Consider the following 70,906-nt stretch of genomic DNA (forward strand, 5'->3'; position numbering starts at 1 on the left):
ACTTTTCCATTTGTCAGGTAATCATGAAACTCTAACTATTCTGCTCACCTACACTCTCCATTTCTCTTCATGCAAACGATCAATGCAACACATGCACACTCATGAGCACAGACACGCACACACCACCACCACCAGAGGTTTTACATGCTCTGACCTAAGACCTTGGAAAGGTTTACCTCAAATTCCACACCTGAGCCAGGCTCTCTCCAGTGGTGAGGCCATGGTCATCTCTCTTGGCCTCTCAGTCCCTCCTTTAGAGAACTATCTTAATGACATGGGTGTGTTCTGCTCATTCCCCACTCCCCACACCACAAGCCTCCATGAGCCTGGGGCTTAATTAAACCTGCGTGCAAGCTTCCAGGTGAGAGGAAGAGACTGGCGACCCCACACTTTCTCTACATAGGCTTCTCATCTCTAAAGTTTATCTATTTATTGTCTATTAATTGCGTTGGAAGGAAGGTAATTTGCTCCGCAGGCAGGTAGAAACTATGGTTTCTTTCTGCTCGTGAAGAAAGGAGCCTAGGATGTGAGGTGGGTGGCTTTCTTGGAATGCTGAGTGTTTGGTCACAAACTAGACAACAGGGGGAGGCATTTTTCCTCTGCAGACAATACCAGCCAGGCCTCCACCTCAGAGTATCAAATCTGCTTCACGATGCCCTGCCCTGGGGGATTGCGAAGTCCCAAAGCATTTCTTAGAATGCAGGGGCTTCAGAGTCCTTAGGCAGTATCTTCTCTCTCTGTTGAGTTGAAGGTGGGGCGACCACAGGCCACTGTGGGATTTCAATGTAACTTCCCAGGCACATGGAGACATTGGGTGTCATTTGCTGGCTAATGCCTAAGAACTGTAATTACCCATATCGCATCGATTATTGGTGGGGAGAAGGCATGTTATAATTTTTAAAAATTACGTAAATTATCTTCTAGACTTAAATTAAAAAAAAACTTTCTATGACTATATCTGCCTTTGTTTCTGCTTGTATAGAAATTAAAATTTTTGCCTTTTCCTGCAAAATTATCTTTTATAGCCGACAGGAGCATGATAATAATACTTTGTACTTTTGCAGGGCCTTTTATCCGGGATTCTCAAAGCGCTTCATAAACTTTAATTAATTCTTGCAACAAGCCCCGTGAGGTAGGTAAGTATTATTATCCCCATTTCCCAGATAAGGGGAGCTAGGCACGGAGAGGTTAAGTAATTTGCCGAAGGCCCCAAAGCAGTTAGAAGCTAAGTCTGAACAAGAGCACAAAGTACCCAGCCCAGGCCTGGGTTGGCCCACTGGGGCTGCCCTGCTGGTCTCCCCCAGTCCCGGGGCCATGACTGATGGGGAGCCCTGGATCAATTGCAGTACCTGTGTTAAATACATGTTATATTTAGCTTCCCGGCGTTATGAAGAATTATTTAGGCTGACTCACAGGCTTCAGCCCTGGGTATCGGGCTATCTTCAACAGAGCCGAGCAGAGTCTGAAAACCTCTTCCCAGGTCTGATTGCTCCCGCTGCATAGCTGTCTCCCCAAGGCAAACTCCCCTTCCCTCGTACGTGAATTTGATCAGCTCGCCGTGCGGTTTAGACACTGAGTGTGGCTTTTGGGTTTGTAACTTGTCTTCTACACACTTTTAAAGGTAAAATACAGGGTCACATGTAGCCAGGCTGGCCTTGAACTCAATATATAGCCAAGGGAGATGGATCTTGAGCTCCCGTCTTCCTGCATTCACCTGCCAAATGCTAGGATTACAGGTGTGTGAATGCTAGGCAGACACGCTAACAACTGAGCTACACTCCCAGGCCCTCAAAATAAATCCATTCTCATTCTCTCCTTACCCCATCTCCCTCTCTCTCCCCCTCTCCGTCCCCCCATCTTTGTGTGTGTGTGTGTGTGTGTGTGTGTGTGTGTGTGTGTGTGTGTCTGTGTCTGTGGTCTGTGTCTGTGTCTGTGTACACATGGATGTGAAAGTCAACCTCAGGTGTCATTCTTCAGGACTTTCTACCTTGATCTTTAATACCAGGTCTCTCAGTGGGATATTATAAATTACATGAGACTAGACTGACTGACTAGTGAGCCCCAGCGATATTCATCCACTTCTCTGCTTCTCGGCCTTGGAATTAAGAGAGCATATTAGCACACCCAGTGGCTTTTTTAAAAAAAGATTTATTTACTTTAGGTATGTGAGTATAACGTTGCTGTCTTCAGACACACCAGAAGAGGGTATCCGATCCCATTACAGATGGTTGCTGGGAATTGAACTCAAGACCTCTGGAAGAGCAGTCAGTGCTCTTAACCGCTGAGCCATCTCTAGCCCCCCAGTGGCTTTTTATCTGGGTGCTAGAGATGAACCCTAGCCTCACATTTGTCTAACTTACCAGCTGAGCCATTTTCCCCAAGCCCTCAACATACATTCTAATGCCAAGTCTCTGACTGACTAGCATCTCCACTCCACAGATTAGGGAAACAGAAACTCTGAAAGTGAAGCCCATGTCACACAGCAAATCCCAGATCCCGACAAGGCTGCTGAGGCTCAAAGGTGACCCCACCAATCCTCAGGCCCTTTGAGCTGTCACACAGGATCAGGAGCAGCTCTTGGCTTGAAATTGTGTTACACGAAGGGGTGTGGATCCTGCAGTGACATTTTTCAAGGACAAGAGAGCTTTGTCATTGCTGTGAACTGGGCGGAGCTGGACATGTCTGCTGCTGGTGCCAAATTCCAAGTACCCTTTTCTGGCAAGTCTGGTGGCAGATTAAGTGCTCAGTTTCAGCTGTGCAGTGGGGCAAGGTAGAAGCAGGCAGATCTCTGAGTTTGAGGCCAGCCTGGACTACAGAATGAGTTCTAGGACAGCCATGGCTACACAGAAAAACCCTGTCCTGGGGGATTAGAGGGGGGAGATGTTCGGTTTCAGAAAAGAGCAAGCCTCTTACCGGGTGCCCAAGGAAGGGCTTTTCTTGTATGCTGCTTGCCCTTTGTGGCCCCTCACAGGTGCAGCATAATTCTTGAGGGTGTAAGGGGTGGAGACACTGACCTGTCTCGGGCTACTTCATTTGCTTTTCTCCAGCATCACTGTTTGAGTCCAACAAGTCTGGATTTGAATTCGGGCTCTGTACTCACATGTGGTTAATCCTAGGCAAGTCTTGACCTCTCCCTGCCTCAGTTTCTTAGGTAGGATGAGATGGGTTTGTATGCACAGATACCCAGAGCCCAGCCTGGTCTACAGACCAAGCTCTGTGGTCAGTGTCTGCTGCCCCCTCTTCCTCATGCAGCTGCCCACATTCTAATCTAACAGAAGGGACCCACTCATGCCCTCAAGATCAGTTCTTTATAGTTGTCTTAACCATGGCCCAGACTCCACACCCCCTTCCAGGTCATCTTACCTCAAAAGCTGCCAGTGGCTACTGCTCCTGCTTCCCAGGGGACAGCTCCCAGGTGAGAGCTCCCAGGGCTAAAGTGGTGTTAGTGTTGTCAGAATCAGGGCCTGGGCCTCTGCAGCAGGAAGAAGTTAGGCTCAGCACCTGCCCTAAGTGGGTCAGTGGGTCAGTTAATGAAACAAAAAATAGTGGGGAACAGGCAAAAGAGATACATTGTCAGCATGACCATGTTGGGGGAAGGAAGAAACAAAGAGGTCCTGGGATTCCCATTTCACTTTAGGGTCCTGATCTGAAATTTAGGCTTAAATAAAGGCAGGGTGTGTGTGTGTGTGTGTGTGTGTGTGTGTGTGTGTGTGTGTGTGTGTGTGTGAGAGAGAGAGAGAGAGAGAGAGAGAGAGAGAGAGAGAGAGAGAGAGAGAGATTGAGCTGTCCAATCAAGGTTCAATCTATTGACTCGTTGCCTCCACTGTAGTCTCTCCTGAAAGAAGTCATCTGATAGTCGTCAGGGCTGTATGAAACCTATTTCTTCAAGACACAGACCTCTTCTGAGATACTGGGCTTTAACCTTCTCTTCCCAGCATAAAACTCCTTTGCAGTGTTTCAGTGGTTCGATAGCCAGGGGAGGAGCTTGAGAGTCTGCAATATCTTCATCCTGGCAGCTTGAGGACAAGAGGGTGGGAGTGACTGACATGTTAGTCGCTTTTAGATCCTGTGACAGGTCCCTGCTCTCTATGAACTAAGACAAAGTGGGGTCCCGTGTGCTCCAGGTCTCCAGACCTGCAAGCCGGGGGTTCCCAGAAGTTCAGATTCTGCCTGACTGGCAGTGCTGGAACTGTCCCCCTGGCAGGCACATTGAGCCCAGTGAATCTGGAGGGCGCCAATGGACTTTTCTGTTAAGTTCTCTCAGCACACACACATACATGCCAACCCCCAAATAGAAAATGAATTTTTAAAAATTGTTTAACAAGAGAAAATGAGAGGGGCTGAGGTCTAGCTCAGCTGGTAGAGTGCTTGCCTAGCACACACAAGGCCCTGGGTTCAATCCCCAGAATTGAATAAACCAGATTTGGTCTCAGAAAAACTTGTGTTATACGAACACACCCTTAGCTGGTCTATATACAAAGTCTAGTCAGCCAAAGCTACATAGTAAGACCCTTTAAAAAAAAAAAAAAGAAAGAAAAAGAGAAAAGAAATAATTTGTTTAAACCCAGCATGGAGCTTTCTGACAAGGTCTGTAGTCCAGCTCCTGATGAACAGGCTCACCTTTATGCCTCTGCCCTGCCCTGCCCACCTCTTTTGAACAAGTCTGGGTTGCTCTAAGTCTGGGTCACTGGTGTCCAGACACATCTCGACCTCCTGCAAAACCTGCATGCTCCCATTGCCTGTGGTCAGGCAGTTATCTGCAGCCTGGTGGGGAGGAAGGGCTTCTGAGCCCCCCACTACCCCCTCAATAACTTCTTAACCTCAGCAGGTCGTTGGCCTAAGATAGTCACTCTGAGTTCAGCCCCCCACACCACATATAAGTAAGCGGTGGTGTTACACACCTGAAATCCCAGCCCTCAGAAGGTAGGGGCAGGAGGATCAACTATTGTATCTGGACCTAGTCAAAGAGAACGCCACCCAAGCCTGGCCTCATGGTCCATCTTCCCTCCTCTTTCCCAGGAATTCCCACCTTCTAGGCATGCCTTGCCTACATAAAATAGATTACATACTCTGTTGCCTAGACAACCTAGGGACTGCCACTGTCAGGGCAGGAAATGCTGTCACTGGAGGAAATTAGACCTTTTCACTACCTATGGGTCTTTCTAGAAACTTCGGGACTCTCTCTCTCTCTCTCTCTCTCTCTCTCTCTCACTGTGTGTGTGTGTGTGTGTATGTGTGTGTGTGTGTGCGCTCGCGTGCCTGCGTATGTGAGTGTGCAGCCTGTGGGCTCACTATGAAGCATTGCACAGTCCCACAGTGCTCAGCCCTAGGATGCTCTCACCTCCCAGTGAGTGCAGGGCCAGCCTGAAACCTCTCTGGAACTCACACTTACTACTTGTGATCAGAACAGTTAAAACTGTTCTGCGGGTCTAGAGCCGCACTCAGTAGGTGGAGTCCTTGCCTGAGTTCAGTCCCTGACCTCCTATAAACCAGGCACGGGAGCACACATCTGTAATCCCAGTGTCCCAGTTGAAGGATAAAATGTTCAAGGTTACCCATGTCTGGTCAGGAAGTATTCTCCGGGGATCTTAAGAGATTTCAGCTTGTGAAGGTCCTGTATCTTAGTTACACTCCGCTGTTGGCTTTTTGGGGGAAAGTCATGAAAAATAGAAGACTGTATCCTCTGAAAAGCTGGCCCTAGGCTGCCACCCTCCCAGAAGCCTCTTCGGGATTTCTTGGCTCTATTGGGTAGGCTAGGCTCTGAGGTAAGAGTCAGAGACAACGCTACACTGCTGCCTGCAGCGGTCTGGAGATTCTCTTTGGAGCCTTCTACATAAGTCAGATTCTTGGCTTCACTAACAGAAAGAACTTCAGGGTGTTCAGGTCATCTCCAGCCACAGAGTTTAAGATCAGTCTAGGATCTGTGAGTAGGGTCAAGCCTGTAGGTTAGTAGAGAGGTGCTAGGGGAAGGGTTAGACACACCCAGGTGTGGGTGTGGGTATTTCAAGGGAGTCCTCTTAATTGTATTTGCCATAGCAAAATGCACAATTTTGATGGCTTCTGACATTTCCTCCTCAAACGGTTGCTAAGGAGTTTAAATGAGATCCTAGGGTGGTTCCTTAGGTGTGGGGGGGATGGGATTATAGCTGATAATTCAAAAACACTTTTGCAGGAAAAGTTAAGATTTTCTTAAGAGGAAGAAGTCTCAAAGAAGTTTATAATTTGGTTTGTGATTTTTTTTTTCTGGAAATTTTTAGATTTCCAGAAAACCTAAATTGGGAACAGAATGAGGTTACCTATGATTGGACCTCAAATACAGCTCAGTGCTATCCAACATTCTTATTTGAAATATTTGTTTTTAAGAGAAATTATGCTGTCTCTATGCACAATCTTTACAGCAAGTTATGCTTGTTTTTGTTGTTGTTGTTTTATTTTTTTCTTTTCTTTTTTTTCTTCTTCTTTTTCTTTTTTCTTTTTTTCGGAGCTGGGGACCGAACCCAGGGCCTTGCGCTCAAGCGCTCTACCACTGAGCTAAATCCCCAACCCCGTTGTTTTATTTTTTTACTATCCCACTGAAAGGCTTCTCCAGATTACAAAGTGAGGGACCCTATTTCCTTTCCATGTGTTAATCTTGATAGTTACCAGAAAAAAAAGTTTTATTAAATATTAAATACTAACCAAGGGATGTACTTTGGTCAGGACCATTCTCTGGAATTTCTCAGCTAGGATGGCCTCCGGCCACATGTTGCAGGGGTTCGTAAGCTCTCAAACCACCCATTGCTGCAGGCTTTTCCTTGTCCAATGAGAACCTCCTGTCACATACTCTAGGAGGTCTGTGCCATGGGTTCCCACTTGGCAAGGCTTCCGTGCAGCTGAGACCTCCAGTAAGTTCAAGGACTCCAAGGAAGCCTCGTAGGTGTATGAGAACTCTCTCCTGGTAAACCAAACCTTCAGGCCTTTCAGCTGATTGGGCTACCTCTAACCTGGGCCTGGGAATTAGAAGGGAAAGGAGATGTCAATTTCACAGGAAAGTATAAGACCACTTCCACAATTTTTTAGTCAAATTTGAAGCAAGCTTTTGTTAAATACTGGCCAATCTGTACCTAGGATTCCCAGAGTATGGTGCTGAATTACATTAGTCAGGGGCTTATGAAGGCAAAACCTACCAGACTTCCCACCTTCATCCAATCAGGGGCAAGCAAAATCCTGACAGACTTTCTGCTTACTTACTTCCAGCCTACGTGTGATCAAGCAAACATCCTGTGCAGTTGGTGCAACCAGACTTGCTTACAGAAGTGAAAAACGCTCAACTTGTTGTCTTTCATGACCAATGCCCAAAATTTCGGGAAGGTAACTCTCCTTGGGCAAGTGGGGCTTACAGTTAGAGGCATTTTGTTTTCACAGATTTCTTAAGCACGGTAATTTAAACATAAAACAGTGTTAGCCATCACAGAGAGAAGGTGGAGCTAATGACAACCTCTTTTCAATTCTCTGCAGCAGACCAGCATAGATCTAAAAGCTGACTGACACACCTTGAAGGTCAGCCAGGCATCACTTCCCCTCAGTGCCTGCTCATTCCTGCTGATGTCACCAAAAGAATTTTCCTGACCCATAGGCGAACTCCTTTATTTTCACCTTGGCTGGCTCATTCAGTCTGTGGATAGTTATGGTCCACTGGTTAAGTGCCTGCTCTGTAAACTAGGGTCTTAAAGAACATACTTGCTCGCCATTGTCTAGCGTCAGAAGGGTTGAACTCACAGTTTGCAGAAGCACAAAACATCCAGAGCTTTTGTCTCCTTATCTTTGAACTAGTTCTTGCTTTGCTAGGTCACACCAAGAGGAGAGCTCACCATGAAAGTTTTTTCCCCCCTCCAACCCAGACAGTACTAGGTAATGCCAGACTGTATCCTCTGAAAAGCAGAAAGTGTGGCCAGGTTTTTCCAGGGTTTCCCCCACCCTGGGGTTTTATTGTTGTTTTCTCTATGGAAAAACTAATGTCAGTTTGTGCAACTGCTTAAACCCACAACCTTCACACTAGAGTACTCTGTCCCATCCAAGCAGAGTGGTGAGTTCAGCAGAAAGAACCAAATGATGTCAAAACTAGACAAGTCTGTTCTGTCTGAGGAGACTCTATCCTGCCCCTGGCTCAGTTCATGGCAGTGGCTCACAAAACTGATGTTCGCAAGGCACCCAAAGCACAGGCTGGGCCCCAGGTCTCAACTCCCAGCATGCTGTTCTGTAGCACCACCACCACCCACACACCCACATACCCACACACCCACACATATTCATCATGGCTCTGGCCAGATTATGGTCATGGTAATTCTCACTTTCTCAGACCAAGTGCATGTGTCGATGAGGTCTCAAGGCACCTCTGCTTGCAGGACAGTGGGCCACAGGCTGGTCTGTGTGTGGAGGCCTTGGCGATGTCACTGGGAGTTGACCACTGGTGACTTCACAGCGACTTAAGTGTCAATGCATCTCTCTCTCCTTTGCCTTTAGCTCTGAAGCTCAGCAACTTTCCAGGCCCTTTGCGCAGATCACCATGTGCTTTCAAAAAGCTAATGGCAGCCAAGAGTCAATGCAGTGTAATAAGGGGTTTGGTTTTATGAGAAGGAAGAATTACCTTTGTCCGTGAAAAGGTGGTTTTCAAGTTAAAATTATGTCATCGGTGGCTGACTAAGCAACCTCAGTCAGTCAACAGGTTCTCCAGGGCAGGATCGAGGATTAAAAAGAAAAAAAGACAACTAGACAACACTGCTGCATGACCCCAGCCAGTTCTGAGGCTGAGGTGGGTCTATTTTTGCCCAGTTTGCTTTAATACCATTTTAATTGCACGCAAGTATTAAGGTTAGTTCTGGGTTGAGGAATGAGCAAGGCAATACACAAAGTCCTGTGATCACTGTTTCTGGGGGCTTATGAGGATGACTGAGATATCTGAGCCTACTTCCCTGTCCTAGCCCAAAGTCATATTCTTGCCTGAAGCCAACTTCTTTGTCTTAGCCCAAAATCAAATTCCTGCCTGAACTTACTTCTGTACCCTTGTAAGGCTCAAAGTGAGTCTTAACTACCGGGAGACCCCCCAAGTGAGGCACAAGAATGGAGTTCGATGCAAATACAAGAGGTTTATTTTCCAGCGTGTCGGGGTCGACCTTCAATCAGCCTCTCATGTCGAGTGACTGGAAGGTGACCCGAATGGCTATAACAAACAGTTTTCATACTTTTAGAGGTACAGGTTATATCAGCAAGTTTACAGTTTAAACTTATATGACATGCCTTCGAGCTCTATCTAGGACAAGAGGGTCAGGCGACTATCAGTTAGTACATTCTGTGGATTTTTAAGACTGTCCCTGCTCTGCCCAAGAACTGTGGGTAGAGAATGGAACTTGGCCTAGCCTTGATCCAAGGCAGGAAGCTGGTACTTGACCTAATCTTAACCTGAGGTGGTGGGTGTAAAGCTGGTGAAAACCCTTAGGGTCCTCATAACCTACCTACTTTCTACCAGGCCAAGCCTCCTAATAACTCTTATGCTTCAGTAAGAACTAGGGTCCTTCACCCTGGCCCAATGCCAAATTCCTGCCAAGTTTCTAGAAGCAGCCCCAAAAGCTCTCCACAGGCTATAGGGCTAGTTTCCTCCCAAGGAGGCCAGAGAAAAGGTGCAGCACTGTGGCAGGGAACAGTTCCCACTGCTCCTGAAGTGCTGAGCCAACAGACTTCCTAAAGAATACCTAGCCCAGAGTCCTGCCCTGAGAAAACAGTTCTTGAAGGGTAGAATAGAAAGATCTCACACCCCTGATGAGCCTCTCTTGTACTAAAAATGCAAGTCTGGTTGGGTAGGTTGCTCAGTATGCGGCTGATGGCCACCGATGGCTGGGGCTTGTACTCTCCAACATAGCACTCACCAGCTGGGGATTGCCACAGACATACATCTTTTTATTTATAAATTATTTTCAAATGTCTTTACATTTATCTATTTCTTTTGTCAGGGAGGAAGGGCAAGTACATGCCATGGTATACCTGTGGAGGTCAGGGGACAAGTTGTAGAAGTCAGTTCTCACCTTTCACATGATGGTCAGGCTGACATGTCTGCCTATATGTACATACATGTGTGTGCAAGCATGTGTGCATACACACACAAACATACACACTAAAATGTAAACACACACACACACACACACACACACACACACACACACACACGTGTTTGTCTAACATCAATAAAGCTCTGGGTTTAATCCCCAGCCCCAAATAAAACTGGGCATGCCTATAACCCCAGCACTAGAGGAGATTTGTCAAGCCAGGAGAATTAAGATCATCCTCAGGAGGATGCTTGGAGGTTAGCCTGGGTTACACTAGACTTTACTTCAAAAAGCAAACTGGAAAAAAAAAAACCAAATCACAATGTACCCAAAATGGCCGTTACATTGTTTATGTTAAGCTCTAAAGACATTTACTAACAATGATGGCTGCTGCAGCCTACACAGCAATGAAAGGAACATTTTTTGTTTTTTTTTTCTTCAGAGAAGCAGAAAAGCAATTAAGTAACCACTGTAAATGTGTGCAAAGAGGCGCCAAAGATAGGAAGGAAGCATTCTCTCCATAAGTTTCATTGTAGCAATGAAGTATCAAAATTCACCCTGAGGTCTGAAGGAGGCCCTTCATTCAGTTACTTTGAAAACAAAATAAACATGGCCCCTCTCCCAGGGCAGATATTTAGTACCAGCACTCAGAAGACAGTAGAAGGTGAATATCTGTGAATTTGAGGCTAGCCTGGTCTGCATAAAGTTCTAGGCTATCCAGGGCTGCATAGTAAGACCTTGTTTTAAAAATAATAATAATAAATGTTAAAGACTAAACAAAGCAGGGCATGGAATTACATGAATTTGTAATTCCATAGAAGAGGCTAGAACAGATCTGCAAGCCAGATCACACAGTATGTGTAAGCCACACCCCATTTCTAACCCCCCTACACACACACACACACACACACACACACACACACACACACACACACACACACTCACACACGACGTCACCTCTGCCCCTGGCTATAGAATCATTTGCTCATGTCTTTCTTGTTGGTTATTTGAAGCATTCCTGATGTTTGATAAGTGGTATCTTCAAACAAACAATTTTGTGTATCAAATTTCATATATCTTTCAGGCCAGATATGGTGGTGCACAAAATGTAATCCCTGAACTTGGGAGGTAGAGGCAAAAGATAAGAATTAGACTCTGGGCTACATAGCAATATCTTATCTCCAAAAATGAAAAACAATGAAACCTAGAGATATCCTTTAGGTCAGAGTCCTACAGTAAGCATGAGCTAGCAAGAGAATTGAGGAGTTCAAAAGTGCTTTTCCTAGAAACACCTCAAGAAGCAGGGTCACTAGAAGGAAGGCCTGGCATCTTCTGGTTTTGATACCTTGTCCAGATTCTATTCATTAAACATCCTCTCCTGGACATACCTGAGAAAGCCACAGCCACAGCCTAACAATCTGAGCAATGAATTTATTAATTCCTTATTTTTGTTTTGATTTTTTAAGTAGGGTCTCCCTTGCTATATATGTCCTCCTAGTTCTGCCTCCTAAGTGCTGGGACTAAAGTTGTATGCCATCACATATGGCTTCATTCGTGGTTTTTTGTTTTTTTTTTTTTTCCGGAGCTGGGGACCGAACCCAGGGCCTTGCGCATGCTAGGCAAGCACTCTACCACTGAGCTAAATCCCCAACCCCTTCATTCGTTTTTTAAATTATGGGTATGTGTGTGTGTCTGTAGGTGGGTATGTGCACGTGAGTGCAGGTTCCTATGGAGGCTGGAAGAGGGTGTTGGATCCACTGGAGTTATAGATAAGCCACCTGATTTGAGATGATGGAACCAAACATGTCCTTCACAAAGGCAATACATTCTCTTTTCTTTTTTTTTTTTTTTTTCGGAGCTGGGGACCGAACCCAGGGCCTTGCGCTTGCTAGGCAAGCACTCTACCACTGAGCTAAATCCCCAACCCCGCAATACATTCTCTTAACTGCTAAGCTGATGCTCCAGCTCTAAGCAAATACGTTTTGAAGGGCCTGACACCCCCCACCCCCAACACACACACACACACAGACACACATTCCTTTCCTATCACTCTGTGCCTGGCCAGAAGCATCTCTGAATAGTACTGGCTTTGGTTGGGACTCATACTTGCCACTTGTAACAATGGCAGCTGACCAGAACCACTGAGGTTGGTGTGCAGCTCAAGCCTGGGTTCAGGTAGGTATGTTCTGGAAAGAAATATGAGAGCAATAGGGTGCAAATAAGAGGGTGGGGGTCAGGAGATGGAAGAGGAGGGTAGCCCAAGACTTGTCAGCCAAACCAGGATAGTTTAAGCTTCATATCAGGATCTCTACCACACTTAAATGTCATCTGGGACTTCAGTCTACCTTTGGTCATTCTGTATAGAATGGGATGTGAAGTATGAGGGTGTGCATTGCTGTGTATTTTCCCAAGAGCTTGGTGGGTGCGGGGTAGAGAGAACATTATCATCCAAGAATGGTGCTATCGTCTCACCCCATAGGATAATGATGGCCACACACTGACTGCTCTTCCAGAAGTCCTGAGTTCAAATCCCAGCAACCACATGGTGGCTCACAACCATCTGCATTGAGATGTGATACCCTCTTCTGGTGTGTCTGAAGACAGCTACAGTGTATTTACATATAATAAATAAATCTTTAAAAAAAAAAGAGCATCAGATCCAAGGAAGACAGAGATAGAGATTCTGGGGCTCTATGCCTTTGATGCAAGGCCTAAGTCAATCCTCAGAGACCTAAAGGCAAGGTATTCCAACTGTGGCACCCTGTAGGTAGAGAAATGGGTACAGAGAGGGTGGGGACAGACAGGAGCTGAGATTTTACCTGGGCCAAAGTTTGAGCTTGGCATTCCAAAGTTCAGCCAAATCCCATCAACAACTCTGCAAGGTAATAGTGAGGCCCCGGACTCAGAGAGATGCAGACTTCCCTAAGCCCCATGACAAGCCATGCCAAACTCACCTTGGTGCTTCCTGAGCATCAGCCCTGGGCCAGGAGCCGTGGTTCAGGAAGGGCGGGACAGCGATGCTGCCTGCAATAAGGAAGGGCATTGTCTGTAGATCACAAGCTGGACTCAGAGTTGCCCTGCTTGTTATTACCATCATGCCTGTCTACCCTAAACCATGGCGCTGATAAAATAGCCCTCCTTGAGAACGCTTCTTTGTTCTGCACAATGCCTGTGGTTATGAGGGAGTTTTAAAGGTGTGCATGGAACCTCACATTGGCATGACTTGGGCCTTCATAAAGGATTCTGCCCCAAAATTAATGTCAAGGTCTCCTAGCTCCACAGCCAGGCCCTGATTCACAGGCTGTGCCCTGTGTGTCTTATGGGCTATAGTCGTTCAACAGCTGAGCAGCTCACCAGGGCTCACCCAAGATTTCTCTAGTTTAGCACTGACAGTCTCTTAAGTGATGGCAGCTCTACCTTGGAGTCCAGCTGGTAGACAACCCATGACTTCATTGTCATGACATTTGAAAAGATATTACAGAAATAGTTTGATTTGCTGTTATTTAAGGTTTTATTTTATATTTATTTATCTTACTTTATGTGGGTAAATGTTTTGCCTGCACCATACACACACACACACACACACACACACACACACACACACACCATGCCTATATATGGTATATGTCTATGTCTAGTACCCAGAAGAGAATATCAGATCCTCTAGAACTGGAGTTACAGGTGGTTATGGGCCACCATGTGGGTGCTGGAAACCAAGCCTGAGTCCCTGGTGAAAGCAAATAGTATTAACTGCTTAATTGTCAAGCCATCTGTGGTACTTTGAATAAGAATTGTCCCTTTAGGCTCATATATTTAAATTAAAAGTCACTAGGGAGTGGAACTCTTTGATAAAATTAGAATTAGCACGTGTGGTCTGGTTTGAGGAAGTGTGTTACTGGGGGTGGGTTCTGAGGTTTCAAAATCCCATACCAGGCTGGGGGACTATGCCTACCACCATGTTTAGTAGATTGTATACTTAGCTGGTGAAGGCCCTAGGTTTGATTTCCAGCACCACATTGAAACATTTTATAAATAAGTGTATACAGTGGATAATGTATAGCTCTGTATAAACTATCTCATGTCGTCCTCATGACTATCCTGGGGTTGCCTTGGTTATCTCCCCTCTAGAGATAATGAAATTGATCCTGGGGCAGTTAATAGGAAAGGTAGGATGTCTTTAATCCCAGCTCTGTTCAGAGAGACAGAGGCAGGGAGATCTCTGAGTTTGAGGTCAGTCTGGTCTGCATAACCAATTTTCAGGACCAACCAGGGCTATATGGAAGGACTCTACTCAAAACAAAACAAACTGGTCCAAGCTGCTTCCTTCAGTTGCATGGCTGTGTAAGAAATTACTCCAGAGCTCACTTGGGGCAGACAGACACATGCATGTGGTTGGATGTGGAGAGTCAGGATACCTGGGGCCTCAGCTGGGAAGATCTGGTACCTACTGTAAGTGATTTGATGGTTTAGAATTATTTACTTGAGGGGCTGGAGAGATGGCTCAGCGGTTAAGAGCACCCAACTGCTCTTCCAGAGGTCCTGAGTTCAATTCCCAGCAACCACATGGTGACTCGCAACCATCTGTAATGAGATCTGATGCCCTTTTCTGGTATTTCTGAAGAGAGCAGCAGGATATGCATATAAATAAAATAGAATTATTTACTTGAGCCGTCCTAGTCGTGTTAGAATTGGGGTGCCAGCTCTGCTGTGAGCAGGATACCTGGGTAACCTGACATCGAATGAGGAGACCAAGCGTTTTACCTACCAGAGTTCCTGCACAGGGTGAAAACTGCATCACCTGGTGGAATGAGGTCTCACATGGCCTTTGGCACAGTCTCTTGTGTTCAAGAGAGTCAGGAGCCCGCACAGGAGCGGGGAAGCCTTCATCTCCTGATGGAGCTGGCCAGGCAGCCTGAAGTCACTGGGTGGGTCCCATTCCCCTTAGGCTGCTTGCCTTTCCTTGTCTTGCCTCCATTCTCAGCTGTAGCCTGGTTCTTCCTGGGGCTTCCCACTGAGGACATAGCCTATTACAAGCCTGTCCCAACCAGTTGGATGTTGAGGTATAGCCACGAGAGAGGCACAGATAAGAGGAGACCTTTGATATTAGGGTGTGTACCCAGTCTCGAGACATTACAAACAGATGTGTTCTAGCTGCTTCCCTGGACTGTTGGGGAAGCCATCTCTTCAGATTTTGACAGGTCAGGCCTTTCCTAGCCATCTCCCTGAGGAGTCGTAGCTGATACTGCCCCATCTCCTGTCCCTTCCTCCATAAAGGTCTTGCCTGGTTACCTCTCCCCCTGCGGACTCCCAGTCCTGCCAAAACCACCGGCCTGCAGATGACTGCTATCTGCGGAGAGTGGAGGGGTGTGCTGGAAGGGAGTCTGTGGGACAAGTTGGGACAGCACCCTGAGTAGGAATGGGGAAAGAAAGCTCTAGGGGAGGGGTGAGGCTGGAGATAGAGCAGTGGGTCTTCTTTTTTCTCTTGTTTTCTTCTTAAAGGAATTGTGTGTGGGCATGCTCATGTAGGCCAGAGGACATTAGATCCTCTGAAACTCATGGGGTGGTGGGAGGTAGGTGGGAGCCTCCATATGGGTGCTAAGAATGCAGGCCCTCTGTCAGAGCACAGCTTTTAATTGCTGCACTGTTTCTCCAGCCCCTAAGTACTGAGTTCTCCTTGGTATAAAAAGACCCTCCCCTTTCAATGTTTGAGAAGGAAACAAGAGACAGCCAGGGTTTGTTTGGGTTTTCACATGGCTCAATCCAATGTGAAAAGTCCCCAGGGGCTCACCGAAATTCTTAGGAAGTACAGGGAGATGGCTAGGAAGATTTGGATGTGCCTTTGAAAAGGGTAGGGCCATCCTTGGCCTGCCAACTCTCAGGCTCCCCTTACCCTCCACCAGGACAGCTCTATTCTGTCTCTGGATTTTCTCCCCTTCTCCCCTAGGTGGTTCTAGTGCCCTCCTGAAGGCAGTGCTGTCTGTGAACCCAATTCCTATGCTCAGCCCAGGGGATATAACCCAACCGGGACTTGACTGCCTATCACCTGCCCAGGGGCTAACCTTTCTCTGCAATCATGTGGTTTTCCTGTTCACCCTTCCATCATACTGTCTTCTTGGACCCTGGGTAATCCAGGCAAGATTTTGTGACTTCATGTGATGTGACTCTCTTGCCTTCTAGGCCTGATAGGTACCACAAGTTGATACCATGAGAAAGGAGGTTAGTGTAGGAGCTGCTCACATAGCCACAGCCTGCAACCCTCTCCCTAAGGAGAGTTGGCATGGTCGTGTCTCTGTGTCCAGAAGGCTTGGTTTTGCCCTGAACCCTTTCAACTCATTCCAGCTTTGTTTAAATGCCTCTAAGCCTAGAGCGCCTTCTCTTTGTTATTTCTGATCTCTGCCTTTGGGTCTCTATGGCTACTGTCCCCAGTGACTTACACAACAAAGCAAAAGCCCTAAGCTAGGCCTCCCCTCTGAACGTGAACTACTCAAGAATGGGGACTTCTGGAGTTGGTAAAATGGCTCAGTGGGTAGGGGTGCATGTCACCAAAAATGGTGCCTGAGTTTGATGCCTGGGACCCACGCGACAGAAGGAGTAACCACACTGCTGCAGGTTGTCCTCTGACCTCCACTTTGCACTGTAGCTCACCCATGTGCACACCCAGCAATTGATGAACTTAAATTTGAAGAAAGAATGGACTTCCCTGGTTTCTCTTTCTCCTTGGGGCCTGACAGGGTCCTGGCATAGAAGTACAGAGAAATAAATGGATCGTACTTAGACTCTCCTTGTCCAGTCATGCCCCCTCCCTGCTCTGATACATTTGCTCATATATTTTCTTCCCAGCAGCCCCTCAAGGTGTTCATGGCCATGACTTGCCAGGAAATTGGCATATGTACCTCCTCCAGGAAAAGTGCTTACCCTCCTGAAGCCTCCATTGTGCAAGGGCCATCCCTGCTACAGAAGGAAGAAGAAAGCTTGTCAGCACTGGGGCTTCCCAGAGGTGGGGCCCACAAAGGTGTGGCTCCAGCAAAGAAAAGAAAAAAAAAATCGACAGGGGCAAAACCCAGCAGAAATGTTGTGCTTTCTGGGTATCGCCAGGCACTTGGGAGAAACAAACAAACAAACAAACAAACAAAACCAACCATGAAGAATCAGAAGCTGATCCTTCTATTGGTCCTTGGCAGGCCCTCAGGAACCTGGTCCTACCGACGTTGTCTCATATATAGGAGCTCAACAGGCATGCAGAATGAGTACACCACCCAAAGATAAATACTCAGATTCTTGAGTCTCTAAATCCAGAGAATACATAATAAGGAGGGAGTTCTTAGCCAATTGCTCACACAGAAACCACAGATGCCACTAAAATGAACCTCAAGACAAGGGTTACTTCACTGCCAGGTCCTGTGTGACCACTGACCTGCCCCTGAGCCTGCTGGGCTTGGGAAAGTCCTGTCCCAGTTTCCACTACTGGGCTTGCTGTCTGGTCCTGTCCCAGTAAGCTTTACCAGGGCTGGGTGAGGTAGGGCCATGATGTAACTTCACCCTTCATAATAAAATACCGAGACTTCTACACATGGGTGTCTGATGCTCAGGAGAGATCCTCTGGAGCAGTGCCATCATTTCTGATGATGCCACCATTGCTCAGAGCAGCCTGGAAGCTGCCTTCCCTGCCTTGGGCACACCATTTGGATTATCAGTGGAGGTGGCACACTTTCTGCCTTGGAGGGAGGGTTAGATCTTTGGAGACACTCAGCACAATTCCAGGGCAAGTCTAGCATCAGTGAGTTACAGCGATGGAACACTATTTTGGGTCAAATATCCAGATGTGATTTGATCATCTGGTGACTGGTCTTCCTGTCCCAGGAATCTTGTTGTACCCCTTTAGCAGGACAGGTGCTAATTCCTTTATGTGGCCTAATATTAGGAACCTCACTTTAGTCTGCACTTTTCTTTCTCCCTTTTTGTTTTTTTTTTTTTTTTTTTCCCAAGACAGGGCTTCTCAGTATAAGCAGTCCCGACTGTCTTAGACTCATCTTGTAGACCAGGCGGGCCTCGAACCTGACTCTGCCTCCCAAGCACTGATATTAAAGGTGTGTGCCACCATTTCTGGCTAGTCTGTTCTTTCCCTAGAAGACAGAATATGACCTTGGATAAAGATTCCTCCTCTTCCACTTTTAAAAAGAATTCTTGAAGCCAGGTGCAGTAGTCCTCACCTTTAATCCCAGCAGAGGCATACTTATCTCTGTGAGTTCAAGGTAGCCTATTTATATAGCAAATTCCAGGCCAGCCAGGTACACAACAGTGAGACCTTGTCTAAAACAAACAAACAAACAAACAAACAAAAAACAATGCTTCAGGCTACACATTCTCTGATGGGTCACAACAGTTAATCTCATCCTTGGGGAAGAAAGGGATTGTTAGGAGGGGATCACATACCCTTCTCATGAACCAATGAATGAATGAAAGCTCTGTCTTTGCCAATACCAAGTAAATGGATTTGTAAACAATTGCTGGTTATTCATTTATGCAGTTTAATTCTCTCCCAATAAGGTATCCTCTTTAAATTTGTAACTACCACATACATAGACTTGGGAGGTGGAGGCAGTAGATGTTCATGGTCACAATCTGCTACATAGGGACCTGAGCTACATGAGATGCTGTCTTAAAAATAAAGTTAGAGCTCTTAGAACTCAGTGTGTATTGGCTTGAGTTCTCATTTGGCCCAACCAACCCTACTTGTAGACATTGAGGTTGTACCCACAAGGAGGGGAGTGAGATACAAGGCTTTACCTTGGGCAAGTGCTGAGAATCCCTAAGAAAGTCAGAGACAGCCCCAGAATGTAGGACAGTAACTGAGAACACCACTAACAGCACCTACAATGGTTTCGTCCCTTCTTCAGTGCCTTTGCATCAGCAAAGCACAAACAGCTCACTACATGTCGGGGTTAACATCCAGGGTGTTGGCGCTTTATAAGGTCTTATCACTTTACTTTTGGGGTCAATGGCAATGGAACTTGGGGCCTCAAATTGCTCCTAGAAAATAAGGGGCAAGCACTCTTATGTTGAATGGTAGCCTAGGCTTTGTTGATTTTCTCTTAAGGAAAATGGGTAGGGAAAGGGAGGAGCCCGGTGAAAATAATGTCAGTAATGCCACTCGTTTGACTAAGACTGGGTTTAGTCACCACTGGTCTGTCTTCTCGAATGCAGGTTAGTAGTTGAGTCTTATGACTCAAGCTCAGCTGCCTTCAGACTGGCTTTGGGGACCTCTCCATGCTGGAGCCTGTCTACCACCAGCCAACAAGGCCACTACCCCAGGAAATGGGCCCCTCCTTCCCTACCTTCTGTTCCCACCCTGACAACTGGTTCACGTACAGGACTTCACCTCTCCAGGGTTTGGGCAGGAATTGGAATGTGGGTGGGTTGGTGCCCTACACACACAGGCAAGAGTAGTTCACATAATTTGGAATGGTCTCCTGGTCTTCCTGAACAAGACCTGCGTTCTCCTTCCAGTTAAGGTTTCCAAAACTAAAGCACTATGTTTATCTCCCATCACAGAGATAAAGATGCTAATTGAATGCTTGAGGCTGTACATTCTCTGATCCGGCCCCAACAGCTAATCCCATCCTTGGGGAAGAAAGGAGTTGTTAGGAAGGAATCCCACATTCTTCTGCTCTGCATGGCACCTTGTGACTACTCCAGGATTATAGAAAAATAAGAAAGAACAGGGTGCCCAAGAGAAGAGTGTAACGCCCATCCCATTGTTGTATGGACAACTCGCTTGATGCTTTTGGGGCTCTTGCTTCTTTCTGCAGAAGCCATGATTCAGGGAGAAGTGAATCACTCGTTCTTTCATTCACTCATTCAACAAATATTCACGGACTATGCCCCAGGTCTTGAAGTGGGTACCAGGGTTTTCCTCCCAGGACTTGGGTACATGAGATGAAGACTGAAGGGGGCTTGCACAAAACAATTGCACAGCAATTTAGGAGGGGAGCTAGATTGTGGATTTCCTCTAGGGACCTCTGAAGAAAAGCCAGTAGGGTTTGTTTGTTTGTTTGTTTGGCTTTGTTTTTGTGAAGGGTCTCACTATGTTGCCTTGGTTGGTCTGGAACTCTTTGTAGACTATGCTGGTCTCAAATTTACAGAGATCTAGCTGGTGAAGGGACATACCTTTAATCCAACCACTCCCGAGACAGAGGCAGGTGGATCTCTGAGTCCAAGGACAGCCTGGTTTACAGAGGGAGTTCCAGTACAGCCAGGGCTACACCCAGAAGCCAGGTCTCAAAAACAAACAAAAAATCAAATAAACAAAAAGCCTGCCTCTGCCTCCTGAGTGCTGGGATTAAAGGCTTGGGTCATCTGGTCTCATGCTTGAAAAAGCTACTTCGAAAGCTACTTTTTTCATTTGCTTTGCTGTGATTCTTCAAGATAGTTTTTGTTGGTACTCCTCTGGGATCCCGGCATCCGGGCTTGGAAAGGGGTTTTAGTTGAGAATTAACAAACCATTAACAGCGTGTACATAGTAACAAGTTGGAGTTACTCCTAAGTCTTCCCAATACTGAATATGTAAGTAACCAGTCAGTCCCACTTATTCTTTAACAATGTAACTTTGGTGGGGGCTGGGGATTTAGCTCAGTGGTAGAGCGCTTACCTAGGAAGCGCAAGGCCCTGGGTTCGGTCCCCAGCTCCAAAAAAAAAAGAACCAAAAAAAAAAAAAAAAAACCAATGTAACTTTGGTGGATACAAATTCACTGCCCAGACTCTTTTCCGGTCCAGACTTCTCAAAGTGACTTAGTTGTAGCTACCCTGAAAGATTTAACAGAATAAGGGACAGCTGTTGGCTTGAAACCCCTCAACCTCTTCCCTAACATGCGACTCTTGCTTAGATAAAAGGCATTATCTTAGCATGCAACTGGTGCCTAGAATCTAGTTGGAAGCTACCAACGTAAAACGGAGTGGCTCTCCAGCCTCTGCTGGCTTGTCTCTCAGCAAGTTTTCAGGCATAGGCACACAGGGTGGTGAAGCAGGGTCAATCTACACCACGAAGTCTAGTCTACGTGGCCCGCACACAACTCAAGGCCCATCCATCCTCGGCTCGCACCTGCGATCCCGCCAGGGAATAAATACTACGCGCTGAATGCAAAGCCGAGGAAGAGTTTTGCTAGTCTTCCAGGCCAGGGCTCAGCCGTTAGGACCCGGGGAGAGACTGCGTGATTGAACCGGTTGCAAGACGGACGACCAAGCGCCTGTGCGCATGCACCGGCCGAATCCCGCCTGCTGCCCATAGGACCCTGCGGCAAGCTGGTAGTCAGGACTGGTGGTGTGGTGCGCGTGCGCGGGCCTGCCGCAGGGAGTGTCCGGCACGAGGCCGGGCGGGGAGCGCGGGCGGATGGGCGGGGGGCTGGGCACGCGCGGCGCCCCGCCCCACTGACGCGCCGGGCCCGCGCCTCCCGCCTCCGGCGTCGGGAACCGGGTTGGCCGCCAAGGAGTCCCCGCCCCTCCCCCGCGCCTCCCGGCCGGAACCGATCGGGGCTGGTTTGAGCTGGTGCGTCTCCATGACGACGTGCTCCGCCTATAAGTAGCGGCGCGTCGCACCGTCGGGCTTTGTCAGTCCCTGCAGCCGCCGCCGCCGGCCGCCTTCAGTCAGCAGCTCGGCGCCACCTCCGGTCGGCGACTGCGGCGGGCTCGACGAGGCGGCTGACGGGGCGGCGGCGGGAAGACGGCCGGGTGCGCCTTGGGGTTTAGTGGCGGCTTCTCCATGGGTCCAGCCAGCCGCTTCCCTGTGCTGTGAGGTAAGCGGGGCGCGGGAGGATTGTGCGGCCACGTGTCGCGAGGCCCGGACTGCGGTCGCCGGCAGGGGACACGTGGCCGGAGGCTGGTGACCTTGCGAGCCTCCGCCCTGAAGGCAGCAGCTGTTCCTGGCCCTTGGCTGCAAGCCCTCGGATCGCCCCATGGGAGCCCGCATCGTGTCAGCCGGGCTCGGCGCTCCACTTGCCCGGGCGGTGATGGAGGGCAGGTGCAGGGGAGCCCGGCCGCTAGCAGCCGCCCTGCAGTTTCCTGCTTTCTTTAGTTTTGCTACGTGTACAGAGCAGAGCTGATGGACTCGAAGTGGAAGTCGATAGACCTAATTTAGTCAGGGAGTCCCTGCTAATGAATACTCACCGGCTGTGACTTGGATTTAGAACTGAACTCTTTGAATGACTTAGGGGTTTACGGGAAACCGGATTCCCGGCTGTCTTGGAAGCCCGACTCAGAATCCTCAATAACTGGTAGAACTGGGGAGCAGATCCTGTCAGGAATGTCTGGGAGAGGACAAAAGAATGCAGTGGCTTGTTTTATTCAAACCTAACATCGGGCAGAATTTGACTGGAGTTCATTTTTGTTTTAATTGGCTTGTATCTCATCCAGATTTAACTTCTTGTGCTAATTGTTTAACAGGATTTAGCTGCTTCCCATGCCAAAGTGTTAGCATTTTTTTTCTTTTATCTTTTTTTTCTTTTTCTTTTTTTTTTTTTTTTTTTTTTGTATTGAGGCAAAGATAGGGAAAGGCAAAATAAGTGGTATTTCAATGAAAGTTTTCCAGGTTTAAGCCGGAAGGCTGCCTGGAAAATACTTAACAAGACCTAAAATTACAAAGTTACTGCCAAAGCCCATTCATCAGTTCTAAGTGATATACAACTGAGTTGGCTGGCGCTGGTCTGTAGTCTTCACTTAAGAGAGGTTTATGCAGCTAACGAAGTTGACCAGTGCCAAAAGTCTCCTTAAAGCTTAAAGTGTGCTTTATCATGCATGGATTTGGATTTATGACAGGCTCATCCCCGTGGGCCTCTCATAGTGTCCCGTGCTAGAGCAAACTGGCTCCTAACCATTGCCCAGCCTTGGTGCATGTAGGCTGCTGGCACTGAAGTGGGTCACACAATGGAAAAAAGTTTTACCTGGCCACTTGCTGCTGGTGTCCATTTCATAAGACCCAGGCAGGAGCTTTTATTAAGCGTGGTGATCTTGCTTATTTTTGTTAGTAAAAAAGTTGGCCAAAAATTCCTTCAATATGGTTATTATCCATAAGTGGATATTAGAAGGCACTTGAGGACTGTTGGATTCCCAGAAGTGCGCATTTGGTAGGCAATCCAGGCTCTAGAATACTGATGTTTCATAACAGTAACAATATACTGTGAATTGAATTTTTTTAAATGCTAGTACTGCATAAAAGTTAGGGAAGTTTTGGTGGATTGCACACTAACATTGAGTGCTCTGGATACCTGATATACTGTATTCACTAAGTCATTCAGCATAACTCTGCAAGTGGGAGAAAAAGACCTTTTCAGGACTGCATGTTACTGTATGCCCATTAAAGTTTTTGAAGAGCTGGAATGGCTCAAATGAAGCAGATAGGAACATGTAATAATGCCAGTAATTAGACTGTTAACTCCGTTCCGTTTTGGAGAGGGGCAGGGATTGAGATGTTCTATGTGTATAGAGCTGTGGCATTCAGTTTTGAACAGTGTGGAATCTATTTGAGTATTGGAGATATTTGGGGGGGGGTCTTCACGTAGTTCTGACCTCACAGTTGATCTTCCTGTACTGTGTACTCTCTGGTATACTGTTGCAGTGTGTAACCTTTAATGGTAAGATTTCAAGGGAGATAGCAACATGTTGTGTTTCTACTCACTAGTGTTTCCACCACTCCAGGAGACAGCATTCAGAGTTGACCTTGTGAGAGCTGGCCATAATTTAATTCCATCTCTAGGTTTTCTGTGTAAGTATCAGTTTATACTTGTGAATTTGTGTTGAAGCAGTGCTAAGACTTTGAGTGCATTCACTTATTATCTGCTTATTGTCAGCTTATTGTTTCAGAGGCACATCGAGAACCAACCATGGGCAGCTTTACTAAGGAAGAGTTTGACTGCCATATCCTCGATGAAGGTTTCACTGCTAAGGACATTCTGGACCAAAAAATCAATGAAGTTTCTTCCTCTGTAAGTACGGGAAGCCCACAGCCACAACTCAAAAGTTCCATAAAAGAGCATGCCTTGCCAGAGAATCTAGAATTTGACTGACTGGGCTGTCTAGTGAGTGTCCATGTCAGTACTGCTAACAGGGATAGGATTTTGTTAGGGAAGGGGGAAAAAGATCTTCAGTGTGGCCAGGTGCAAGACTGTTAATGAGGTCCCTGAACCCACTCACTCATTCCAGGATGATAAGGATGCTTTCTATGTTGCGGACCTCGGAGACGTTCTAAAGAAGCATCTGAGGTGGCTGAAAGCTCTTCCCCGTGTTACTCCCTTCTATGCTGTCAAGTGTAATGACAGCAGAGCCATAGTGAGCACCCTGGCTGCCATTGGGACAGGATTTGATTGTGCAAGCAAGGTAAGACTGCTTATCTCACCCCAAAAGGGTTATCAGTTGATGTGCTTTTGTTTGTCAAACTCCGTCTATATATACTGATCTTCTCTTTCAGACTGAAATACAGTTGGTGCAGGGGCTTGGGGTGCCTCCAGAGAGGATTATCTATGCAAATCCTTGTAAGCAAGTGTCTCAGATCAAGTATGCTGCCAGTAATGGAGTCCAGATGATGACTTTTGACAGTGAAATTGAGTTGATGAAAGTTGCCAGAGCACATCCAAAGGCAAAGTAAGTCTTCTGATTGAGCACAAAAAGGCTGGGCCTTGCTAGGCAGACTATAATCTTGGTTCCTTATTCCTATACATAGTAAGAACCAGGCTAAACCCTGGGTTAGAATCAGACCCACAAGCAGTAGTGCCTAGACAGGCTGATTGGATGAACGTGTACAGAGTGCTTACTTGGTGCATGCACTTGTTTCTGTCCACCTAGGTTGGTTTTGCGGATTGCCACTGATGATTCCAAAGCAGTTTGTCGGCTCAGTGTTAAGTTTGGTGCCACACTGAAAACCAGCAGGCTTCTCTTGGAACGGGCAAAAGAGCTAAATATTGATGTCATTGGTGTCAGGTGAGGTCTCAGTGATAGTTACAGACTGAGACATTAAATTTTAAGGCCCTTTTTTCCTCTGAGAACTAGTCAAAGAACAGCATCTTGTTTTTATTTCAGCTTCCATGTGGGCAGTGGGTGTACTGACCCTGAGACCTTCGTGCAGGCAGTGTCAGATGCCCGCTGTGTCTTTGACATGGGAGTAAGTACATGACTCCTGGAGGAGGGCTGTCTTGATTGAAATAACCAAACCACTGAATCTAGAATTTGCCTCTTGTAGAAGCTGTCTGCATAACAGATTTTAAAACCATCTGTCCTGTGCATTTAAACTTGTGAATCTAGCAATTTGACTTCCAAATTTTCTTGATTCTAGACAGAAGTTGGTTTCAGCATGTATCTGCTTGACATTGGTGGTGGCTTTCCTGGGTCTGAAGACACGAAGCTTAAATTTGAGGAGGTAATTATTACAACATTAACCTACAGACGGTGAGATATGTATTTACCATTGTGGTGTTTTTACTGATTAAAGGAGCCAACATGCCTGGTGTTTTGTTCTCACTACTTGTTATTTGCAACTGTAGCCCAGGCTGGCCTTGAACTTTCAGTTCTCCTGCCTGTTTCCCATATTTTAATGTTTAGCTCAGTGCTTATCACTATTGTACTATGAAGTAGACAGGGTGGAAGGAGTTATATCTTGTTGGCATGTATTCAGAATTCAGCATTTGGCCCCTCTTGTAATCCATTTTGTGCTATTTTATTAAATATTAATATAAACTATTCATAATGTGTTAGAAAGAGATGGTCCTGAGGGGAGTGGGAAGTGGTGTATGTACAGACTAGTTTCCAGAGAGGTTTGTTGCTTCTGTTGCCTGATGACAGACCTGCTATGCTAGGTCATGTCCTGTTCTTACACACAGCAGTGTGATCTTTCTCCTCAACTATAACAAATGGCTGCTCCCTTCTCTCACTTAGATCACCAGTGTAATCAACCCAGCTCTGGACAAGTACTTCCCATCGGACTCTGGAGTGAGAATCATAGCTGAGCCAGGCAGATACTACGTCGCATCAGCTTTCACACTTGCAGTGAATATCATTGCCAAAAAAACCGTGTGGAAGGAGCAGACCGGCTCGGACGGTATGTGGTGGCAGGATGAGTGAGTCATGTGGGATAACAGTTGATATGCTGGGTGGTAATTAGGGTGATCTGTTTTTCTAGATGAAGATGAGTCAAACGAGCAAACTTTGATGTATTACGTGAATGATGGAGTGTATGGGTCATTTAACTGCATTCTTTATGACCATGCACATGTGAAGGCCCTGCTGCAGAAGGTGAGTTCTGAGCGCATGCTCTAGCAGTGAGTGATGCATAGGATAGAGAGAACATTGGGCCGAGAGATGGCTCAGCAGTTAAGAGCACTGACTGCTCTTCCAGAGGCCCTGAGTTCAATCCCAGCAACAACATGGTGGCTCACCACCATCTGTATGTAATGATGCCCTCTTCTGGTGTGTCTGAAGAATAGCTACAGTGTATTTATAATCTTTAAAAAAAAAACAAACAAAAAACAAACATTGTCTTTATACAGAGACCCAAGCCAGATGAGAAGTATTACTCATCCAGCATCTGGGGACCAACATGTGATGGCCTTGATCGGATCGTCGAGCGCTGTAGCCTGCCTGAAATGCATGTGGGTGATTGGATGCTGTTTGAGAACATGGGTGCATACACTGTTGCTGCTGCTTCTACTTTCAATGGGTTCCAGAGGCCAAACATCTACTACGTAATGTCACGGTCAATGTGGTGAGTGGGGCTGTGCCTGCTCATGCTCTTTTGGTTGCTCAGTGTAATGTTTGCCTACTGTGAGCCAGAAGCCTGGGTTATGCCTGATGCACACACACACATACTATGGGGGGAAGGCAGTATGTGCTGAGGGGAAGGATCACCTGACCTGTCTCAAAGGGACTGAATTTGTGCTTGCTTTTTATGTTTGATAAGTTTTTTTTTACCTTGAGCTAAATACAGAAATGGAGTTTTTCCAAGTAATTACTGCTCATCTTCAGATATTTACTACTAGGAGAGGTCTTACAAGTAAGCCATTAGATTCTTTTGCAACTAAAATATTCAAGTTAGCATATGTGACCTGTGGGTTCCTTAATAATGAAATTTTACATTGGATTGTTTCCTGGTATAGTGACAGGGTGAGGTGTCAGGAGATCTCTTGGGAGGCTGCCCAATTTGGAGGGATTTGGGTTTTGAATATGCCATATATGCCTTTGTTTTTCAGGCAACTCATGAAGCAAATCCAGAGCCATGGCTTCCCGCCAGAAGTGGAGGAGCAGGATGTTGGCACTCTGCCCATGTCTTGTGCCCAGGAGAGCGGGATGGACCGTCACCCTGCAGCCTGTGCTTCTGCTAGTATCAATGTATAGATGCCATTCTTGTAGCTCTTACCTGCAAGTTTAGCTTGAGTTCACGGCATTTGGGGGGACCATTTAACTTAATTACTGCTAGTTTGGAATGTCTTTGTAAGAGTAGGGTTGGCACCAATGCAGTATGGAAAGACTAGGAGATGGGGGTCACACTTACTGTGTTCCTATGGAAACTTTGAATATTTTATATGGATTTTTATTCACTTTTCAGACCTGATACTAATGAGTGCCCCTCGGCTGCTGAGCAAGCATTTGTAGCTTGTACATTGGCAGAATGGGCTAAAAGCTTATGTTGTGACCCATTTTGAAAATAAAGTATCTTGAAATGATTGGACATTGGAGAATGTGTGCAAGTATCCCTTACAGAAGGCACAAACTTCTGCACAGGCTGTGTGTTACAGCAGTGAGTCTAGCCCAGCAGAGATGTGGATGATACAAAGCTGTGCCCCCTCTGTACAGCATCAATGTGCTTAGCCCATCTCAAGTGTTTACTGTGAACTTGGTGCCCAAAGTCTCTTAAGAGTATCATCTGCCTAGTGGCCTCTTGACTTGGCCACTTCCTAAGGAGAGGGCATCTGAGGCTCTTTGAACCTTGCCTGCAGAAACCCTGACTGCTCCCTCAACCCTTGGCCTCAGCTGCATCACCACCTAGTAACAGTTGAAGTATCGAACAGCACTTGGCAGTCAACTTCCTGTAATAAATTCAACAACAGCAACTACTGTGTTGTAAATTTTTACCTTGACCTTTCATATTATAGTCCTGCTCAGTTTATACACCTATTGCATCCCCAAAGAAATGCCAGACTCTTAACCTAGTTAGTATTGAAGACCTGTAGGTCAGGAGGAAGGGATCCTGTGATCCAGCACTGGGAGACAGTATGGGCTCTACAGGCTACCTCAAGATAAGGCCTGAGTTAAAGCTAAGCAGTCATCTGGAGTGTTGCCCATGGGTCTAAAGCTGGAGCTGCCTGTGCCCTCCATAAAGAGGGAGTCACTTCTCAGCTGTTTCTTAAGGGTCTCCAAGGCACAGGGCTATGGGTTTACTTGCTAAAATGTTTAACTTTCTTGGGAGCCACAATGACTGTGACTGGAGTTAGGGAAGATCTGAAGTAAAGGCTCAGGTGTCTGGTGCTGTGCCAGGAGGCTCCTGTGTAAATGTGATAGGGTGGAAGGGCCCCACCCCCAGGTCTGGTCATTGGTAGTTTGGATAACTGGGGGAAATTAAGGTTTCTCTAGCTCTTAGCGATACATTTTCCACAGTTTTAAAGATAATGCATCATATGATTGCTGGAAATACATACTTAACTATGAAGCCAGCATGGTTTATAGGAAAGTACTTGTTTTCTGCCTTTTTGAAGTAGGGCCCCACTATGCTGGCCTAGAATTTGTTTTATAGATCAGACTGCCCTCAAATTGGTGATGGTGTCCACATATGTATATGTACCATGTGGGTTTTGTCTGAGGTGCCCAGAAGAGAACATTTTCTGGAACTAGGTCCTCCACAAGAGTAGCCAGTGCATTTAACCACTGAGCCATTTTTCCAGCCCACAAACCATTCTTAACCTGGCTGGCTGGCAAAAGCAGTTACTTGCTCTGATAGAGTGGTTGCCTATCATTCAGGCTTTGGAGTTAAGTTCTGGAAGACAGGTATGCTCAGGTCAGGGAGGCAGTTTTGACTTCGTTCTCAAGTGCTAAGGAAGGCAGTGGGATCCAACCCCTGCCTGGCCTTCAATTCTGCCTCAGTGTCACAAGTGAATGCTAAGATTCCACACTCAGCTTTTCTGAAAGTTTTGGCTTATGGGTGCTACCATGTGTGTGGAGGCCAGAGACTAGCCTCTGATCTCTGGATAGCTTATTAGAAGGTTAAAAATTGGGGTTGGGGATTTATTTAGCTCAGTGGTAGAGCGCTTGCCTAGGAAGCGCAAGGCCCTGGGTTCGGTCCCCAGCTCCGAAAAAAAGAACCAAAAAAAAAAAGGTTAAAAATTTAGCTACAGCATAACTAAAATCCATTAAACATAATTAACATTTACTAAGCTCTAGCTAGTATAGTTTTATGTGATGTATGTGTATCAGGAGAGGGCTGGACAGTGCCAGAGGAGAATGTCATATGTCCTGTTGTCTCCTGAGAAAGGACTCATTGAACCTGGAGCTAAGAAGGCAGCCTATAGCACCAGTGATCCCTCTCCACCTCCACTCAGGGTCTCTCTAACCTGGAGCTCACTAACTAGACTGGTCAACAAGCCCTAGGGATCCTGTTTCTACCTCTCCAGGTTTGGGATTACTGGCCTCTGCCACCTGGTTTGTATGTGGGTGCTGGGATCAGACTTGGGATCTCATGCCTATAAGGCAAATCCCTTTCTCACTGGACCATCTCACTAACTCCTGACACTTTGTCCTCTGGTTCATTTCCTAGCCAAATAGCAGCAGGTAGGGGGCAGCCCAGGTCACCTGTGGCCCTGAACTGTCTTGGACTGAGTTGGGACTGGAGCGGACAGACCCAGATCCTATTCTTACCAGGCACAGAGCCTCTAGCTACCTCTAGGAGTGAGCCAGTGCTATCTCTAGGACTTGCCCATTTCCTGACAGAGCTCCTGACCTGGCTTCCCTCCATGATGGTTGTTTGGTTTCAGACCAGAACTAGGGACTGAGGCACACATTTTACATATCAAAGGTCTCCAGGTTCCTACCTGGCATACCCTGTCACAGCTTGAACTTTACAGCTCAGGGCTACCCAAGAGGCTCTGCTCTACATAATCCAGATATTTTGGCCTGCTCCCTTGCACTCTCCCCCTTCTCTGCACTCATACACTTTCTTTCTCTTCCCCCTGCCCTCCTCTCCCCAAATGGAATTCCCCTGGCCTCAGTCCTTGGAGCCTGTGAACTCCGGAACAAATATACTAGAATCTGGCCTGAATTAGCACATTTCACCGGCAGAGAAATAATCTATGATCTGTCTATAAGCCAAAGTTTTCTCAAGTTTCTGTAGAAAACCTACTAACTAGGCTATTCCTGGCCACACGCCTAAAACATTGCTGCTGTTGGTAGAGAAGGATTTTATGTAGACCAGGCTGGCCTCAAACTGCCACCTGCCCCTACTGCCCTAGTGCTGGTATTAAAGGGGTGCACCACCGCAGCCCAGCTGACCTAAAGGGTTTCTAAGGTGGAAGGAACCTGCTGGGCCTCCATGCTTGACAACCCACGCACTCTGGGAGAGGCATAGGAAGCTAGGCTGAGGGTATCTGGCAGGAGTGTGCCTCTACTAGGTATGCAAACCCTGGGATGTGGCCTGTTCCCTCCAGTTCCCACCCCACCTTGGCAGCTGTGCATATTCAGCTCTTGATTTAGGCAGAGAGGTCGTATTTAGCAAGTAAATTTTAAGATATTACCTGGAACCCATTAAGAAACATCATTTGTGGTTTATCTCATTTAACTCAGCAGTTTGACAGGGCTTCTGAGTCTTAAACACCAGGATCCTGGCCCTGGCTTCTGGCTGCCATGTTGCCTTCTGCAAGTCTGGGGCTTCTGTGAGCCTCAGCATCCTTATGAGTCAACAGGCACAGGAGACAAAGCCAGGCTCTCAGGATCCGGCTCTGGGAAACACAACTTATTAGCTGTGCAGCCTGGTCATGGCCACCAGGGGGCAGCAACACCTAATGTTTAAGGTGTAGCTGGTTGGCTAGGAGCCAACTCCACTTTGAAAGAAGACTTCAAGAGGACTTGGTCCCTCTCCAGATTTCTCCAACCCTCATCCCTACCTCAGTAGGACTTCCAGGGATCTCCAGTTGGTCGTCTTTGGCCTCTGTTTCACTGTCTCTTTGCCTGCAGCCTTGGCTTCCCAGGCCCTCCCCTTCCTAGGCCCACACCACATTTGTTAGTAGGGTCCAGAGATTTATGTGTTTCAGTGTAGCTGTCTCTGCTAATTGGCAGAGCCCACCTAGGCTTTCTTTGCATGGTTCTGCCCATATCATCCACCCACACCCACCTCCAGTACCTGACCCTCTCCTCACAACCACATCCCTGCAGAGAAGAGGGCAGGGTCTTGTGGAGATGGGTCTGGCAACCATTCGCGTTCCCTAGGCCCTACTCTTGAAAGCTTGAGGTCAGGTCCTGTCTCTGGGAACCTTATCTGCCCCAGGACATCACAGAGCTGTTCAGGGCTTCATCTTTCAGGACAAACGGCTCCCGTAGAAGACAGAGGCCTGGCCAGAGTCATGGGATTTGTTCACAATACATCAAACTTGCACCTGAGTTATTTGTACTCCAGTGCTTTTGAGTCAGGGCACAAGAAGCCATACTTGGGGAGGTAAACTGCAGGCCAATCTATAACATAAAGGATGCCATGCAACCACTAGAAATGTGTCTCTCCCCGGGTGCTGTACAGGACAGCAAGGGTTCTGGGATCCCAGAGGCAAGAGAGCAGGACCAAGAGGCTTTTAGGAGGCTCTTCCTCCTCTTCTTTTTCCACTTCCTTTTCCTCCTCCCTCCCTGCTCTTCTTTTTCCTCCTCCTCCTCCTCCTCCTCCTCTTCCTCCTTCCAGAAGGAGAAAGAGCCTGCCAGGGACCCCTGCAGTATAGGTGAGAATTCCAGGTTCATTCTGGGGTCCTTTACTGTGAGCTGGGCTTCTTAGCATGCAGCCATTATCTTTGGGGCTACTTCCCTCCCCTTTCTCCTAGGCAGCAGTAGACTGGCTCCCTGAGGAACCACACAGATTTAATGAGTTCCTGACAGGGCAGGGTCTGCAAGGACCCTCAGATCCACATCTTAATTTGTACAGAAGAGGCTGTTACCTGTGTTTTCCTTCTTAATTTGTCGTTTTGTCATCGTTGTTTTTGTTTGTGGTGGTAGTGGTGGTGTTTTTGAGATAGGGTTTTTTTGTTTTGTTTTGTTTTGTTTTTTCCTGTGTAGCTCTGACTGCCCTGGAACTCACTCTATAGACCAGGCTAACCTCAAACTCAGAGATCTGCCTGCCTTGGCCTCCTGAGTGTTGGGATTAAAGGCATGTGCTGCCACCAGCTGGCTCCAGATTGATCTTATTCATGGAGTAACTAAGTGAGTACATAAGCAGCCCCAGCTGGCACGGTACTTATATGGCCAGCCTGTGCCTCAAACTTCTGATAATTCTCCTGCCTCAAGTTCCTGAGGACTGAAACAAGACAAATCAATACACTGGTACAAGTAGAGAGAGAGAGAGAGAGAGAGAGAGAGAGAGTGTGTGTGTGTGTGTGTGTGTGTGTGTGTGTTGTGTGTGTGTTGTGTATGTGTGTGTGTTTTGTGTGTATGTGTGTTTTGTGTGTGTTGTGTGGTGTGTGTCTTGTGTGTGGTGTGTGTTTTGTGTGTGTGTGTGGTGTGGTGTATGTGTTTTGTGTGTGTGGTGTGTGTTTTGTGTATGTGTGTGTGTATGTTGTGTGTGTGGTGTGTGTTTTGTGTGTGGTGTGTATGTGTGTGTGTTTTGTGTATATGTGTGTTTTGTGTGTGCTGTGTGTATGTGTGTGCTGTGTGTGTCTTGTGTATGGTGTGTGTTTTGTGTGTGTGTGGTGTGGTGTATGTGTTTTGTGTGTGTGGTGTATTTTGTGTATGTGTGTGTGTTGTGTGTGTGTATGTTGTGTGTGTGGTGTGTGTTTTGTGTGTGTGTGTGTGTGTGTGTGTGTGTGTGTGTGTGTGTGTGTGTGTAGAATTTGCCCCTTATCTTGAGATGGACACTAGCCTCCTCTTGCCTTCAGGCTTGTTTGTACTGGAATCACTGTTGGCTGTGAGTCTCTGAACCACAGGGCTAAAGATCTTGGGGTCCTCTAGTGTCTGCCTTTAGTTGATTCTATTCCACACAACCAGTTATGGGATCAACAGACTGAGGTTCCTAGACATCTCTCCCATCCTCCATTCACTATCTCCTCATCATACTCATTGTGCTGGTTGGTTTCCTGCCAACCGGACACAAGTTGTGGTCACTGGGAAAGAGGGAACCTCAACTGAGAAAATGTCTTCATCAGATTGGCCAGTGTGTGTGTCTGTGGTTAATGATTGGTATGGGAGGACCCAACCCACTGTGTGTGGTACCATTCCAAAAAAGGTGGTGCTGGGTAATAAAAATGCAAGCTGAGTAAAACAAGAGGAGTAAGCCAGTGAGCAGAGGTCCTTCAAGGGCTCAGCCTCCTACTCTCAACCCCCTACTGGATTATAAACTGTAAGAAGAAATAAACCCTTCCACCCGAGGTGCTTTTGGTCATGGCATTTATCACTGCAATAGAAAGCAAACTAGAGCAGAATTCTGTAGCAAGAGTGAGGTTTGGCTATGACAGATCCAACCGCATTGTTTGGGGCTGGGTGTGTGTGTGTGGAATTGTTTGGAACTTTGGACTGGAAAACACATGAAAACCCAAAGCTGTCACTTACAGTGATAACTTTATGCCTTTGAAGCAGGGTCTCTCAATGAACCTAAGCTAGGCAGGTAGCTAACCAGCCCCACAGACCCTCTGCTCTCTGCCCTCCACCACGCTGAGGGTTATCAGGATGTGTGAGGCCATGTTTTACCTGGATGCGGAGTTCTGAACCGCAAATCTTAGCCATGGAGCCATCAGTGCAGTCTCCCTTACTGGCTAAAAAAAGAAACAAAACGACGATGACGACGACGACGACGATGACAACAACAACAAAAACCCAAACCAGATTTATTAATTTTTTACGCATAAGGACACTTGGCTTGCATCCGTCTGCGCACCACATGCATGCATTACCTGCAGTGGCCGGAAGAGGTCGTTGAATCCCCTCCAAGTGGACATACAGACAGTTGAGAGCGCAAGAGGGAATCAAGATCCGATCCTCTGGAAGAGCAACCGGTGCTCCTAAAGGCTGAGCCATCTCTTCATCCCCCTTTGTAGTTTTTGCCTCCCCTCCACGCCCCACGCCCCCCAGTCCCCTTTCCAGCCCTGTAACATTCTAGGGCTCAAATTCTGGTCTTTGTGTTTGCAAGTGTTACTTCACTGTCTCTACCCAAACTACAGCCTTCCTTGTCTGCAGCCTCCAGACGGGGCGTACCCAGCAATTTAGCACGGAAGCTGTCCTCTTAGACTGGCTAGAAGTTCCTACTTTCTCCTGATTGGGAAAACGAGGCATATAAGTTGCACCATTATACAAGGCAAGGGGCACATTCAGAGAGACTTAGATTGCAGGCAGGTTGAGCCCGAACGTTTAGCCAAGGCATCCCCCTCTCCGGGCCACTGGACCTGCTGCTTCTCTCCACCATCAGTTCCTATCTGGGTGTTGTGGAGAGGGGACTCTGGGATGGTGCCATGACACACATCCCATGAGATGGTTTGGTCTCTGCCTGGCTGGCTGTTCTAAAAATAGCTTCTGCTAATGAAGGGAGGGCTGGGGTCTGGCTGGAGTGGGGTGCTGGGCCCCATTCTCCTGTGAGCAGGCCCTGTCCTGAGCTCATCAGCTAAGCAGGTAATTATGCGTGTGCTTTGTTCACCGCACAAAGGGGCTCTCAGAGAACTTCCGAGAGGCACCGCTTCCTGGCTGATTTGATTTTTTTTCAGAGCTGGAGTGTGAAAGTCAAGCTGAACCTGCCTAATTGTGCCTGCAAAGGCAATTCAGAGAAGCTGCTCTTGGAAGGGAATCAGGACAATTAGCTCTGGGCTGTGTGGAGAAGGGACAAGAGCTCACCATGGTGAATGTCAGCCTGTCCCTGGAGGAAGCAAAGGGCAGCATTGAGCGAGAGGGAGGTGGGTATCTTCTCCTGAGACTGGGTTAGCACCCACATCTAAGATGGGTGGGGCTACAGGCATGGGAGCCAAGGTCAGTCAGAAAGAGGGGCGATTAGCCCAGTCAGGGTTGGATGCCAGTGGTCTTGGGACACTAAAATACCCCTGGAGTCTCTGTTTGCCTAAGTCCCAGTTTGCAACACACACACACACACACACACACACACACACACACACACACACACACACGACCCCAAAAAACAGACCAGATGGAGCGCATTCATCCCAGGCAGCGTTAGGCGCAAGGCCAGGGCAGATGGTGCCAACAGGGCCTGCAGCAAACGATCCACAGCAGCTGTAAGCCTGGCCCTCCAGTGCCCAGCGGCCGTGCAAGCCAACTGCTCTTCTCCCTACCTCCCACGATGTGCCTGGACCAGGGCAAAACATTACTAGTTCCTGTGACTCTTGGGGCTTCCAAGTCCAAGAGCTGGGTATTTGAATCTTGGGGAGGTTGAGTGTGCAGCTTCTGGACTGGCTTCCTCCCTTGATTCAGGGCTCCATCTGGCACCAAGTAGGTGACAAATGTTTGTCCTTCCTATAGCATAAGGAAACTGAGGTCTATACATTCAGCTCCCAGTCAATGAAGTACATGCATGGGCGTGTGAGGGCGTGTGTGTGTGTGTGTGTGTGTGTGTGTGTGTGTGTGTGGTTATATTTTATCGTGTGTGTGAATATGACCATGCATGTGACACAGCGTGTATGTGTGTCAGAGAGCAACCTCAGGTATTGGTCCTTACCTTGTACTTTGAAACAGTTCCTTTTGCTGTTGTCTCGATCTCAGGCTCTCCTCCATCTCCCTGTATGAGCACAGGAATTACAGGTGCTCATGCTACTGTGTCCAGCTTTTATGTAGGACTAGAGACTCGAACTCATGACCTCACATTTACACAGCAGTCTTTCTTACCCACTGAGCCATCTTCCCAGACCCGTGTGTCTGGTTTTATATTTATTTATGTGTGTGGATGTTTTGCCTGTATGTATATCTATATACCACGTAAGTTCCCAGTTCCCACAGAGACCAGCAGGGGGTGTCAAACCCCTAGAACTGGAGTTACAGGTGTTGTGAGGTGCCATGTGGGTGCTGGGAACCAAACTCCGGGCCTCCTGAAGGACAGCAGATGGCCTTAACCATTAAACCATCTCTCCAGCCCACTCTATGTCTATTGTAGATAGAAATTCCTAGAGAGAATATGGCTACCCGCTTTAAAAGGTTTATACAATTGGTTTTATTCATTTTATTTTATTTTTAAACTATTTTTTTAGTTTTTGAGATTATAATCTGACCAGGAGAAACCGTCTTCCCCAGGAAAGAGCATGCAACTGGTTATCCAGTACTAAGTGGTCAGTCCTGAAAACATACATACCAGAAACATTATACAGACTGAGAAGTTCGTACTGATGTACATTTTACTCATCTTAAAGGGACGTGGCTAGCTCTGTCTGTTAGGACAAGGCTGTGGCGTAAGGTACACATGTCTACCCGCAGGCTGTGAGAATCATACTTCCTGGCTGTGGTTTTCAGATTAGACTCCATATATGGAGAGGACTCAAAAGGTCTGGCCTTTGGCTCACGCTCTGTGAGTTTTAACATGACCGCTGTTGCCATCGTTGGATGACTCAGGCTCCCACTGTAAAATCCAGATAAGCTGGCACGGGATGACGCCTTCCATGTGGCTGGAACGAGAACATCAGGGCTTGGTCAGTCAGTGTCCTCCAGCAAGGGACATGCTGGTGTCTGTCTGATTGGTCTATGTTTGAGTCGTGCTAGTTAAATAGTTGGGGGACTGTTTGTCTGGAGCTCATGTAGCCCAGGCTTGCCTCAAATTCACTGTTCAACTATTCTTACCTGTTAAATTCATAATCTTCTGCCTCTTAAGTCCTGAGTGCCAGGATCACTGGGAACGTACCACCACGCCCAGTTTATGCAGTACTGGGAATTACGGGCTTCGTGAAGGCTAGGCAAATACTCTAATAGTGTATCCACCTCATAAGCCCCAGGTTAGGTAGTTATTTTTTATTCTCTGAATATTTGTGTTTATTCTTTGATCGTGTGATGGCTGATAGTTTTACGTCAACTTGACACAAGTTAAAGTTATCTGAAAGGAGGGAAACCTCAATTGAGAAAATGCCTTCATAAGATCCAGCAGTAGGGGGGGTTGGGGATTTAGCTCAGTGGTAGAGCACTTGCCTAGCAAGCGCAAGGCCCTGGGTTCAGTCCCCGGCTCCGGAAAAAAAGAAAAGGAAAAAAAAAAAAAAGATCCAGCAGTAGGGCGTTTTCTTAACTAGTGATTGATGAGGAAGGCCCCAGCTCATTGTAGGGGGTGCCTTCCCTGGGCTGGTGGTCCCGGGTTCTATTTAAAAAAGAGGAGGTTGAGCAAACCAGGAGAAGCAAGCCAGTTAGCAGCAACTTCCATGGCCTCTGCATCAGCTCCTGTCTCCAGGTTTCAGCCCTGCTTGAGTTCCTGTCCTGACTTCCTCCCATGATGATCTGGAAGAGTAAGGTGAATAAGCCCTTTCCCCCCTAGCCTGCTTTGTGGTCACAGTGTCTCATCACACAATAGAAACCCTGCCCGAGACAGAGGCCATTAGTGAAAGTGCAGCCTGTAAAGCAAGGAACCCCAACATTTTGGAGACGGCAGTACTGTGGGAGGACCACCAAGCACAGCAGCTGGGGCTGGAGTAGAGCTGACCTGAGCCTAGAAGACAAGCTGTAGTGTGCTACAGAGGGCAGAGCTGGAGGAGTGACCCACGCCCTTTGGAGGAGCCCAGAAAATCATGAGCGAATCTCAGATAATTGGGCTCAGTTATTCACACCATTGGAAATTGGTTTTGCTTTGTTCAGAGTATGACTGTGCCCTGGTTCTTCCCTCTTGAAGAAAGAGAGCATTTAATTTATTTTTGATTTTAGAGGAGCCCGCGGTTAAGAGACTTGTAATTTTAAAGGGCTTTGGGTTTTAAAGAGACTGACTCTTTAAAGATTGGAACTTTTAAAGCTTGATATGTTTATATTATAATGTTGATATTAAAGTGTCGTCTTAGGGAAGAGCACAAAAGAAAAGGTTATGGTTTAACGATGCGTTGTGTGTCGAGTTTGCAAGGGGTCTTCTCGGCTGGCTGGTTTTATGCCAACTTGACACAGCTAGAGTCGTCAGAGAGGAAGGAACCTGAGATGAGAAAATGCCTCCATAAGGTCTGGCTGAAAGACATTTTCCTAATTAGAAATAGATAGGGAGGGGCTGGGGATTTAGCTCAGTGGTAGAGCGCTTACCTAGGAAGCGCAAGGCCCTGGGTTCGGTCCCCAGCTCCGAAAAAAAAAAAGAACCAAAAAAAAAAAAAAAAAGCTATTTAGTTTATATATAAATGTGTGTGTGTGTGTGTGTGTGTGTGTGTGTGTGTGTGTATCATATGAAGCCTACAACTGGGTAACACCAGTGATGTCTTTTCCTCTCCAGGGGCCTACATGAACCTTGGGGCACATGAAACCCAGCCCTTCCTCTGGGGAGGAAGTTTTCAGGGCAGTTCCTAGCTTGCTTTCTCCATGTTCTGCAGCAATATGTGTTGTCTTTTGCAATAGGGCCTTACCATCTAGTTCTGGTAGGCAATAGCTTGTGTTATTTTGGGGCCTCCGGGGGCTTCCCTGACCAATAACTCATAGGAAGGCAGCCCACACTTGGCACTGATTCTTTGTTTAATGACCCATGTCTTCTGGGGAAAACATTGTCCACCCATGCATAGTACCTGTGTTCAAGCTTTTTTAAAATTATGTTTTCAAAATGAACTTGCAAGGCAGTGGGTTTCCATTAGGGTTTTCCACATAGACTTAGTTTTGGTTAACCCACCTCCCCGTCCCTCCCAGTTAGATGGTTGAGATGTTTGTGGATGAAGAACCCTGAGGGCTGCTTATGAACATAGGGTGTGGGCTGCTGTGAGTGGGGCCAGAAAACGTAGGCTTGGAGACAAACTATCCTAGTTTGCTTTTCTGTTGCTGTGATAAAACACTGAACCAATTGGGGAGGAAAGGGTCTGTTTATCTTATTAATCTACAATCTGTTCAGGGAAGGTCAGTGCATAAACTCAAGGCAGGAACCGTGAAGGGATGACGGCTACTGGCTTGCTTGCTCCCTATGGTTTCCTCTGCTCGCTTTCTTAAAACAGCCCAGGGCTTCCTGCCTAGGAGTGGGTGGGGGTGGGGCCCCTCTACATTAATCATCAGAAATGTCCACAGGCCAATCTAATGGAGGCAATTCCTCATTTGAGGGTCCCTCTTTTCAGGTGACTCTGATTTGTGTCAAAAATCACAAAGAAAAAAAAAAGAACAAAAGCACACAGCCCTTTTTGCGTCTGAGGAGACAGAGCTCCATGGGAGATCCCCCAATAGAAGCCCCCACTCCCGCCCCTGCCAGCCACTTCTGTGTCCAGCTGGCCACTGGTTGGGAAGCCAAGTCATGTTCAGTCTTTTCGGACAGCACAGAGGAACAGGCTGCACCCCATCACCAATGGCAACAGGGAGGAAGCCTCCTCAGTGTGCTCTATGGTAGGATCCCATGGCTCCTGAAACAGGTTGCAAGCTCTGCCCACAGGGGGATGGCCACTGTTGGTTCTTGACTACCTTAATGTCATCATTTGCAGGGTTACAGTGCTCAGGCAAGGAAATCCCCTATTGTGGAGGGCTCTCTCACTGAGTTCTATGTGGTGGAATTTCTAGAATGTGGGGGAGGGTCCAAGAGTTCCACATGGGGGCTTCTGTAGTCCTGGACCTGTGACTAGTTGCTCAAGCCTGATGGCTTTTTTATGGGGGGTGGGTGGGGAAGGGACAAATCAAAGTGATAGAGGATGAGTATGTTTCAGGAGCCATGTATATAACTCAAGACCAGCCATCTCTCAGGCTCCATCCAGCCATTCAGGTTCAATGCAGAGGGGAGAACCAATAACTTGAAATCTATGCAAAATAATGTATCGTCGCTCTGCCTGTCCTGTATCTGCAGGTGTTGAGCATCATTGCTGATGGGACCCTCTGCTGGGCGGACATGGGTGGGGGGTGAAGAGCAGGACAGCAGAGGACTTCTGGAGCAATTGGGAGTGACCCTTCTCCAGGGAGACTGGATGCTGCCTCCAAATTCTCAAGAGCTATTCTGGAAAAGGTGAGCATGGTTCTCTGGCTGAGCTCTGGGATTTGGAAAGAGGTATTGCTACTTGTGTCCTGTGAGCCCACTGTGTGTTAGGACTTGGTGTAGTTTCTCAGATCGTCACTCTGTGCAGAGGGGCAAGAAGGAAGCTGCTTTGGATGCCAGGAAAGGAAGCCCTTACTGGAAACCCACCCTGAGGGAGGCGGGGAGAAGATTTGGGGGAGGCTGAGTGGCCTGGGGTAATGGGTTTTTCAGCCACAGTTGGTAGCAACTTTCTGGGGGTCCTCAAGGGGGCTCTGGAAAGTTCTTTTGCCCCGAGTGTGGCAGGAGTGGCTGAAGCAGACAGAGCTCTCTGAGGCTGCAGCCTCCCTCTCTTGGCCCACCTTAGAGAAGCGCATGGTTCTGTCTTAAAGCCTTTCCAATAAAGCCTTGGAGACAACAAGCCCCATTTCCTGAGCAGAGCTGAATGGTTATTTTACACTTCATCTAATTGATTAAAATGACTCTCCCGAATTAACTGGGCTTTCCAGAGTTGAGCAGGGAGTTAAATCCAGTGAGCTGGGCTGTCAGGCTGGACAGTGGCTTGTATGAGGAGTGGCCCCCCTGGTCCCTGCTGTGTACATACAACTCTGTTCCCTATCTCCCACATCCAGTGCGCTGATGCCCTCCTGGAAAAGCCAAGGGTATCTTTGCAGGGCCTCACCCCTCTGAATGGGACCAGGGATGATCCAGCCGCTGGTCACTCCCTGCAAACCTCAAGCCTGTTGGCGTGCCTTGATTCTTTCACACTACTCCAGAGAGTCACTGAGACACCGACTGGTAGAATGGACACCGAGGCCTCTAGGGGCTGAGGCCAACCAGCTGACAGGAAGTCCTGTTCACCCTGACTCCTGCCCTGAAGACACCGCCAAGGGAATACTCCTACACTGTCACTTGATTTCATGACCTTGATTCATAGCGTCAATGCAACTGGGTTTCAAGACTCCACAAGAGACCTTATCCAGAATGACACCTGAATCAGCAGGTCTCGACTTGCTGGAGGTGACATGAACAACGTTTTATACCAGCATGTGACACCTGTCAGGAGATCTGTCATAACGTCCATGGTGGCACATACCTGTAACCCCAGCATTTGGGGAATGGAACCAGGCCAACCTCAGTTATATAGCAGATTTAGGTCAGCCTGAGCTATACAGTGCCTCCAAGTCCCCCCAAGAGAGATCTGTTGTGAGCAAGAACATGAGTACTCATGGTGAGTCTAACAAAAGTTATACTTTATTATGCTAAGGGTCATCACACGAAGTTCACACTCCAAATTCCTAACTACGGTTCTCAGCCATCTCACCAAGACTGCTCACCTGTGTGGCTTAGCTCAGCCGAAGGTCAGGTCCAGTCTCTAACAGAAGCCTCCAGTTTGAGGGGAGAGTCTCTAGCCTCGGGGCAGAGGGGAGCATTGCTCTTGGTCTCTGCTTATACACTGTCCAGTGGGCGGTGGGGTTCTAGTCCTGAGTCTGGTTATCTTGAGTGACGTCACTGGGTTCTGGTTATCAGGTGCAGCCTTGGGTGTGGTGAGGGATATTGACTAAGCTATTTTTACAGGTCTGAACGGCAATTTTTACTATTCTAAGACCTGTCACAGACCTTTTGGGTCACAGCCATACCCGGGCATCACCTCTTCTGTCTCCTCCCCAGGCCACCTGCTGTTCTCTTTTGTGAGGTGTGGCTTTATAGCATTACTACGTCACTGTCACCAGCTGTATCTTCTCTCCTCTTCCTCCTTTGAGACAAGGTCTCACCATGTATTCATGGCTGCTCTGAGACTTGCTATGTAAACCAGGCTAGTCTTAAACTCACAGAGATCTGCCTGCCTCTGCTTCCTGAGTACATAGACTAACAGTGTCATCTTGCCTTAGGTATCCCTGGGTCAGGCCCCATGATAAGTACTTAAAGGCCCGAACTTAAAATTAATGAATGATGGGGAAGAGGAAAAAGCCAACTATAGGAATCAGGGGATATCTTCAGTGTGGAATAGGCTGACTAGGGGACATCTGGACGGTCACCCTTGCCATGAGTGTAGACGGTGTTGTGAACCTGTTTTGGGGCCTGCAGGGTACAAGGAGCTCATGGACACCTCCTCCCAACCAAGCCCTTGACTGTGATCATGGCCGCCTGTTGGTTTCTATACTAGGAAGGGTATGGAACAGAGCTGGAAGGCAGGCGGCATGCTGTCAGTGTGCACATGAGGTGGACCCAAGTCGTCTTCAGCATTCTACAAACGGAGACTGCCACAGTCCCCAGCCAGGTGCCCATGGTAGTGAAGACATCTTTGCCTTGTTGTCCTATGCCTGTGTTATTGGAAGTGGAGCAGTGACACTGGGACCAGTGCTGGCAGTGTCTCAGGCTGTGGTTTCCTCCTGGTGAATATTTATGACCTGCCTATCCCCATTCTCCAAATTGAAGCTGATGGTGGCTCCTTTGATTTCTTTCCCACACACAGCCAGGCGGCTGGCTGCCTAGGAGCATTTAATAAGCCCTTAGGCCAAACGTCTGATTGCCCCAAGGGAGTGTCTCTAGGGCTTTCTTGCAGGCGGCTCTCATGGCAACCTTGTAGGGAGGAAGGATTTTTTTTTTTTTTTTTTTTTTTTTTTTGGTCTCTTCCTGCTTGGGTTCAGTTTGCAAATTCAATGGAGGACAGAGGAACAGGAGAGAATCCAATGGAGAGGCTTGGTGAAGAGTAAGACATGGGTTTATATTGCCTAATGTAGGAAAGGCTTCTATTCAGAAGAACAAATGAACAGGTTTTTAGAGGAGAAGTAACGGGAGACAGGACTGGGATTCTCAGGCCAACCAAGCCCTCCCCATCTCTTTCCCAATTTCTTTGTTTCGGATTCCTACTTCATATTAAAATGGTCTGGAAGCTTTAGCAAGAATCTTGTGGAAACCAGGCATGGTGGCTCCTACCCAGCAGCTGGGAGGCTAAGGCAGGAGGATTGCCTTGAGTTCAAAGTCACCTGAGCTACATAGTGACTACCCTGTGCTATGGAGTACAATCTTGTCTCAAAACCAAACAAGTAGGACAAATAGTCCTGTACAGTCAGATCACCCTAGGCACACGCTCCATATCTGATTAACTGAACTTACCTGATCAGGTCCTCCTCCATGCTCCCCAGAGGACGTCTGATCTCATCTGCCTGCCCAACTGCCTTCACAAGAGTCCTGTTAAGTCCTTTTAGCCAGAAGCCTTCAATCCTGATGTTTTCCCCTAGTAATTTTCCATCACTGACCTCATTGTCTTCTTGGCTATAAATCTCCACCTTTCTATTTATTTAAATTTACCCCCTGGTCTGTGTGTGTGTGTGTGTGTGTGTAAGTGTGTATGTATGTGTGTAAGTGTGTGTGTATGTGTTTAAGTGTGTGTGTGTGTGTGTGTGTGTGTGTGTGTGTGTGTGTGTGCAAGAATGTACCTACCCCACCTGTGCATGCAGCTGCTCATCGAGGTCAGAAGGTGCTGAATCTCCTGGAGCTGGAGTTACAGGTGGTTGTGAACTCCCTAACATAGATGCTAAAGAAACAAAAATCCACTCTTCTGCAAGAACACAAAACCCTTTTTAAAAAAGATTTAGCCTAGGAAGCACAAGGTCCTGGGTTCAATCCCCAGCCCCGGAAAAAAAAAAAAAAGAAAAAAAAAAGATTTATTTATTTTATGTATTCGAGTACTTTGCCACCAGAAGAGGGCATCAGATCCCATTACAGATGGTTGTGAGCCACCATGCAGTTGCCGGGATTTGAACTCAGGAAGAGCAGCCAGTTCTCTTAACCACAGAGCCATCTCTCCAGCCCTGCAAAACACCTTAAACGCTGAACCTTCTATCCAGTTCTAAACTTTTTCTGTCTTGTTCCTGGCTAAACCTAATCTACCCACTGCTGCAAAGTTCCATTATTGTGACCCCAGACCAATGTCAATTACCGTGACCCCTTCCAATGTGAATGATTTATTTATTATAGATGGGTTCTCATGTCACTCAGATTGGCTTTGAACCGGCTATGACCTTGGATTTCTGGTTCTCCTGCCTCCATCTGGAATCGTGGCCGGATCACAGGTATGTGCACTGTATCTGATTTATGTGGTTCTGGGAGTCAAAGCCAAGCTCCATTCCTGTAGTCCCCCCCTTAGACAGGGTTGCATTTTCTTCTTCCCTTTCACCTGTTACTTCTCATTACTGTGTTAAACACCATGACCAAGTTTGTTCTGGAGGGAGATTCCATAATGACAAGGAGGCAGGGCACCAGGCCGTAAGCCAGAGCAGGAAGCTGAGAGACCGCATCTGCTGTACACAGGAAGCAGAGAGAGTGACCAGGATGTGAGTGAGGCTATCTCAAGGCCTGCCCCCAGGGATCTACTTCCTCTGTCCAAGCTGTACCTCCTAAAGGTTCCATAACATTCCCCAACACCACCAAGGACTAAGTGTTCAAATACAAGGGACCATGTGGGACATCTCATTCAGACCACCATATCATCTTCAAAGGTGTCAGTAGGACATAGTCTTTTTCCTTTTTTTTTCCACAGAAGGTGCGTATGGCCTGTCTACCATCTTCTTGACTAAACTGTTTCTCTCAGAGGAGGCTTTGGAAGTTCTTTCTACAGAGAAAGGGGGTTCATGAACAGAGAAAGTTCAAACACCACCACCAACAAAAACCTTGCTTTCCGTGACTGTCAAATCTCAGACACCTTTACCTTTGTCAGGGCCAGCAAGATGACTCAAGGGATAAAGACACTGTCCTACAAGCTTAGCGACCTAAGTTCAATCCCTGGGACCCACATAAAGGTAGAAAGAGAAAACCTACAGTACAAGTTGTCCTCTGGACACAAATGTGCTATGGCATACAACAATAATAGGAAACTGTGTACTAACCCTGGGTCTGAGCACCCGCCCACCCCAAGCCTCCCACTTCCTCTACAAGCTGATCCTGACCACCGTTGTTCCTCCTAGTCCGTCTTCCTTCACACATCTTTTCCCATTGTCCATCAGTCCTTCTCACTTCTGTCTGTGCATTCTTCCATCTAGCCTTTCCTCAGTGTCTGAAACACAGCAGTGTTACTGTAGGCACTCGGCAATTTTGCCTGCTCTTTGACCAACAGCGCCCTTCCCGATGCTGGCTGCTTGCCCCTCTCGGGGCACTCTCACCATCCTCTCAGGGTTCTACAGACACAGCAAACAGCCAGGAATGTGATATACTAAGGGTGGGGTTCAGAACTGTCCTGGAGAAGAATCTGTCTGTATTCTGAAAGGTATCTGGAGATCTGCAATGGCAACTCCAGGGGAACTGAGGTGTTCTGGATGCCCCTTAACATCTGGGAGTAGCAGAGAAAGCCCCCCTTCCCCCCGTGACTAGCTGAGCCAACAGTGAGAGCTCCAAGTTCAGCTGCAGGACTGGTCAGTGGCTTTGTTTTGGGGGACTAGAACTTGGGATTATAGGAATCAGATGGAACTCTTACTCTATAAATCTGGGTTCTAGACCCCTGGGAGCCAGGAGCTACTGGCTCATCTCTCCTGTCTAGGTTCTAGTGTGGACCAAAGTTCAAATGCAGTTATTTCTAGGACTCCTTCAGGTCTACCCTCCAGAGAGCGCTAACCCTGCCACCCTGCTTCTAGGTCACAGAATCCAGTGTGGGACTCAAGGTTTTTCCAAGCTTGGAAATGAATGACACCCAGGAATGCAGGGGCCTGGAGGGGACTCACGGAGGAGAGTTACCACAGCAGCAAGTTTCAGAGGAGCGGCATTGCCCCACTAGCCTTCCAGTGTCTTCTGCTGGTGGCAGTGGCGTGGGGCTGGGGCCTCTTCTGCCTTATTGGACTTCCCATCGCTACCACTGCAGTAAACATCAGAGCCTGTCTCTTAACCCACTGTTGACTCTCCCTGTCTCCTGTTAGAGAGTTCAGAGCCCAAGTGACAAACAGACAGCAGGCCCGCCCAGCCTTGCATCTGGGTCCAGAACTCTATCCTCTGGTTATGCCAGTCACTACAAACAGCCTGGTCGGGGAGGGGGGACTTTCTCTGTCATTCCCTGGTGTTAAGGGGCATCCAGAACACCTCTTGCTCCCTTTAGGACCTCCCTGTGACACTTGCTACCGTCCAGAATGCTGGCCCATCTGCTGTTATCCCAGCGAGACTGTTCATTTCCTCCTTGCCTGGAACCTGGAGTTTGTTTCCGGGGCTGAGCAGGTGGCTGGAGACCTGAACACAAACAGATCATGATTTGGGAATTGACTTGCTTACCGTGGAAATAAATGTTCCTCCTCCTGAGGAGGAGTTGCTTGGCCAGGTTTCTGAGTAATCCTTGTATTAGCTTCAGTCTTGCCCTGTGAAAACCCGAAGCCCACCCGCCCCGCCCCTGCCAACCCCCTTTCCCTGAACGAGACCCTCGGGGTGTGGGGGGGATTGTGAGTCACTGATTATTTGGGATAGGGTGAGGGAGTGAATCAGGTGTTGTCAGCCGTGCTTGCCGGTAGTAGGGGAGGGCAGAAGGGGGAGAGACAGGGAAGATGAGTAAACAGAGAACAGTGCCAAGGAGACATCTGGGCAGCTGATCAGCTCAGCTGCCCTCGGTTCCTGCAGTCTTCCGGTCTGTGGAAGTCACCTGCTGGGAGGCGGCTGCTTCACAATCTGCCCTGTGGCTCACGTGTACCAGGGACTGTAGGGAGGCTCGGTGGGGACGAAACTCTTTGAAAGAACCACATGACCGATGCCTGGTTAGGAACCAGGTGCAGAGAGGTTCCACATCTGTTTCTAAGCCAGGAGCAGGCAGAGAGGTACCCTTCACGAATAGAACCTGAGGGAAGCTGGGGCTTGTGTTGGACAGCAGGGCCCTCAGGGCCGCAGCTCCTCTGAGAGGAGGAAGAGGAAGAGGCCGTGCGTGCAGAACCTCATCACAGTGACGCAGATTCTGGATGTAGTATACGGCTGCTTGAAGGGAAGACATGGAGAGGATCATGAGGCAGGAAGTGGAACTCCCTTCCTTCCTGGTTTGCAGCCGGGTTTCAGCCTTCTCACTGGTGGGAAGTCACATCCGCCCCAGAACTATAGAAGGGATGATGTGAGATCACACACAACCAAGCCATGCGAACAGTCACGTGGCCTCCAAGAAGATGGTGGGGAGGGAAGAGCAGAGCGTGGAAGCCAGGCCGACTGAGGAGCAGTGGCTCTATGGGTGCTGACAGCTGGGCCTACACAGTTCTCACAGGACTGCATTGCTTCCGCTCTTGGTCATCAAGAGGGGTCTGTCAATCATGAGAAGCACAGGCAGAGCAAACACTGTAGGTCTCTCTCCCCCGCCCTCCTTCTGCCTACTCTTCCTTCCTCCCTGTCTCTTCTTTCTTCCTCCCTGTCTCTTCTTCCTTTCTTTCTCCTTCTCCCCTTTTCCAGAGCCAGGGTTGGAACTCAGAGCCTCTCATGCTAAGCAAGCTCTGAGCCATATCCCAGCCCAGCCAGTCTCTCTCAGTGGGATCAGTAAAATGGAGGACATATTGAATAAAGCAGAGAGGAGACTGGCTGAACAGCAGAAGGCTGGGTTAGGATAATCCCCATGTCTGAGATGCCAGCCAGGACCAGTCAAAGGACTCCAACCCCCATCACTGTCCCCGGAGTAGCTCATCTGCATCAGACCTGGGTGCTGTTCTGGACAGAAGGTCTAGGAGTAAAGAAACAACTCCCAACACCCTGCAGAGCTGAAGGATGGGAAAGGAAGGACAGGGTGCCCTGAGGGTGTCCTCACCCCATCAGGGTCTGGAAGATTGATGTCCAGAGAAGGTTGCTGGCTACTAAAGGTTTGGTGGGGGAAGCCTGTAGACAGACCCAGACGCAGGGCTGTTCTAGGTCATGTCACCCAGTCTGTCAGAGCCCAAGGATGAGAGGAAGTGTGGTTGCCTGAGGTTCACACATTCAACATGAATATGCTGAGGGGAATGTGTGTAACAGGACCTGGAAGTAGGAGCCAGACAAGCCTGGGGTGGATACTACAGCTCCCTTCTCCCCAGTACTAACTTGATGTGAGAGCATGGATGAGCCCATAAAGTTTCTAGGTTCTGAGTCAGGAGAGCTGATGTGTGTGCCCCAGGAGAGGGCCTGGGTGGCTCATAGGAGATGGATGGGAGGGGTAGGCACTGGGTGGTCATTGGTTCGGTTCATGCACCTCTTTTTCCCTCTGCTGGCCCCTCCACTATACCTGGTTCTGGGAAGACAGGCCGGGGGTGGCTGTCTTCTGCCCTCCTGTGATGTCCCCTCTCTGCTGGCACTGATTTATGGGTGGCCAGTTCCACAGAGAGCCTGGGAAGATAGTGATGCCCTTTGTTTTTAGTTCAGTTTGGTGAGCAGAATGCTCCTGGGGCCAATAGATTTTCCTAGTAATGAAATTGTAAAAGGAATTGAGTTTTGCCTTACCAGCTTAAAGGACAACCTGTGCCCTTTCCCACGTCCCAGGGTGATATCAGCAAATGTTCGTCTCTTGGTCTTTTCTCCATCTGACATTCTCCTCTTCCTTCTGGAACAGAATTTCCATGAGGGAGAGGCATGGCGTGTTAGCTACCCTAACACATTGGTTCCCTAGAACTGGATGCATGATTTTGCACAGTGTGGGGTAGGGAGCTCAGGTCCATGTGTTGCACCTCAGGTCTACACTGTCTGGACAGCCTTCCTGCTTCTGTCTGAGGGATGTCATGTGATCCTTGGTGAAATTACAGGTTCAACTTCTTGGAATGCCTCTCCATGGAAATGAGGTATCTCCAGAAACTTCAGCCTCCGCCAATGAAATTTCACCTTAAGAAGAACCCCTTCCCACCGTCCAACTCATATAGTCCTTGATATACCCTGAATAAAGTGTAGGCACACACACTATTTCTTTTTTTTTTAATTAATCATTTGTATGGTGCACACACTATTTCATTGACTAGCATCTAAGAGAGCTGTAACACTAAAATCTTTGAAGAAGCACCACCCACCTCCCCACATTCGATCCTGCTGACCCACCCAGTCCAGACTCCACCTCATCCTCATCTGCCTGGTATGCAGCCGTGTCCTGACACCTTGAGGGAAGGAGCAGGAAATCAGAACCACACCCATGGGGGGGTGAAGGGAGGATGATGGCGCTGTTCATACATTCAATGACGGGGAAGGTGAGTGGAGCTCGGGAAACATCATTTAGGGGTGGGGGGACTGAGGCTTCCTGTTTCCTGACCCTCCCTGTTATCCCCAGCCCAACTTTGTCCCTCTTGGTGCTTAGCATGTAAAGTCCTGTCAGGTTCAGAGCAGCTGCCCACCTAGACAGGTGCCTTGAACTCTGGGCTCATTTTCCTCCTCTAAAATAGGGGGGAAAGTGCCAGCCTCTAGCTCAGGGATGAAGGCAGAACCATGGGCCATACCGGCTCCACAGGAGTCACACTAGAGAGGTCAGGATGACAAGCATCGTCTTTCTCTTTCCTATCTCCCCCAACCCCCACTTTATTCTTTCATCTTCCTTTGGTTTCCTTTCTGTCCTAACTGCTTGCCCTGCATGCAAAAACAGTGGCTAATCTCCACCCTGATCCTGCTTCTGAACGCCTGGCTCCAGGGACCACAAAGTACCTGAGAAGGAGCCCCACGCCTTCCCCTGGAGCTCTTACAGGCCTGGTCCCCATGCTTCTCTTGAAAGTTTACTCATCCCTCCCACATCTAAGTGACATCATATGGCCCTTTGCTGGCCAGAGCTCCCTAGAGCTTTGCTGTGTCACCCAGCAGTTTTCCTCCAGCATGAACTCCTCAATAAGGCTGTCCCTGAAGGAAGCATTCCAAGTTAATCAAGGATACAGGGTTGGACCTCCCTGATCAGATTGGATTAGGGCCCTTACTGGAAGAGAAACCATAGCCTTGAGCTGTCTTACAGCCAAAGGAGGTCATGGAAAGGTAACCATTTGCAAACCAGGAAGAGGTCTTAGCAGACTGTAAGTCCTAACCACCAGTGGTGGTTTGAATAAGAATGGCTCCCATAGGCTCCCATTTGCATGCTTAGTCACCAGGTAGTAGTACTATTTGAAAGGATTATAAGGATTAGGAGGTGTGGCCTTGTTGGAGAAGGAAATGTGTCACTGAGTATAGGCTTTGAGATCTCAAAAGCCCAGGCCAGCACCCCCCCCACACACACACACCCCATTCCTGCCTCTCTCTGCCTACAGATCAGGATGTAACTCTCAGCTACTGCCTGATGTAGCTATGCTCCCTGCCATGATGATAATGGACTAAACCTTTGAAACTGTAAGACCCAGTTAAATCTCTCTTTCAAAAGAGTTGCCTTGGTCAATGTGTCTCTTCAAGGAGGATAAGAAGTTTAAGGGCAGTGTGGGCTAGATAAGACCCTATTTTAACCAAAAAAACATTATTAGTCAATTGATTTTTTTTCCTTAAAAATTTCATATACATTATAGGCTAGTGTGGTGGTTTGAATATGCTTGGCCCATGTGAAGTGACACTATAAGGAGGTGTGGCCTTGTTGGAGTTGGTGTGTCACTGACCGGTGGACTTTGGAGGTCTCCTCCTATGTCCAGGCTCCATCCAAGGCTGAAGAGAGATTCTCCTTCTGGATGCCTGCAGAAGATAGTCTTTCCTGGTTTCCTTCCACTCAAGATGTAGAATTCTCAGCTCCTTTATCAGCACCATGCTTCCTGCCATGATGATAACACACTGAACCTCTGAAACTGTAGGCCAGCCCCAATTAGATATTGTCCTTTGTAAAAATTGCCTTGGTCATGGTGTCTCTTCACAGAAAAGCAAAACGAAACAAACAAACAAAAATGACAAAAAACAACCAACAAACAAACAAAACCTAAGACAACTAGGATCTGTATATAAAGAAAAACATTGTTTTTTTTTTTTCTTTCCTTTTGGATTTGGGCCACCTTGCTTAATATTGTACACTCTAAATCAATGCATCTTCTTGTAAAGTTCATGCTTCTTTAATGGTGAATGATGCTCCTGTGTGTGGATGTCCAGATTTCCTTTTTCACCTGTTGATGGGCGTCTACACTGGTTCCGTTTCCTTCCTGCAATGAATAAAGCGGCAATGAATGTGGGGTGCAAATATCTCTATGTAGAGCGTGGTGTTCTCTGGGATAATGTCCAGGAGTAAGAGAGCTGGGTCCTATGGTGGTTCTACTTTTAATGTCCTGATGAATCGCCAAACTGATTTTCACAATAACTGTATTAATTTGCATTTCACCAGCAGCAAATAAAAGACTTCCTCTCTGTCCACATCTTCTCCAGCATCTATTGTAAGATTTCTTGATCATAGCCATTCTGACTGTGGTCAGGTGTTTTCTTAAAGCAGTTTTAGTTTGCACTTCCCTGATGACTGCAGATGTTGAACATTAGAAATATATATATATATATATATATATATATATATATATATATACACACATATATATATACACACACATATATATATACATATATATCAGTCATTTTGGTTTCTTCTCTTGAAAATTGTCTAATTCAGTAGCTCATTTGTTTATTGGCAGACTTATTTCCTTGGTATTTAATTCTTTAATGCTTTGTAAATTCTGGACATTAGTTCCCTGTCTTCAGTGTAGCGGGTAGAGTTCCTCCTGCCCTGTGGGTTGTCTATTTTGCTCTGGGATAGCTTCCTTTGTTGTGCAGAAACTTTTAAATTACATGTCATTTTATCATGGATACTTGGGGCTGGTTTCTGTGCCATTGATGATGTCTTGTTCTGAAAGTACTTATGCAAACACTATAGGTGTGGGCCTAGTTTGAAAGGGAGGCAGAGAAAGGTAATGTTTTATGTGAACTTTGTGTCTGCAAGTTTACTTCCTTTTTTTCTCCATGTTTAAGTTGTATTAAATATACATAAAAACTCAGGTGTGGTGTGCACTTGGAAGCAAAAGCAGGAGGATCTCTGAGTTTGAGAATAGTCTGGTCTACAGAGCGAGAGCCAGGACAGCCAGGGTCACACAGAGAAACCTTGTCTCGTAAAACCAAACAAAACCCAAAAGGCAAACAACCATAAAATTTTCCATCCTGACAATTTTGTTTATAGTCAGTCTATTCAATGCATCAACAACGTTGCACGACCATCCCCACCATCCATTTTCAGAGTGCTTCAAAATGCTCCAATTCTGTACTCCTTAAACAGTAGCTCCCGTTTTCATGAGAAATCCCCTGATTTCCTCAGCATCCAGCCACCACCAGGAACTTGGTGTGAATTTGGCCATGTAAGCATTCACACTGATGTGGGACTAGAGGGTTGTCAGTTTCTTTTCTGTGGCTGTGATTAAAACAGCCTGGTAAAAGTAGCCTCAGGGAAAAGGGTTGGTTTGGCTCACAATTCCAGGTCACAGTTCGTCACCAGGAACTTGAAGCAGCTACTTGTATCACATCTACTGTCAAGAGCAGACAGCAGTGAATGAATGCACACTAGCAGTGAATGAATGCACACTAGCAGTGAATGAATGCACACTAGCAGTGAGTGAATGGATGCACACTAGTGCTCAGTTTGCTTTCTCCATTCTTATAGTCTAGACCCCTCCCCCCCCATACAAGGAACAGTGCTGCCCACTCTGTGTTAAGTCAAGTTAATTAATTAAAACTAATACAATGTTTTTGTCTTATTGTGTCTGACTTATCCTGTAGCCCAAAGCACTCAAGGTTTATCTGTTTGTATGTAGGATGTGTTAAGGCTGAACAACATACTATATACATTTTCCATGTCCCTCCACCACTTGAGTTACATCAACCCAAATGAGAACAAGGCTATGATGAGTGTGAATATGTCGATATCTGTCTAAGACTTTGTTTTCAATTCTTGTGAACATATACCCAAATTGCCATGGTGTTTTCCCCACTGGAAGTGCCATTTTTACATGTTTTTGGCTTTTCACAGTGTGAGGCAGGTTCCTTGAGGTTGTGTGTGGCACACACTTATGCTTTTAAATTGCCATGTTAAGGATTGAGTTGCAAGAACAGAACACAGCCAATTAATCCCCTGGTGATGGACATCTGGACTGTTGCCTACCACGGCTATTATGGATCAAGCTATCATTGTCATTCCTGCATTCATGTTCTGATGGTCACTTATTTCTCTGGGGAATACATGGGGGATGGAATTACTGGGTCATGGGATGGGCGACTGTTTAGTAACTATAAGGTATAAAATTTCAGGTTTTTTTTTTCTGGGGCTGGAGTTTGAACCCAGAATTTCATGCATGTTGGGCAAACTTTCTATAGCCCCAGCCCCTACAATAGCATGAGGCCCTGAAATAGCATCGCTCCTAGCATATACAAAGCGTTCTGGTCTATTCTTTACATTGAATCATTGCCATTTTTAAGTGAAATTTTTTATCTCGAGATAATTACAGATTCACACACAGACATGAGTAACACAGAGAGATCAGAATGCCCAGAGCCTGGTTTTTGTAGTATCAATGACTGTGTAAAATCATATCTAAGTATGAAGCCACAGTGACTATATTAACAAAGACTAAGACTCTCTCTCTCTCTCTTTCTCTCTCTCTCTCTCTCTCTCTCTCTCTCTGTGTGTGTGTGTGTGTGTGTGTGTGTAATTCTGTATGTTTTCCTACTTGTGTAGATTTGTAAATCCACCAGCCCAGCCCAATGCCCAAGCAAAGATACCCCTCCTGTTTGTACCATAGCTACCTCTCCTCATCTGGCATTCTCAAACCTGCTCTCTGCCTTGACCCTTGTGGTAGGTAGCCATTGTTGTCTTGGTTAGATTGGGAATCACACAGGAGACACTCCTCTGAGTACATCGTTGAGGATGCTTCTAGGGAGGTCTAACTGAAGAGGAAAGACTCATCTGACTCATCTGAACGTGGGCTGCACCATTCTGTGGACCTTAACCTGGACTGAATGCAGAACAGGAAGCGAGCAGAGCACCAGCGTTCATCTCTCTGGGCTTCCTGACTGTAGATGCCATGTGACCAGACACCTCCTGCTCCTGCTGCAACACCATCCCACCTTCAAACCATGAAGCAAAATAAACCCTTCCTCCCTTAAGTTGCTTCTCATCAGGCATTTGGTTACAGCAAGGACACGAGTGACTAGAGTAACCCTTTATTGTGAGAAATGAAAGAGAATCGGTTTGTTAACAGCTGAGCTTTGCAGTTAGCAGACCTCTCTGCTGTGCGCTGTGGTTCCGCTGGAACTCATAAACTGGGACTTTAACGAGTAGGAAGGACTTGAGAATGGGTCTTTAGGAAGAGCTATGTGTCTGTGAGGGCAGAGCCTGGTGTGTTAGATTAGTCCTCTTAGAGAAGAGACAGTGTGCACAGTCACAAAGTGCTGTCTCATGGATAGTGACTCTATGATGTCTCAACTTGGGACTTTCTGATCCTGCCAAAACTAGCATTATATTTTTGTTGTTTATAAACTAGTCTCAGATGTTTTGCTATCGATGCTGGACTGGACTAACACATAGCACGTCATCTTTGGGTCCTCTTCAAGTATGTGGTATTCCAGAATATGGACCAGATGAAGTAGGTTCTGTACCTACCCTTGAGAGGACGTCTGTTTCCAGCTTCTGTTTATCATAATAAAACCGCTGTAAGCATTTGAGCCAAGTTTGTATTTGAGCCAACTCACTCCAGAATGCAACTAGAAGTTTCGTGATGTCCAACTCACTCCCACTTTGAGCAGGCCCCATTAGCATCTTCCTTACTCCGTGAATCTGAAGCCTTCATGGTTATGGCCTCTTTGCTCCTCGTTTTTAAAAATTGTGTTTATTGCCAGGTGTGATGGCACGTGCCTTTAATCCCAGCACTCAGGAGGCGGAAACAGGTGGGTCTCTGAGTTTGAGGCTAGCCTGGTCTACAGGACGAGTTTCAGTACCACCAGGTCTACAAAAACAAAACAAAACACAAAAAACTCGTCTTGAAAAAGAGTTGTGTTTTTCATTATTTATTATTTTTGAGTCTGTGTATTTATGGGGAAGAGGTGTGTACCACAGGACACAGGTAGAGGTCAGAGAACAATGTGTGAGAGTCAGCTCTCCTTCTACCGTGTGGCTCAAAAAGCATTAAATTCAGGTGGTTGTGCTTGGTGGCAAGCACTTTTACCCACTGAGCCATCTTGCTAGCCCTTTGCCTCTTGTTTCTAAGGATTAGAATTTCAGTTCCTCTGCCTTCTCAGGACAGGCCATAGGCAACCCTCCACCCCAAACAGCTCCCACCTGTAAGGTGCAGGCCTCAGGTGGGCCAATGTTACGATTGATTACAGGTTTTAGCTGAAGCCTACACCTTTGCACCCAGCTCTACATACCGGTGCCCTGTGTGTATAAGGCACACACAGAACAGAATACACACCCCTGCTCGTGAGTTGGAAAGAGCTTTCTCCTGGGAGAGGCTCACCTGATTGCGTGGAGACATGTTCTCTTGCACCCATCCAAGAGGAAACTAACACATCAAAGAGCCTAGGGATGGCTAGGATCAAGCTGGTCGCTGGATAGGTCACTGTTGTTTCTAACGCTCTGGGAAGTAGCTGGGAAGCAAATGGTTAAAAAGAAATTCCAAACCTCTCATCATTCACCCTAGCTGTATAATGCATGAAGCAGAGGCCCTGGGCCATGCCCATTCATGTTTTCAATGAGGGCCTCAAATGTCAGCTGCTGGAAGGACATTGGCCTGCTCTGTAAGTGCTTTATGAAGAGGGGGTGGACCTCATTCCTCCTGGACCCTCAGCCTGGACAGCCATTGTCCTTCTTTATTTAAAGCCTTCTCATCCTTCAGGACCTAACCTGGAAATGTCCTTCACACTACAACCAGGATAGGAAGTAACTCTCCCCAGCCCTGCTGAAGCACTTTGGGGCCACTGACAGGCCATTTACAGCCAACGCTATAACACAATAACCATTACAATTCAGGAAGCTGCGATTCGCTGCCACACACTGAACTCCATCCTCTCATTCTGGTCTGTCAGTATCTGATTAAGACCAGAGATTCAACACTCAAAGTTACTGCCAGGATCCATTGATTCCTCAAAGACAGGAGAAAAGGGAGGCTAGAGATGATTGCCATCTGTTTTTCTTGATTATTCTCACCAGGAATTTATTAGTTTATTTTTTTCCCCCAGAAACCAAATATAGGCTACTTCTTAGTACAGAGTCTGTGAGGGTGTGTGCCTATGTGTATGGATACCCACAGGGGCCAGAATTTGAGTCACATCCCCTGGGGCTAGAGTTAAAAGGCAGCTGTGACCTGCTTAGTGTGAGTGCCGGGGTCTGAACTCGGGTCCTCTGGAAGAACAGGGAGCACCCTTAACTGCTGAGCCTCTCGCTTGCCCAACTTGTGTGCTCTTAACCAAGACACTGGCATTCATTTGCCAGAGCAGCCATAGGGAGAGAACACATGTGTCTTTCACCAAAATATGGAAGAGGACTGATTGTCTAGACAGCAGGTCTACAAGGAGAGCCCATGGCCTGGCAGTTCTGCAACAGTAGAATGGTAGGAATGAAGTTCTGGAGACTCATCCAGTCCCTCCGAAGTCATCCTGGTAGGGCTCAGTGTAGTTCAGTGGTAGAGAGCTTGCTGGGTATGTACGAAGCCCTGGTCTCCAGCCTCAGCAGCCCAAAACCCCAAACAAAACACTATGTCACCATAATGGCATTCCCATGAGGGAGGACACACACACAGTCTCATTCAAAAAGAGAAACACGGCCAGAGAAGGCACAACCTGCTGCTGAAAGCCTTCCTGTGCTGGCAGCTTCTCAGGACCCAGGGGCTGAGGTGATGTCTGACCTCTTTGGAAGCCCTGGCATCTATAGAGTTGGACATGGTGCCTGGCTGGGCAAGAATGCTGTGATGGGTCAGTGATGGCTGAACTGCTGGTACTGGGTTCTCTCTGCATCTACAGGTCACCCCTCAAATACCTTGCAGGGCTCTGGCATGCTCTGACTGGCTGTAAGAATTCACTCCTGGACTGGCTTCTGGTGACCCCTTTCTGCTCAGGAATACAGGTGTGCTGAGTAGCCTCCCAGTTCAGAAACATCTTTGTCCCCTTTCAAAGCTGGACCATCCCATTTCCCTCTCGGTAATCAATAACCAAGTAATCAGTGAACCAAGAGGAGAATGGCCAGGGTGTTGACCTACACTGCTCTGGTATTGTCCTTGAATATTTGTCATCATCCTGGGAACGTTGGTCACTCCACCTAGGAGGCTTCCACAGCTCCCTGTAGTGGAGGAGACAACTGAAAGATTAAAGTTACCTCCAGGATGTCCCTTTGGCTCAGAAATAGCTGCTGTCCCTGGAAGAGAGCTAGCTCCCGGTGGTCATCCCCTTCCATTTTTTGTACACATGGGGAAACTGAGTCAGGAAAGGATGGGACCTTGCTTGCGGCTTGTCTTTACATTAGAATAGGACTTGTGTCTCTAGCCTAGAGAATAGGGTTTCAGGGCCAACTCCTCCCAGGGCTGCAGCCCCAGGGGAGAAATCTGCATGCCTATGCTCAGAGCGGAGGTGTCTAAAGCCGATTTGTCAACAGACATCAGATTTACTGGTTTCCCTGATCTATTTACACAATTTAAATTTCGAAGCAAATCCTGTAAGATCTGGTGGATTTGGGAGATTTGGGAGACATTCTGTTTAACTAATGTTTGTTTTTTCCTTTGCGTCAGAGTTTTAACGAATGCTTCGGATTCCATCTAAGCAGCAGAACCTCTGGAGCCAGACTTTTTAACTCCAGAACTAGGCCTGGGGACGGGGAGATTGAGGGCTTCATTCAGCCTTTGTCCAAGGAAGGCTATAGCCAAAATCCGAAATACTGAAAATGTTCTCTTAAGAAACAATTTATGGGGTTGGGGATTTAGCTCAGTGGTAGAGCGCTTGCCTAGGAAGCGCAAGGCCCTGGGTTCGATCCCCAGCTCCGAAAAAAAGAACCAGGAAAAAAAAGAAACAATTTATATTGGAAATTTTCATACACAGAAAAACTATGTAACAAGCTGGTGTCCCAAACCTGACTTGTTCTCTCTGTTCTTATACTTTGAAAGAATTCTAGCCACAGTGTTTCAGCTGTACAGATGAATGACTAGATTATCAAACACCAAATAGGTTCTTAAAAGTACCATTTGGGGCTGGAGAGATGGCTCAGTGGTTAAGAGCACTGGCTGCTCTTCCAGAGGTTCTGAGTTCAAATCCCAGCAACCACATGGTGGCTCACAACCATCTGTAATGGGATCTGATGCCCTCCTCTGGTGTGTCTGAAGACAGCTACAATGTATTCATATACAAAATCAATAAATAATGTTTTTTAAAAAAGTACCATTAAATCAGTGGTACTCACAGGGTGATGATGATTGCATGCCTTTAATTCCAGCACTTGGGAGGCAGAGTCAGGCAGATCTTTGTGAGTTCAAGACCAACCTGATCTACACAGAGAAACCCTTGAAGTGGAAATTTAAGGGTTGTTTGGAAAGTCAGTTGTGTTGGGTGGTGTTTTGCTGGGGCAAACACGTGAAGGAGTGTTTTCTTGAAGCAGACACAGGTAAAAGGATGTTCTGCTAAAACAAACACGTGAAAGGACATGTGATGAAGGGTTCTTTGTTAATGACACACATGTATTGGTCCACCTTACACTGAGCTCCATTTGCAGGGATTCCACAGAGAGAAATGCACCAAAAATTTTTCTGGTGGTGTGCTGAAGTTTCTTGCCACTTCCAAGGACTTGGGCTGATTGACAGGATGATGTCAGCTGATACCTGCTGAGGCAAAACATGTGATAAGGCAAGACCCATGGAGGACACATGATGATTGGAGGGACAAGAAATAGGACTCACAGATTGTCAGAGGAAGTGCTGGTGAAGCTAGCTCTGCGACACTTCTTGGTTTTGCATCTTTGAATCTTCGTTGGTCTCTGCTTCATAGAGAGAGAGGCACAGCTGAGCACTCCTGGCGTCCCTGCTGGTCCGAATTCCTCCTGGTGACTCATGCCACAGCTGCTGCTATCCTAACACTACGACACTACGACACTACCGTACTGGACTGAAGTACATCCATGAAGTATGAAGTGTTTGTGAGTGGATCAAGCTGCCGCTGCTGACCCGTGAACTGAACAGCTGATTTCCCAGCAATGCAGATGGGATTTGCTCCAAAGAACAATTTCTAAACAGGTCCATTTCTCCTGTATCCTTTCTTTTCCACTACCTCTGGTGGGTGATGGGCTAGAAGAGAGGTTAAAGCATTTAAGAACCATCATTAAAATATAGGCTTTGTAAAAATTAAAGTTACAAACCTTGTCTCAAAAAAAAAAACCCAAAAAACCCAAAAACCCAAAAAACCAAAACCAAAACAAAACAAAACAAAAAACACACACTAAAACCAAACCAATCAAACAACCCCCCCCCCAAAAAAAACCCACCAACCATACAAAAAACAACCCTCTCCCACGGTAGCTCTCAACCTTCCTAATGTTGAGACCCTTTAACACAGTTTTACTTATGTTGTGATGACTCCAGCTACAGAATTACTTTATTACTACTTCATAAGTATAATTTTGCTACTGTTGTGATTTAAATTTAATCTGCTAAACAGGATGTCAGGTACGTGACCTTCAAGAAGGTTGCAAACCACAGGCCAAGAACCATTGCATTAGATAGATTGAAGATGAGGAATTCTTATAAAGATGCTCTGGGTCTCTCCCTTTCTCTCACCTCTTAACCTGCCCTTGTCCTTGCCAGACTTCTCTGTGACCTCTACTCTGATCCTCAGTTTCTTTTCCTGGGGTTTAGCAGCCCAGCTGTGCTGAACCAACCCTTGTCTCTGTCCTTTCTGACTCAGAGTCCTTTATTCTCTAAGTCTGTTTCTTTTAGCTGAAGTGGTGGGCAGCTGTTAAAGGAGATCCCAAAATGCCAGGAGCATCCTTCTGATATCAAATGGAAAAGAATTTGTCTAAACTAGGCAAAATTATTTTTGTAAAGAAAAATCTGTTATAAATCATGGTAATACTTTAAGTTGACTGAATTGGTTTTTTGTTTTGTTTTTCAAGACAGGGTTTCTCCGCATAGCTCTGATTCACTCTGTAGACCTGCCTGGCCTTGAACTCAGAGATCCACTTGCTTCTGCCTCCCAAGTGCTGGGATCAAAGCTGTGTGCCACCAACACCTGACCAAGCTGGCCTTTGATGTAGTGCTGACGGAACCTTGTGATCTTAGAGGAGCCATTGCACGGTCTCAATTCCCTTGTTTGAGAAGTAGGAAGATTGATCCATTGCAGCTACTCTTGGGCTGTGTGTGTGTGTGTGTGTATCTGTGTCTGTGTGTGTACACATGTGTATATACATGTGTATGCAGGTGTTTAAGTATGTTCTGCATGCATGTGTGTGGTCCATGTGTATGTCTGGTGCCCACAGAGGTCAGGGAATGTGTCAGATCCCCCAGGGCTAGAATTACAGATGGTTGTGAGCCATCATGTAAGTGCCATGGAACTAAACCCAGATCCCCTGCAGTCTGTGCTCATAAGTGCCGAGCTATTGCCACAGAACCCTCTCACCCCCACCCCCCCAACACACACACCTACTTTGTTTTCTTAAGGCACAAGGTCTCTTTATTGGCCCGGAACATGGCAGTTAGACTAGTCTGCCTGGTTAGCAAGCACCAGGGATCTGCCTGTCTCCACTTCTCTAGCCCTGGGGTGACAAGTCCTTCCCATCCCACTTGGCTTCTTAGAAACATGGGACATGGGGATGAAACCCAGGTAGGTCCTCATGCCTGTCTAGCAAGCACTTTACTAATGGGGCCATGTTCCCATCTTCTCTGAGACAACTGAGATGCCTTTCACCCACAGCTAAAGCCTAGTGAACCTCACTGGGGTTTAGTTAGAATCCTAAGTCAAGAGCAGAGCATAGAAGGGCTTACACGAGTGAGCATGAGACCAGGCTCTTATAAGGGCCTACCTTCTATGCTCCAGGCCTCAGTAGTACATCTGTAAATGGGTCTAAGGTTAGTTAGGGGGGTAGCTCCTGGGACTGAATGTTTCCAGGGCCTGACACAGGTAGTAACTGCTCAATGAACAGCAGCGTTATGAATCTCACTGTGCTGTTTCTAAAGCAGGACATACGGACTGGGCATTGGTCCATGAGATCATCTTCATCTGGAGTCAGCCCATCTCCACGAATGCTCCTGGCTTGGTCCTGTGCCCACATTATAGGTCCCAGTGAGGCTGAACCTAAACAACCCAGGGCTAAGATAAGAACCTCTGGTGTCCAGGATTTTGTCTAGGGATGCGTTTGATGTGAGCATGGTGCTGGGTTTCTGGGTTCCTGCCAAGGTCCTGTGGGCTCTTTGCCTTCTCAGATTCCTTTCGCCTCCCATCTCACACAGCATCTTCCTCAGGAATCAGTGCCACTGAACGCTCCCAGACATGTAAGCCCGGACCAGACAGAAACAGCTCCCGCTGTCTCCTGGACTAGGGGAGCATAGCCCCCTCCCTTCCCACCATGAGCCTCCTCCAACCCCATGCTGGTGTTAGCTGTAATTATGGACAACCGCAGTTTGGTTGCTATAGAAACTCGCATGGTGGGTTGGTTGTCATTTCCTTCTTAAGGCTCCTGTTTTAACAGGCCTCAAGGAAAGTCCAAAGAGTGAGTGGGGAAGAGGCTGCAGAATCCCACAGCCCACAGAGTCACAGTTGCAGCAAAGAGTCCCCCGTGACCCATGACCGATGACGGAGTAAGGCTTTGTGTCTCTTCTGTCTGTTCCAGCAATAGCCAGGCTCAGATGAGCACATGCACCCACTCCCCTGTGCCCGAGCCCCGGCATCAGAAGAAGCCTGAGAAAAGGGACCTTGGCCTCATGGGGATCTGTGTAATCCTTGCTGTGAACTGGGTTTCCTCCTAGACATTTCCAGGGCAGCCGCACCACAGAGGTGGGACAGACGTCAGTCACCTTCCTGTGCCCTTGTTACTGGTCTGAGTTAGGGTTTCATTGCTGTGAAGAGACACCATGACCAAGGCAACTCTTATAAAGAAAACATTTAATTAGCGCTGGCTTACAGTTTCAGAGGTTCAGTCCATTATCATGGTGGGAAGCACGGCAGTGTGCAGGCAGACATGGTGCTGCAGAAAGAGCTGAGAGTGCTACATCTTGATCCAAAGGCAACCAGGATGCGACTCTCTTCCACACTGGACAGAGCTTGAGCACAGAGACCTCAAAGCCCATCCCCACAGTGATGCACTTCCTCCAAGGCCACACCCACTCCAACAACGCCACACCTCCTAATGGTGCCACTTCCCATGGGTCAAGCATATTAAAATCACCACACTACCCCAGTGGCATGGCGACATTTATGGGAGAGGAACCATCAAGGAGAGTGACTATTCCCTGCCTTGATTCCAATTATTTGACCACAGAGAACTCTGATGCAGGCACTGGGGACTCATGAGCAATGAAAATTCTCTGGCCCCACTAGACTCACCGAGTCAGCACCCAACCATGTGTGTCTAACCATCAGATTGACATCAGACATCAGGATCAGTGGCCAGGATGCTGGGCCTGCTTCCCTGAGAGAGGACCCTGATTTCACTCTCAGCCCCCACTGCACCCTCTCTTCCTAATGGGGAGTCTGAGCTGGCTCTAGGTTGGGCTGGGTCAGGGCTGCCTGTGGTCCTGCCTTCAGCAGGGGCTTCACAGTGGCATCTTCTCCACTTAGTCTGCCAGAGCAGGAAGTTCAGACTAGTAAAGCACACCAGTTCCAGGCTTTCTAGAAGCTCAGCTCAGTTTCTAGCCAGGCCTCTTCATGGCCCACAGATGACCACCTTTCACTATGCTGTCCATCTGTCCTTCTCTGAGGGTGGCATGTCTATGTCATGAGGGGCCACTCCTTTGGACTTCAGTCTAATTCCAGACTGTGGTGGGAGTTAGGACTTTAGTGTATAGACTTGGGAGACAATTCAATACATGCTCCACAATCCTGGACACTTCCCTCACAATGCCTTCCCGTGCAAAGCGCTTACTCAGCCCACAGTGATCTCCTAAGGGTCTGTCTTTAATACGCAGGGCAGGCTTGTTAAGAAAGTACCTTGTTCCAAGATCCCCACCTTACCCTGTCCTGATTCCCAACACACATGCTCTTGCTCTATATAGCCCAGCTGGTTCAGCATCCACTTCAGGAAACAGAGTGGCCTCTCGGGGCTGTGCTTCTGAGCTCCAGGGGTTTGCTAAGTGCTCCCCCTTCCATGATCAGTGGCTCTGCTCCCCAAGGTGTGTCAGACTGATTGATTGCCAAGACTGAAAAGGTCGGCCGGAAAACCAGTTGGAGGGGGAGAGGATGCAGGAGTTGTCCCTGCATGAGGGACATGACTCATGGAATTTAAACCAGAGCAGTTTGGAGACAGGAAAACAAAGGTGAAATGTCAGTCTGGGCAGAAAGGGATAATGACCACAGTGAAATCCCAGCATTGACTCCACCTGGATTGGTCCCATTGCCCCCAGCAGGCTGATCCTTGTTGTTTGCTGTGGGCCTAGGGCTAGGGTGAGTCTCTAGTACAGGTCTCATGGCACAACCATTGGGGATCCATGTGAGAAAGGCAATGCCTATCATAGTGACCTTGTGCAGGCCTAATTTTCCTTACTCGTGTCAAAGGATGACTATTAGATGATGTGCTTAAGACATGAGCATGGGGTATGGGGCGTGGGGTGTGGCAATTACAGATAGTCTAGAGCCTTGGTTCTCAACCTTCCTAATGCTGTGACTCTTCAACACAGTTCTTCATGTGGTGACCCCCAACTGTAAAATTATTTTCATTGCTACAACATAATTTGTAATTTTGGTACTGTTATGAATCATAAGTGTGATGGTTTGAATATGCTTGGCCCAGGGAGAGGCACTATTAAGAGGTGTGGCCTTGTTGAAGTAGGTGTGGCCTTGTCAGAGGAAGTGTGTCACGGTGGGGGTGGGCTTTGACACCTCCTCCTAGCTCCCTGGGAGACAGTCCTCTCCTGGCTGCAGTTGGAACAAGATGTAAAACTCTCAGCTCCTCCAGCGTCTTCCCTGCCTAGTTGCTGCCATGTTTCCCGCCTTGATGACAATGGACTGAACCTCTGAACCTGTAAGCCGGCCCCAACTGAAAGTGCTCTATAAGAGTTGCCTTGGTCATGGTGTCTCTTCACAGCAATTGAAGCCTAGATAAAGGAATAATATAAATATTTTCAGATATAGAGGTAGGTTTGCCAAAGCAGTCATAACCTACAGGTTGAGAAAGGCTGATCTAGGGCATCCTTTAGGCAGAACTTGCCTAGAGCTGGCAGATACAGGGCACTTAAGAAGTGTAGATTCAGCACTGACTGCTCTTCCAGAGGTCCTGAGTTCAATTCCCAGCAACCACATGGTGGCTCACAACCATCTGTAATGAGATCTGATGCCCTCTTCTGGTATGTCTAAAAAGAAAAATACAGCTACAGTAGCATATCTATATCTATATCTATATCTATATCTATATCTATATCTATATCTATATCTATATCTATATCTATATCTATATCTATATCTATATATATATATATATATTTATACTTTCTTTTAGAGGGCCAATAACAATAGTGAAGATGGTGGGATGCTGAATTACTTGGTGGTGGCGGTGGCGGTGGAGATGATAGTGGTGATGATGAGGTTGGTGATGATGGTAGTAACGGTGATGAGGGTGACAGTTGTAATGATGATGGCGGTGGTGGTGATGATGATGATGGTGTTGGCAGTAATGGTGGTGATGGTGGTAGTAGTGAAGGTGGGAGTGATGTTGGTGATACTGATAGATATAATCACAATGGCGACCGTGGCGCTGATGCGGACAGTATTGGTGATGGTGGAGGTGGTATCAGTGATGATGACAAGAGCGACTTTGGTGAATAATGACAATAGTGATACTGTATAATTTCTTACTCTCTGTGGGACTGTATCTCACATGCTCTTGCCCGAGTTTCACTGTAGCCTACCTTAATCCAGGACCATAAAGGCCACTTCTTGCCATGGGTGGGAGGAATAATTCTAACTATGACATTTTCCTACAGTAAACAAACCACCAGACTTTTCTAGAACACACAAGACCAGGACTGGTGATCCTGACCTAGCTCTCCAAGCTCTTTGTTAAACCATAGTCAAGAACAAATGAGGTAGTAATACAGGTTACCTTCAACTGGTTCAGATGTCACCTATGCCTGAAGCACCAGCCATGCCCATCGTATCTGTTGGGTGGGCTCTCAATACAGCCATGAGTCTTTCATGGGCTGTGATCTTGGTCAAAGCTAAATGCTGGGATCTGCCATTTATGGTCTGTGTGACCTTAACACGCTTCTTAACTTCACTGAACCTAGAATGTCACTATGGAAGATTAATAAGAGTATGTCTATGCGAGCTCGCGGTGCCAGAATAAATCAGTGTCAGTGATTCCAGAACTTACTCAGTCCTATGGTCAGGGAGAGGCTGCTGGTGCTGGGTTGACAGATGCAAGTTGGGTCTGACTGGGAAGGAGGAGGGGTGCATGGGTAGAATGTGAATTGGAGTTAATTATGGTTGAGGCTTAGAAGGGATAGGGGTAGGGCTAAGGGCACATGGCCTGTGAAGGAACCAGTTCCCACTGTCTGTGGGACGCATTTGGGAAACCAGGGCTCAGCATACCAGGACTCACTGAGGTTCTGGCTCCCAGGCCTGATAGTCCTGCCTCATTTGTGGAGTCTGGTTTCTACTATGGCTTGAGTTTTAACACTAATAGATAACAGGGGCAGATGGAGATGGACACGAGTAAGGATGGCTCTGCAGCAGGATAGCAGGAGCATGGGGAATGTCCTCTTGTGACTCTGTGACCCTTGAGGAGTTTGTGGACCATCTGGGATGAGCCCTGCAGCCTGCGCCAACCACGAGTCTCATGGCAGCTGGAGCATACACAGCAGAGCGGGAGCTCAGAAGGCTGCAGGCCAGTGCTTCTATGGAGTTCCCAAAAATAGCAGAGGAAGAAGCAGGAATTCAAGGCCAAGACTCTCTCGGCCTGGGGAACTGCATTTGTGTTTGTCTTATTTTGTGAATAGCCCAAGAATATGGATGCCCCTGGCCCACAGCGAGTGGCCGGCAGGGTGTGCTGGCTAGTTTCATGTCGATTTGATACAAGCTAGAGCCATTGGAGAGGAGAGAGCCTTGGCTAAAAAAATGCCTCCATGAGACTGAGCCGTAGGCAAGCCTGTAGGACATTTTCTTAATTAGTGACTAATTAAGGAAGGAACCCAGACCATTGTGGGTTCTCTAGCACCCACAATGACAGTAATCCTCTTAGTTCTACTGTTGACTCCCTATCCGACTCTTCTTCAGCTATGGGCAGACATCCCTTGGCCTGGGAATGGTCGTGTTGTCCTATGTACACGAGCAACGCTTGTCATCACCTGAAGCCCTCTCACTCACTGTCCAGCACAGCTCTGTATCTCTTTCACCCAGATTCTGATAAGACTGAGAAAGTCCCATCCTCCACTCATAGAGGACTCCGAAGCCACAAGAGTGCTGAAGCAAAGGGTCCTGCCTATCGGGGACATCTGTGCACGTGCAGGTCATGGACTTAATGAAAGGCTTTCTCTTTTTGTGCCAAATTTAAGGTGTCCAGATTCTATGCCCTAACTGAGCATTTTCCCACAGACAGCAACCTATCTTTGGCTTCAAGACTTCTTGGTAAAGCCAGCCTCCCTTCCTGCAGGACATGCCAGGCCGAGCAAGAGCAAGTGTGAAAACACAGCACCCAAATTAAAGCTGGTGTCTTAGAGTTCCATTGCTGTGAAGAGACAGCACGGCCAGGGCAACTCTCATAAAGAAAAACATTTCACTGTGGCTGGCTGACAGTTTCAGGGGGTCAGTCCATTATCATCATGGCAGGAAGCATTGCAGTACACAGGCAGACATGGTGCTGGAGAAGTTTCACATGGCGCTGAGAGTTCTGCATCTTGATTGGAAGGCAGCCAGAAGATTCTTCTACACTGGACAGAGTCTGAGCATAGAGACCTCAAAGACTGCCCCAATAGTGACACACTTCCTCCCAACACGGCCACACCTCCTCATAGTGCCTCTCCCCATGGGCCAAGCATTCAAACATATGAGTCTATGGGGGCCATACCTTCTCAAACCACCACATTCCATTCCTTGACCCCCATATGCTTGCAGCCATAACATAATGCAAAATGCACTTAATCCAACTTCAAAAGCCCCCATAGGCTCTCACAGTCTCAAGATGTTTGAAAGTCCAAAGTTCAAAATCTCTTCTGAGATTCATGCAATCTCTTAACTTTTAATCTCCTATAAAATTAAAATCAAAAGGCAGATCACATTCCTCCAACGTCACAGGATATACATTGCCATTCCAAAACATCATAGAGAGGAATAATGCACCAAAGTAAGACCAAAAGTCTAGGCAAACTCCAAACTCTACATCTCTGTGTCCGATGTCCAACTCCTTTCATCTTGGTTGACTGCAACAAACTTCTCTCTCCTGGGCTGGTTCCACTCCCTAGTAGAGCTTTCCCCAGCAGATAGCTCACAGTTCTGGCATCTTGAACATCTTCAGGTCTCCAAGACAACTTCAACTTTACAGCTTCTGGTTCCAATGTCTTGGATCCACACACAATATTCTGGGCTTCTCAAAAGGGCTTGGGTCACTTCTCCAGCTCTGCCCTCTGTAGAACTCTAGGCTCTGGTTGACTCCACTCCACTGCTGCTGCTACTCTTGGTGGTCATCCCATGGTACTGACATCTCCGATATGCTGGGATCTTCTGCTGCAACTAGGCTGTACTCACACCAATAGCCTCTCATAGGCTCTCTTCATGGTACTAAGCCTCAACTTTTTTGCATGAACCCTTCAGTCCTGGGCCTTCAGCTGCCATTGAGATTGTACCTTCACCCATAGCTTTCCCTGGCCTCTCGCAGGGCCAAGCCTCAGCTGCTCTCCATGGTGCTCTCTGCTCTCCTTCATGCTTTCAAGATCACTCCACCTGGGTGAGTCTCAAACATTACCAAGTCTGGCTGCCAGTATGAGGTCTATCTCTGGAACATAGCTTCTTTGTGCCCTCAGAAAACAATTCAAAGATTTCACCTCAGTGATGCTTCTCTCTCTCTCTCTCTCTCTCTCTCTCTCTCTCTCTCTCTCCCCCCCACCCCTCTCTGTTTTATGTTTTGTTTGTTGTAATCCCAATCTGCAGTTTCTACTCTGCCTTGATCATTCAGCTCTCAGATAAAATACAAACAACTTTTATTATTTACACTAAACATTAATCAACACTAGAGCTTGGTGGATATCTACCCACTATGTTATTAAAATCTATTTTTTTATTGATAACCCTGAGTTATTACTTACTAAGTTTTATCTGGCTGTTTTTAATCTAACTGGCCAGCCCCCAGGACCTTCTTCTTTTTCTTTTTGACTTCTAACCTATGGTAACTTATTTTTTTTTTCTCCTCACCTTCTTCTTTCTCTCATGGTTCTCCTCCAACCCTATAGCCCACCTATGTCTCTTCTGTCCATCTGTTGGCTGTCAGCATCTTTATTCACCAATCAGAAATAACTTGGGGCAAGGTCACAGAGCATTACTTGGGTCTACATATGGACTCTCTCATCTCTGGGGCAACTAGGTCTTGAGGAACCAGTATCATCATTAGCATACAAGCAGCATCAGGTCAAACACTATATTTCCCCCTTGCAAAATGCTAAAGATAGATGCTCTAGTGTTATAGAGAATATGGGGGACTGTCCATGTGGTCGACTGTCTCTGTATAATTTTTGGAAGCTGAGTCCTTGTGCCCTTCCTGCATACTCAGGTAATATCTATTTCCTTCTCAGGTCTCTGATGGGGAAGACTAGATAGCCACAGACTTACTATAAGCTTAGGTTATTTAGGATTTAAAAAGGTTCTAGGTCTAAAAAGGTAATTTTAGGAGCATAATACAAGTTAGGATAGAAATTAATTTAGATACGGAACTCTGAACTTAACAGGATAGGAAAGATAACAAAACACTTTCTCCTCGGTTGCTAAATACAAAGAGACTAAATGTTTTAAATGTAACTTTTACTTAATAACGTTCATAACATTTCATAATTGTTCCTAGTGTTCGCTGTTTATTATTTTTTTTAAAGAGCCTTTTTACTTGGACAGAAAAGATAAATTGTTGAAGTTGGTTCTGTTGCTGTCTATTGTAATGCTAAATTCCATATCCAAAGGGCTATGCCTTTGAGCGACTTCTCCTGTTTACAAGCTTTTGTTGTGCAAATCTTGTTCCTTGTCAAATAGTTGTTTATAGTCAAATAAAACAACCATAGTCTGAGTCTCATTTATTTGTAAGCTAGTCAGGAATAAGCTTAAATTATACTACATGGATTTTTGGTTTTTGTTTTGCTTTGTTTTTTGAGACAGAATTTCTTGGTGTAACCAGCCCTGGCTATCTTGGACTTAACCTTGAACTCACAGAAATCCACCTGCCTCTGCCTCTGGAATGCTGAGATTAAAGGCATGCACAATCATGCCCGGCTAGAATGCTAGCCTCTTCTTAATCATTGCTAATTTCTTACCTCCAGTTAACCAGCCTCAATTGTTCCAGTAACTCCTATTCTTAACTATAAAGCCAGAGCCACATGACCAAAGCTGCCAAGTTCTGCAGATTGTTGGGGCTGGAACATGACCCCCTTGTTCTATGACATCATTACCAGTTTTCTGTTTTCCAGCTCCTTCACTGCTTGTCTGTCCTGGCACTTTCTCTGTAGACTGACTTTGAACTCAGAGATCTGCTTGCCTGTCTTCTGGGTGCTGGGATTAAAGGTGTGTACCAACATGTCTGGCCCTAAGCTTTTCTTTACCTGAACTTGCTCTGTCCCAGGCTGGCCTTGAACTCAGAGATCTGCTCACCTCTACTGGAATTAAAGGCATGTACAGCCACACCTGGACTTAAGTTTTTTCTTTCTTTCTTTTTTTTTTTTTTTTGAAATTATTTATTTATTTTAGGTATAGGATACATTGTAGCTGTCTTCAGACACACCAGAAGACGGCATCAGATCCCATTACAGATGGTTGTGAGCCACCATGTGGTTGCTGGGATTTAAACTCAGGACCTCTGGAAGAGCAGCCGGTGCTCTTAACCACTGAGCCATCTCTCCAGCCTAAGTTTTTTCTTTTTTAATTCCTTTCTCAAGATCTTTATAAGTAAGTTCTGGATTGTATTTCATTCCAGATATAGTCAAGTTGACAAACAAGAATGGCCACCACAATCCACCCCTTGTCAATTTGACACATAATCATATCTCTTTATGACCAAATTAAAACAATTCCAGGTCATAATGACACCTAACATGATATAATTATCCCTCAATCATCTGCAAATGCATAAACAGTAAGTTTAGCTGAGTAGGATCTTGGCCTGAGGCCGCAACTCCCTTAATTCAATTTAATATTCTTAAACACAGGATTTGTCTCCATTCCGCTTCCTGGTACCCTTTTAATCTTTGAACCAAACACTTTGTACTTGTCTTAGCTTGCTAGACTTGATCAAAATGTTCTTTATGAAAGT

General features: G+C 47.0%; 1 protein-coding gene, 1 long non-coding RNA gene and 1 other non-coding gene across 8 annotated transcripts; 2 read left to right on the plus strand and 1 right to left on the minus strand.

The window, feature by feature from the left end:
* The first annotated feature begins 21,455 nt into the window (after positions 1 to 21,455).
* Odc1 (ornithine decarboxylase 1) lies at positions 21,456 to 28,165 on the plus strand. Of its 6 annotated transcripts, none has more exons than XM_017594030.2 (12): positions 21,456 to 21,868; positions 23,766 to 23,832; positions 23,918 to 24,052; positions 24,270 to 24,443; positions 24,535 to 24,707; positions 24,909 to 25,043; positions 25,143 to 25,224; positions 25,396 to 25,479; positions 25,995 to 26,157; positions 26,239 to 26,351; positions 26,606 to 26,820; positions 27,305 to 27,783. In XM_017594030.2, the coding sequence occupies exons 3-12, from the start codon at positions 23,951 to 23,953 to the stop codon at positions 27,447 to 27,449; spliced, it is 1,386 nt and encodes a 461-aa protein (XP_017449519.1). In that variant the 5' UTR covers positions 21,456 to 21,868; positions 23,766 to 23,832; positions 23,918 to 23,950; the 3' UTR covers positions 27,450 to 27,783. The 6 variants fall into 6 exon arrangements, with proteins under 6 accessions (XP_017449519.1, XP_006239969.1, XP_063117614.1 ...); XM_006239907.5 differs by having other exon boundaries at positions 21,562 to 21,868; positions 23,749 to 23,832; positions 23,931 to 24,052; NM_012615.3 differs by having other exon boundaries at positions 21,682 to 21,868; positions 23,749 to 23,832; positions 27,305 to 28,165.
* Positions 22,864 to 22,997, plus strand: Snora80l1 (small nucleolar RNA, H/ACA box 80 like 1). Its single transcript, XR_005486482.1, has one exon. It is a non-coding gene; the product is annotated as a small nucleolar RNA SNORA42/SNORA80 family (small nucleolar RNA).
* A 16,146-nt stretch (positions 28,166 to 44,311) lies between the features above and the next one.
* LOC134479118 (uncharacterized) lies at positions 44,312 to 46,846 on the minus strand. Its single transcript, XR_010052220.1, has 2 exons — positions 46,615 to 46,846; positions 44,312 to 44,663 (listed from the first exon to the last, which is right to left on the minus strand). It is a non-coding gene; the product is annotated as an uncharacterized LOC134479118 (long non-coding RNA).
* Between the last annotated feature and the right edge of the window lie 24,060 nt (positions 46,847 to 70,906).

The sequence above is a fragment of the Rattus norvegicus genome, chromosome 6 (assembly GCF_036323735.1).
Source record: "Rattus norvegicus strain BN/NHsdMcwi chromosome 6, GRCr8, whole genome shotgun sequence".
In the NCBI taxonomy this organism is placed as follows: Eukaryota; Metazoa; Chordata; class Mammalia; order Rodentia; family Muridae; genus Rattus; species Rattus norvegicus.

Coding starts and splice junctions, on each gene's coding strand:
- Odc1 (XM_017594030.2), top strand. CDS start 23,951: ATGGGCAGCTTTACTAAGGAAGAGTTTGACTGCCATATCCTCGATGAA. Junction 24,053..24,269: donor TCAATGAAGTTTCTTCCTCT/GTAAGTACGGGA, acceptor CACTCATTCCAG/GATGATAAGGATGCTTTCTA. Junction 26,821..27,304: donor GTAATGTCACGGTCAATGTG/GTGAGTGGGGCT, acceptor TTTGTTTTTCAG/GCAACTCATGAAGCAAATCC.